This window comes from Dipodomys spectabilis, unplaced genomic scaffold, assembly GCF_019054845.1.
Source record: "Dipodomys spectabilis isolate Male_0828 unplaced genomic scaffold, ASM1905484v1 ptg000253l, whole genome shotgun sequence".
NCBI classification, from domain to species: domain Eukaryota; kingdom Metazoa; phylum Chordata; class Mammalia; order Rodentia; family Heteromyidae; genus Dipodomys; species Dipodomys spectabilis.
Genome location: NW_024870930.1, coordinates 444722 through 516810, shown reverse-complemented (window position 1 = coordinate 516810; position 72089 = coordinate 444722). Strand labels below are relative to the sequence as shown.

General features: G+C 41.9%; 1 long non-coding RNA gene and 1 pseudogene across 1 annotated transcript; one reads left to right on the top strand and one right to left on the bottom strand.

Moving 5' to 3' along the window:
• The first annotated feature begins 29342 nt into the window (after nt 1–29342).
• LOC122124909 lies at nt 29343–29412 on the top strand (annotated as a pseudogene).
• Nucleotides 29413–46561: 17149 nt separating this feature from the next.
• Nucleotides 46562–60941, bottom strand: LOC122124902. The gene is made up of 3 exons (XR_006150684.1): nt 60929–60941; nt 54526–54528; nt 46562–46674 (listed from the first exon to the last, which is right to left on the bottom strand). It is a non-coding gene; the product is annotated as an uncharacterized LOC122124902 (long non-coding RNA).
• Between the last annotated feature and the right edge of the window lie 11148 nt (nt 60942–72089).

Sequence of the window (72089 nt, the reverse complement as noted above, 5' to 3'; positions counted from 1 at the left end):
ACCTAGCTTTCTCTGGATGCTTACAGAACCTGCTTAGGTCCATACTGGGTCATTCTTCTGGGGATGCTTTTTGGGAGGAGATGCATTCTTGTTTAGCATAGAGGCCTAAGGAAGTGGATAGGAGGTGGTAGCTCATGACCTTTCCATATTTTGGAGATTGTTCATTTGCTTCCCCTGCTGCCTCGCAAAAGTGAGAAGTAGACACCATATATTGCTCCTTGTCCAAAATATTGAATCCAGCGCATAAAATATTTTGTAATATAATGAAACTTTGTCACTGTTAGTAGCCCATTAATGTGGAGTTAAAGCATTTCTTAGCTGTCCTGAGATCAGCTAGGCCAGTCACAGATATGCATGATTAATAATGCTAAGAGGTACCTGTGCCTCTGAATGGCTGTCAATCTGTGCCCATGGTGATGATGGTGATGAGCAACTGTTCTCTGTGGTGTCTAAGCACACACTGCCCATGTTTGAAGCTCAGCTTCAATTTAGACTCTGAGCAACCTTCAGCTTTTCCTGATTTTGTCACCTGGAGCAGTCTGGTAAAATCTAAGAACATGGCTCACCACTCCATGATAAGAACACAGGAAAACAACCTAACTGCAATGTGAGCAAAAGATTTGTATGGTCAGCTTTGACCACCACCAAATATAGATGACAAGCACATGGCAGGGTTTTTGGATGCCATTATCTATTTGAAGTGCACTGGAGGTGTAACCTCAGACCTAACAATAATTTGCACTAAGAATGTATATTATAGTGATATTAGTAAGGATGAGAGAGATTCAGACAGTTCTTTCAATGGCAGCAGAGTGCAAATGGTACAGCCACTCTAGAAAAAAATAGCCTATAAGTGCAGCTACTCTTTAGCCCAGTGGTTGTATTTGGAGACATTTTTTTTCGAAGAAAGGAAGTTGATTTTTATACAGACTGTCCAGCCCAAGAGAACTCAGCTGTCTCTGGAAGTGAGTGGTAAGTTGTGAGCAGTACTACCCTTGCTGGGTTAGTACTAGGAAACATGAAGATACAAGATACAGTGAAATCAGCAGTCCCTGTGGTGCTGTCCCTCACAGCCATGTGATTACATGTGGATGGCAGTACTGAGTGAGTTACATTATGGAAAGCAAGTGCACATTGGCAAGAGTTAAAGCAGTATTAGGGGAGATTTCCTCTCAGCAGCATGGCTTCTCTGTGTCATGACTGTCCGGTTCAGAATGAGATGACAATTGTGCTAACACTTTGTCTGATGTCAACAAGCTGGTAAAGGCTTCATGTGGTCTCTAGTGTTTTCCACAGGGGCATGCAGGGCTGTAATTTCACACTGAATTGTTAAGATTCATACCACCAGCAACCACAGAAAGGAAACCAACATAGTAATGGGATTGCTAATCTTAGAGCAAGGATCACCTGGCCACAAAGATAAGAAAAATAAGACTCCATAAAAAATCATTTTCATAGATCTCAACTATCCCAATCACCTGATTTGAATGAATTTCTTATCCAATGGTCACAGATCTGTCTTATCTCAGTAGAATTATTACTATCATTTTTTCAGTTCCAGTTGTAGAGCTTAAACTCAGGGCCAGGAAACTGTCACGGAGGTTTTGTCCTGAAGGGTGACACTGACTACCTCTTGAGCCATGTCATTACTACTGGGGTTTTTTATGTTTAATTGGAGATAATACCCTGAAGGAATTTCCTTTCTGGGATGCCTTCATTGCATGTGACAGAGTTAGGTGTTGTGATAAGCGTCAGTATGGGAGTATATATAGGTGTGGAACAGACATTTATAGCTCCTTACTAAACTCACTCTGAATATCTCCCTGCTCTTACTCCTGTGAAATTCCTTCTTTTTTCTCAAAAAAGACCTTGTCTTTGCTTCAGTGCTCTGAAGGAAAGCCACCTGTCTTTCACTGAAAAGAAAGCTGATGATGCAGCAGGTAGACATGGTATGTGATGAACCTTCCTGTAGAAAATCAAGCCCATGGGGAGCACAGTGCAGGTTGCGATCCCTAGGTGAGGAAAACAGAATTTGTACCATAGCAGAGCTGGACAGGTCAGTCAGGTTGGCTCAGGGAGGCCAGGATATGTCTACATCTGGTGGTGCAAGAGGTTCCTTGCTCTGTTTCTGCTCACAGGTGAATATCTAAGCCAGGTGCAGTGCTTTCCACAATGAGATCTCCATACCTGCTTTGTTGAGGAAAAGTTAAGGTTATGCTAGGGTTCTTGCAGTATCTCTGGCAGAGATTGGGACTGTCCAATCGCTTCCCCCTCCCCTCCCTTCCTAAATCTACTTTCCCCCTCATCTCCACATTATTCCCTGCTAACCATGGACTGAGAGTATCCATTGTTGCTGTCTATGGGGATGTTCTAGAGCCTTCTAACCCCTTGCTCTTCCCAGGGCTGTTAGGAGTAAGTAGTCTTGCCAAGGTATCTTGAGTTGTACAAAATTGCCCGTGGCATAAATTCCCAGCATTGGCACTGTTATTAATTCAAGTGATCTATTTCTTCAGAGCTTGGATGGGATTTCCAAGCTAGCCCAGATTTGTCTAGGGAGAGTTCTCCCAGTGGTCTGCCTACCCCATTCTACACTGTCTTCAGTGCTGGCCCGCAGCTCCTTCCAACCCACCTGCCAAGGTGCTGGCCAGAAATCCTATCTGAAGACCGTGTGCATTGGTTTGCACAGAGGCTGGTTGTTTTGTTGGGGTGTATGGGCATTAGTTCCAACTGTTCATGTGGGGTCATCAGGAGAAGATAGGACATGGGCTGTCCATGTCTTTGGACAGACAGGCTCTTCCTTCCTCTTTCCCCCTCATGGATCTCTACACGAGATAGATGCTGGTAGGACCTTTGTTAGTGCTTTGCACCCCAGAAATGTCTCCTTAACATGTACCCTCCGGGGTAGTTTTCCCTGCATTAGACTGGGCAGCAGCTGGAGTAGGCCCTTCCCTCTGTGTATGCCTTTGCAATTCTGTCTTCCAAAAGTACATACCACCCTGGGAAGATGAAAACAAGGTTTTCTGGGCTTTCTTTTTGCCCTGTGAGTTCTGTTCTGACTTCCATTCCTTTTGGGACACAGAGGCCTGTGACCTGATTCAAAGGTACTACTCCTACTACTATGTGGGCAGATAACAGGCTACCAGAAAGGAAGGTAAAGAATATGGAATAAGGAAGGTTGGATAGCTTCTTGGCTGCAAAAACAAGGAGTCAAAGAGTGGGAAGGTCCTCCAAAGGGCAACTATTCAAGGATTGTGTTCCCTAATAGACAGTGCCAGGGGCTGCAACACTCGAAAATGATTTGGGGCCATTGATCAGAACTTTTTTATTCCATCAAAGAGAAGTCATTGTGTTCCAGGTTACTTTTTCTTGAAATTAACAATAAGAACAGTAGAAACAAAGGAAACAATAGGTCATATGGGAAAGAAGGCAGAGGATTAGTGAGTAACAGGACAGGCAGGTGTGTGGCAGGGACTGGTGCAATGTGGGGCTTAGCTCTGGAGCTGTCAGAAAAGCAATTAGGCAAGGTTCCATGCATGCAGAAGCTTGTGGTCAGTGCATTTGTGGTGATGGCTGTTGCTCTAGTGTCAGTGTAGCTGGAAGATGGTGCAAGTGCCAGTGCCAGGGCAGCAGTGCCGGCGAAGCTAAGAGATCAGTCCCCAAAGGCATCCACACAGTGATTGCTCTCGGTCCTTCCACGATGCTGCATCCCCACCACATTCTTCTCCTGGTGTCTCCCCCATACACATCACACAGTATTCTGCCCTTGTACAGCCCTCTCCTGTGTGTGTGTATGTGTACCTAAGCCTGGCTATCCCTTCTTTGGAAGGAACAGCACCAAGCCAGTTGCCTTCACTACAGCCCCTGTGGGCTCAAGATGATTCCGCTGAAATGGGAGGGTAGGGGTTGGGAGCTCCATGGGAGAGCCTCATACACGTAGATGCAGCTAGCCCTTCCCAGCATATGTTATGTGACTGCTGTAGGTCTGAAAAGAGAAGGAATGGCATGAGGCCAGAAAGAAGCTTTGGTTGGGAGGGGATGGAGCATGCTGTGTGGTAATGGTTGAGACTGTTTGTGATTCCATGGTAGCTTATGGACCTGGCAACTTCCCAGGCAGCATAAGGTCCCACAAATTTGTAGTGTTGATGGCTGGCTATTGAGTGAGTAGGCCCACCTGGGGGCTTATAAGAGGAGAGATGACAAAGAGGCCCATGAAGGGGTGAAGAGGAGTGAAGGCTGGTTCTGCAAGAACCTATCTGCCCCAGAGGGGGAAGGCTGAGGGGAACATATAGAGGCCTTCCAGTGCTGGCTTGGCCAGGCTGTTATTCCACGGGGCTGAGCAGTGGGAGCAGGAGCTCAATAGGAGAGCTCTCACTATGGCCACATGTAGCCAGTTATTTATCCATCTTGACTGGGACTCTGGCACCAATCCAGGGGCATCAATTTAATGTAGTTTTGAGAAGAAAATGTGGGCAAGGTGGCTGCAGCAGTGTAAAAATTCTAGCTATTTTTCCTACATGTCCACTTGGGTGAGACCTGGGTGTGCTCCAGCTGGCCACATCATTGAGAGCCTTGCAGGACCAGGCTCACCTGGTCACTTGCAGGGCTTGTTTGCTGGAGCACAGGGCCTCCATAGATCCAAAAGGGCTGTGGATACCCCCTGGGCATCTGCTACAGCTGCCTTTTTTTACTGTATATATGGTGTACATGTCCCCCACAATCATGAGAACCATCATCCCGTTTTCCCTCTAGGTGTGGGCAGAATCTCTTGGCAAAGTACAACCCATCCCTCTGGAGGGTTGCTGGAAGGAGACCAGAATAAATTCTGCCACTTTTACATAGGGGAACTGAGGAGGATCATGGGACACACACACACACACACACACACGTGTGAAAGCCTATAGAAGGGAGCAAGGTGTTAGGCCCCTGACAACCTAGCTGAGAGGCAGTGATGGGCCCAGGACTGGCTAGGAGGGGACATGTCAGAATTCAGCCAAAGCATGCCAAGTGAAATGCAGTTGGGTATAGGTGGCTCTTAGGATACCTCATTTCACATGTGGGCAGTGAGCTGCTTTCAGCTGTGATGAATGTCAAACCTGGAAGAGTTTTGGATACTGACCATGGAGACAGGGCCAGGATTACATTGGCACAGGGCCCTTTTCAGTGGTTTTGCTTTCGAGGATGTCTGGGAAGGGAAGGAGCCCAGGGCATTGTCACAATTGCAGAGAAAGCCCTGTGTGAGTGTCTCCAAGCCAGACACAGTGTTAGTGTGTTGTGTGGGAACCAGTGTGCATACACACTCACCCAAGTGAGTGACCAATGCAGGTGCCTATTGGTCACACTGAGGCAGGTGGAGGGTCAGCTGATGTTTGCCAGCTGGGGCCATCTCCTGTGCACAGGTCTGAAAAGACGGGTGATGGCATGTGGGCAGCAAGGAGAGTGAGGGACGGAGGGAGTGGCATGGGGTGGCTTCTGTTAGGGCTGTTTGTGGTCCTGTGGAAGCAGATGGGACTGACACCTCGTCAGATAGCAACAGGGCACTGTATTGTTGATGGTAGGTGAGTGTGGCATGCCTGGGCATTTGGGATGAGAGATGACAGTGAGGCCAGTATTGCCTCCCAGTGTCAAGTGACAAGCCAATCCCCGTGAGGGATCTGTCCTTTGCCTTCTGTCCTTGTGGAGGCCTTCTACCTGCCCCAGAGGAGGAAGGATGATGGGCCTATATGGGACTCACAGTGCTGGACTGGCCAGGGCACAGGTCCATGGAGCTGAGCGATGGGAGCAATGACTCACCAGCTAATGCCACCAAGACTCCTGTGCCACGCCACATACACTTGGTTGAAACTTTTGGAATGAAAGGTTCTGGACAGGAGTGGAGCCTGGCATAGACTCAAGCCCCAGGCATCCCCCAGGAGTTGGTGGAGAACTGGATTCCCTAAAAAAGACAATCTGGTCACACTTAACCCGTTGTTCTCTGAGAAAGAGAAGTTCCAGTGTGACTGCTGCTCACCACAGTGATCCAGGGCCCAGTGGCAGGATGCCTGCCCTGTGCCCTGACAAGTCCCACCTGGGAGAGCGTTTGTCCTGCCTCCAGGCCAGTTCAGGCCTGCCATTGTATACAACTCTTGTTTCCTCCTCTAACAAGCAGCTCAGTATCCAACCACCATTGGAACCCAGTCCGAGAGGCACAATGGAGAAGAAGCTGCCGAAGCAAGCATTTGGAAAGGAGCAGAGATCACAGCAGGCAAAGCAGCCATGAAGATGTGTCTGCAAGGAGTCCTTAGCTGGGTTCAGCAAAGAGAGGCCGGCGCAGGTGGGCGGAGCACTTCCGTAAAGCTGCCTGTGGTGGATAGATGGCTTCTGACTTGACATTGACAACAGATTAAGGGACTGCAAGTTCAATGAATAGTCTATGGCCAGAGAAACAAGGTCAAACGCTTAAGTTTCTGCACTTTCAGTGGTTCCTGGTATTTCCAGCTGAGTGGACATCTTTCTGTGACCAGTGGGTTCCATGCCACCTTCTGCGGAGTCTGCGTGAGGGATCGTGTTGGACAAAGAGCTTCAAGGAAGCATGCCCCCAGGAAGGGGGTGTTGGTTCAAGGCTTCCCATACACTTGGCTGCACCTTTATAGCCTCTACCTTTATTCTTACTATATTCTTCTTGGCTGTACATTCGTTGCCTTTATTCTCATTTAGGCTATTTTTCTATTGATCCGCGAACAGAGCATGTTGTATTTTTCCAGTCCAATAGAGATGGCTTCTCTAAGTAATAAAGACTAAGGCCAAAGATTAAATGTGGGCAATCCCCCAATCAATCTATCATCTGGTGTGACGTTGCCTCCAGAAACTCCTACAACTTCACAAGCGGTTTTACAGCTCATGCATAGTAAATATAGAGACTTAAAATTTCCAGATATGTCCAACAGACAAAATCAATAAATTAAACTAAGTTAGAAAGAGTTATCCTAGTAGTTTAGAGAGTTCTAAAAAAGAAGAGACCTCTGATTAAATAAGAAAAAGAAAGATCCTCCCATCAGTTATGACTAAGTTTAGTCCAACTTAAGTTATAGGGACTAGATGGTGTTTTCACACAAAATATAAAGTTAGTAACGTATTTCCTGAACCAACCAAGAACCATTTCCTTATACAGGAGCTTATAAAGATGAAATTAGTTGGATAAAAATAAAATTAAAAAGAGTATAATGTAAGTACAGCCTTGTCTTAGGTTTGTTAATTATTAAACATAAAAAGGCTGAATAGATGACGTATTCTATTAAACAATATGTTAGACTTGTTTCGCACCACTTAGCTTAAACAGTTGGTGGGATAGTCATTAATTTTCATGTAATTCATCAATGCTTTGCCTTTAAAAAAATTGATTACGTGCTTAAATCAACAAAGAATCTATGTCACAATCACACACTGTATAAAAATATTAATTCTCCTCAATAAAGATACACTCAGATGCAACTCTTTTGAGTCTGTGTCTGTTTGTCACTTCACCGACTCCTTTGTCCACCTATCCTGAGATCCCTGTCCTGTTGGTCCCAGTGCTCTGGCCGAGCTGGTCCGTCGCACTCCTGTATTGTGTCTAAAATGAAAACTTTGTGTGTGACCCACAAGCAGTACTGCCCAGCTTACCTCGAGTTCACACCCTCAAACGCTACCAGTGAGGGATCATACTCCATGTACCTTGAAAACAGTGCCTGGTCCTGCTGTGTCTGATTCCTCAGGCTTTGATAAGGACAGTACCCATCTTCCATGGGCCGAGCTTCCTTCTAGTCTGCTGGTCCTCAGAGCTGTCCATATTCCTGTCCAGTGATCTGGGCCAATATAACCTTGACCACATACAATGGGACCACAGATCTATACACAGATCAAATGCCTGAATGTATGTAGGTGCACCCGGGAAAAGGCTCATCTTCTGTGTATATGCTTCCCAAGGTTGGAGGCATCATTCAGAGACTACAAGCACATCTGGTTCTGTGGCCCAATACAAGGGCCTGGCCCCAGTCTCTGGCCAGCACTCAGATGCCCTTTCCCTCTACCTTCCCTCTTCACTCATGCTGCCTGCACAGGCCAGAATGCCACCAATCCCTCATGTCCCAACCCTCACCCTCCTGCATCCACCACCCCACACAGCCAAGCCAAATCCTACCTCTCCTACCTCAACCTCACCTGCAGGAAACATCCCCCTCGCTGCAGGTCATGTCCTGGGATATCCATTCACTCCCTGGCAAGCTCATCCCTGAAACAGGAGCTGCTCTTCCACACCTGAGAAGGGAAAGGAAAAGGACTTGAGGTTGAGGGATAGTGCAGAGAGGACAGAGGAAAACATTCCAGAGACAAGAAGGGAAAACAGAGGGAAAGAAGACTAGAAATAACAAATATTGAAATACAGGAGGTGGGGGAGAGAGCACTGGGGGGAGCAATCTACAATCCTACAAATACCCCAAGTCTCACTGGCAAGCGCGGTTCATCCTTCCACCATTGCCCCAGAATCCTCCTGCGAGACCAAATTGAAGGACACTCAGTCAGTCAGGTAAGGCCCACAAAAATCAATTGTCATGAGATATGTCGGACAACATCCTTTTCACTGGCTGCCCACACCCATCTTTATAGCCACAGAAAAATGGCATAAAAATCCAGATGGCCCTTGCCTGAAAAATAAAGGTTCTTGGCCCTTGTGTAGAGGATAATAAAAGTAGAGAGGAGTATATGCTATTGATGATAGAGTCTGCTTCACCATCACAACCTGCGTGGTGGACCGTCTCTCCAACTCTACTCACCTCACCACAATGGACACCTCTGCTGCACAGCAGTAGCTGCTGGGACCTGGATGGCACCTGCATCATGGTAACAAGAAATGTTTCCTGGGGCTGGGAAGCACGAAAGAACCTTGAAGAATGATGTATGTTACTGTCTTAATAAAAGATAAACTGGTAAGCATCAAAAAGTAGCTTTTTAAGTTCTCCAAGTATGCATAGTTAAGGGAACATATGATAGGTGAAATATTACTGTTAAATAAGCAAGGGAAAACTCATTATGAAACCCTGTGGAGGCACACCCTTCTGCACCCCATTCTCCACCATGGCTGGATGCTGGCCTGTGTGGCAGGCACAAGGTCAGAGCACTTGAATGATTTGTCCCTGGAGGAGACCTCGACACCTAGCATCAATACCACAGCCAGAGCAGGGGTTCCTCACAAACTGCAGCAGACACATTGCCAGTTTGCTTTTCAGTCAGAGGTACACCCCACTAGGATAAAGGGGGGATACAGCTGTCTAGAAAGAAGAAAGAAAGGCTCTGCTCTGGTTTAAACCACATGACCAGCTGTGTACTCTACTGTTAGGTTCTGGCCCTTGAGCCAAATAAATTCATCTGTTTTGGAAAAACCCAAGGTGGTTTATTTCCAGTAGTGGGGATGAAATCTAGTCCCCCCCCCCTTCCAGGAAAGTACACATCCCCAGTCCAAGGGCACAACCCTGTCCACTCACTCCTACACAGTCGATGGTGGTAACTGCACTGGGATAACCATGCTCCTGTTTTGCACCCAGCTGGCCTGGTTTTAGGGTAGACAGTCTCCTCAACTCCACTCTGCACTACTGTGACAAAAACTTGAAAGCCCACACTGTCTTGAAATGTTACTTCCTGGCCAGCCACAACCCTGAATGCATCCCATAACAGCATCAGTATTCCAGTGCTTGCTTACATAAATGCAAAAAGAAACTAAACTGACTAAATGGATGAAACAAACAAGATAAAGTACATTTCAAGTATCAGGATTCAAAATACCAAGCTTCCATTACATGCAGATGACTTAGTAGCGAATCCTACTAGAATATCTACAGAAATGCAGCTAGACTGCAGAAAATACAAAGGTCCAAACTACAGAAAAACAGCACAATGAGTGACTCTCTTAACTTCAATTTTCTTATAATTCAAAAAAATAAATAAAATCCGATTTAAAGGAAAATACTACTAAAATCAACATTACAAAACTTGTCCAGTCTAACAGATGACTGGGGCATGATACTCCAGAGACCAAAGTGGAATAGTTAGCAAGATGGAAAAAATAAAAGCCAGAGGGAGCAAATGAGAATACAGAGAACTTTACATCTGAATGTCTTCCACAAAAACTCTTAAACAATTCCTGTCAGTTACAAAGCAGACAAACAGCTATGCACTGACAACCAACGGGATAGCCTGACCCTCCCTCACTGTGGGAGGGCTATTTGGTACCCAGAACTGAAAAGGAGTTTGCACATGTCAAAAATTAATTGCTAATCTTCTTCCTCAGCCACCTCCACAGTGAGAGAGTATTGTGTTCCTGCTTCGAAAGTTAAATGCTTCTCCAAGCAACGACTGGCTCTTGCTCTATCTTGATGCCTCCTGTGCCAAAGATCAAACACAGATGCAGGCCAGCTGACAGAGTTGGGCACAGCTCAAATGACTGAGAAGTCCAGGCTCCCCAAGGCCTTTGACAAGTTCAGGGTATGGACTCCTCCCCCAAAGTACTCTGGCTTAACCCTATTTCTCCCTAATCCAATCCAAGTCACTGCAGAGGTGTTCCTGTTCTTTCTGGGTAACGTCTCTTTTGGAGGTATACTTACCCTTGATGAAACATATTTTAATGAAGTTCATTTTAAAGCTGTACCTCATGCTTCCACCTACAGCAGTCTCAACAATCCAGAAGATTCCTGGCGTGGACTCAAGGAACTTTGACTTCCTGTCACTCTAGGTTGGTGTGACCTTTTATAAAACTTCAGGTTTATGGAATCACAAACCTTATAATTCAAGCTTGACTGCTCAACGCAAGTTGCTCCTCATTGCTCTGTATGTTATCCCATGGTCTAGATGTACCATGTCCTCATTTCCTGTCACCTGCAGGCACACACCTTAGTATTCCACTCTTTGGCTGATACTACAACTAAAGCTCCTACAAACATCTCTGAACAAGTCCTAATGAGGCCATATTGTAGTGTGGACAAATATTTAGGAGCAGAATTGCTATATTACATTCTAAGAGCACAAAAAGCTGTCTATTTCCAGAGTGACTTTCTGTACCATTTCCTATGCTCAAGAGAAATACTCATGTTCTGTATTATTCTCTGCCAATAGATAGATGATCACTCATTCATGGTGTCAGTCTGTGTCAGTTGGCACCTCTGCTTTGGCGCCTGTGACTACACAGTAAAACCTGGCAGAAGTGAGCCTGCTCAATTCCCAGCAGCTGGATGGCAAAGACAGAGAGGAGAGCCCCAGTATCCCCTTCATGGGCATACCTCAATACTTCAAGCCCTACACTTCAAGGATCCCACCCCTTCTACTACCACCATGAGTCTTTGAGGGGCACTCATCCCAGTTGAGCACCCTGTGATCTTAAGGTGTAACTTTGCTAATGTCTACTGCTGCTACAGCTTTTGTGCCCTCATCTAACATTCATATACCAGATCTTATACAAAAACTGTTAAAAAATAAAAAGTTGTCTTTTTATTAGTAGTGCTGGGGCTCAAAGTCCAGACCATGTACACACTAAGCAGGTTCTCCAGTGCTGAGTTCCATTTTCTGCCTTTTCAAGTCTGGCCTCAGCCATTGCTGAGGACTTGAGTTCAATTTTCAATACTAGGAAAAAGAAATTCTTATCTGATCGTTTCTGCTGGTCTCAGACATATACTTGTTATTGCAAATAAGGGAAACCATGGGACCTATGTTTCTTTGGGCCTGGCTTACGTCACTTAATATAATTTTTCCAATTCTTTCCATTTCCTAACAAATGGGGCAATATCATTTTTTCTCATGAAGGCACAGTATTCCATTGTGTATATATACCACATTTTTTTGATCCATTCATCTACTGAGGGGCATCTGGATTGGTTCCATATCTCAGCTATGGTAAATAATACTACAATAACATAGTTGTGCTGGTAGCTTTATTATGGTCTTGTTTGTGAACATTTGGGTAAATACCCAAAGGTGGAATTGTTGGTAGGGGCGGGAGGTAGGGGAGATGAGAAGGGATGGGAAGGGGAAACAAAGGAAGAGGCAAAAATGCTTCATAAGAAATGTACTCATTACCTTGCCCATGTAATTGTAATAACTCTGGGGATATTATCACAATAAAAAAAGAAATTCTTATATGGTTTTGGTATACTTCTTCAGCCAGATAGATATGTAGATATAGACATATTGCCAAGAGGTTCTCTATAGTCTGTCTTTTTGCTAGCTCTCTGAAAGCAAACTAAAGCCCAATGCATTTTATTTTTCCCAAGAATAATTAATTCACGTTCTGTATATCCTTCTTAACAAACATTAGTTTTCGGAGTTCTGGCTTCCCTCCACAGTCCCATGTGCCACTTGGAGTTCTATTTGGTGCATAGGCCACAGTTCGGGCTCATCCACTTCCACACACATTGTACCACCACTTGGAATAACCATCTATTTCTCACTGAATTATCAAGTCTCTTTTGATTTTTTTTAAATCAATGAACATTATATTCCTCAATTGATTCTGAACTTTCCATTCTGTTCTACTCACTTACTTGTCTGTCATTGTCTCAAACTTTCATTGTCTCAAGCACTTAGTAGTATTTCTTTTTTTTAATTGTGAAAATACTGTACAGCGGGCTTACAATTACATGGGCAAGGTTATGAGTACATTTATTATCAAGTATTGTTGCCTCCTCCTTTGTTTCCCCTTACCATCACTTTGTAACATTTCTTGAACTTGATCCTTTTCAAAATTATCCTGTCCATTCCAGATCCTATGCACATCTATAGAAACTTTAGAAATTGGTTCATGAATTTCTATTCAAAAAAGCCTGCTAGGACATGGTTAAATAAACTGCCACACTGGCAGCTCTGAACATTCACTACATGAACATAGACTCTTATGATATCATAAGGCAGAGCCAGTCTGTGAGCAGCTGCTACAACATTTGAGATCTCAGTGATGACACTTGCTATGTGTTGCCTAGCTGGCTGATGGTTGGTAGTTCATGGAAGCCTCAGATTGGGGCTGGTCCCCAGACAACCAAAGACTGGATCAAAAGGCTTGGGCTTTTTGCCCAGAGAAACAGAGGCCAAGGCAGTGTTGATGATCAGTGGCTCACATCACTGCTCATACCTATGTGATGAAGCCACTGTGAAAACCGAAAGCACAGAGTTCAGCCCAATTCTGAAGTTAGCTGGAAGTCCCTTGTGGGAAAGCGGTGAGGCTGAGGAAGGCTTGCAAGAGACAACCACAGTCTTCCTAAGAAAGTTTCATCAGCCCGGAGCTGGTGGCTGAAACCTGTAATCCTAACTAGCTACTCAGGAGGCAAATCTGAGAATCGTTGTTCAACACCAGAATGGGCCAGAAAAGTCTGTGAGATTCATGTCCCCAATTAACCACCAAAAACCAGAAGTGGTGTTTTATTTCAAGTGGTAGCTCTTGTGCAAAAGAAGTCAGGGAGAGAGTTCAGGGCCAACAAACAGTAATAAAGCCAGATCACAAAGGCAGCAGGGCCACCTAGTGGTAGAAATAAATACCTCAGAACTCACAATGCTGGGCAGACTACCTCAAATGAGGGCAAGTCCTAAAAAGACCTAATAAGAGGCCCTGTACTCAAAATGAATGGTGATCCTTGACAACTAAAGATCATAAAAAACATAAGCAGAAGAGAGCCAGGTGCCAGGCCCATGCCTGTAATCCTAACTACTTAGGAGGCTGAGATATAAGAATCATGGCTCAAAGCCATCCCAGGAAGCAAAGTCTGAGACTCCTATATACAATTTACCACCAAAAAAAATCTAAAAGGGGAGCTGTGGCTCAAGTGAGAGAGTGTTAACCTTGAGCAACAAATCTAAGGGAAATTGCCCAGGCCCTGAGTTCAAGCCCTAGTACTGGCACACATACATACACACGTACACACACACACACACACACACACACACACACACACACACACACACACACACAAACACACACAGAGCACAAGGCCACATTTCCATGCCAATCATGCAGCTGCTCTGAGGCAGCTTTAGGAATGGGTCCCTGAGCTAGCAGTCACTCATACCTGTGTGTGACTTGCCAACCTGCTACTGTGTAATTTCTCTTATAGCCACAGCAGAGGGACCAACTTTTCCCTGTTTCTACCCCTTCCACCCAGTCCCAGCACCATGCTCAATCTCATAAGCACAGTCTTCTCCTTGCACATAAGGTTCTAATAGGTGCCCCCAAACTGCCAACCTCCCAACCCCAAGGAAAGGAAGAAGAAGAAAAATCTGCTTTTTCTCCAAACTCCATAGGATTTCTTTGTTTGAGGAGTACCTAGGACTCAACACTATATCTCCCCGGCTGACAGTGAAGTGCTGGGCTCAAGCAGGCCTCCTGCCTCAGCCTCCCAAGCTGCTGGGAAATTCAGGTACACCACCTGAAAATGGAAACCTTTTTCATTTCCCTTTTGGTGCTGTGAAAAGAAGCACATGCGATCTGAACTCAGGGACTCACACATGCTATTCACATGCCCTGGCTGCCCTCAAGCTCAAAGTGATTCTGGTGAGACTAAATATAGTAGATTTGCCTCCCCCATGAGAAAAGTAAAACATGGGAGTGGAGCACAAATCTACTAAGTTCAAGGCTGACTGATAACAAATATGATATGGTGGGGCTACACAAGGAGACAGGCATACAGCACTGAGGTTTCCAAGAAACTAGCTCCTCACTGTGAGCCACAAAGCTGCAGTACAACAGGTGAAGCACAGGAGAATCTTCCCTGAACAGAAGTGTCTTCCCAAGGAGCTTCCAGAGACCAGAGCCACCACAAGGTTTACTCCCTCTGCCTCCTTGAGAGCCCAATCAAACCAGGATGCACTTCGTTAGTGCAGGATATGATCCTGCCAGCTCATCACAGCAGAAGCAGTACTGTGCTCCTGTGTTCATCCTGCCACTGAAGCAGGACAGCCACCCGGGGAGGAGTGTCTCATCATCTGAGTTAACCTCTTCATCTGGGGGAGGTCTCATTGCCCTGGGAGGGTCTTGACACCTGGGAGTCTCCATTTGAAGAATCATACCTTTGTGATATTTTTGGTGCCAGCACCAAAAGATTTGCTAGTTCATTGGAGACAGAGCTTCCCAGACATTTCTGTCGTGATTGGCTTTAAAACACAATCATAAAAACATAATCATCAGATTCTCTGATCTCAGTATCCTGAGTAGCTTGGATTATGGGAGATGTTACCAGAACCAAACAGAAACCCAATCCTCAATGAAGGCAACAATTCAGTATAAAATCCAGCTCAGTATAAAATCTGAGCTCCTGCTTAGTCCTGGAGGACATACAGGCAACCCCACTCAGAGCCTAGAACAAGACCAAGGGGCGAACATAAGATGATGCTGCACATGGCCACCTAAGGACCAGCCATGCTCACAACAGGGACCTTGGGTGTAGAAATAGTTGCAAAGGGCTCAAAAAGGAAGTGGAAATTTCAGCTAGCTGAGGAAGCTTATGCTACTTGGCCAGAGTGCCAGCTCCCTCTGCCTGTTGCACAGTGTCATGTGGCAGACACTGGGCACACTGGCATGCCATCTACTCAACCAGGCTGGTCCAGATGGGCACAAAGGGCCTATGTGCTTCCTAACAGGAAATAAGACCCAGAGGTTTCTCATCACGTGTGAGAATTGACTCTCACCGAAAAGAGGAGGAAGCCCCCAGCAACAGCCTGATGGGACAGCCTCTGTGAGCCTGTTTTGCAAGTGGAGTTCAAAGGGGAATGCTGTCCCAGACTGCACCCTCTGAGCTCTCAAGGCAAAAAGAAAATCAAGGTGTATTGCCAAGAGATAGAGAACTGAAAGCAGCTCTGACATGGGGAAGAGGCAGATATCTGAGCCAGTGGTGAACACCATAAATAAGGACTGTTCTGCTCTAAAAGAGTCTCAATTTCCCAGAACAGCAGGAAAGAGAACCAGAAAGCTGGGGGTTTATAACCCTGAGCACACACAAACTCAGTGGGCCTGGGCCCTGCTCAAGGGCTCATCTGGAAGGGTGAATCCTCCACCTCGCTGAGACCCAGGCACAGCAGTTAAGAGGGGAGGTGACCTGTCTGCAGAGTACAGCAGAAGGGCAAGCAGAATTTAAGCTGGAGAAGATAAGCTGTGGCCCCCAAAAGGATGAGACAGTAGACATAATGGATGGGCAATGAGAACAGCCCTGTGTTGTATCACAACACCAGCACTTAGGGGCAAGCCACCCAACAGTTCCAGCCTGCAGCCCACTCTATGTCCCTCTAACTACCTGCTATGAATCAGCAACAGTCTGCTACAGAGGCCAGCATGGGTCAAGAATCTCCACCGTGATGAAATTCTTTTATCCTAAATCATCGTTTGATCCCCAGTGATTATCATTGCTAAAACGAATGACTGTCTCCCAGCACACACAGTCATGAACAGCACAGGGCAGACACTCCTCACTGCTGTGGGAGTTTTCAACAAAGGTGCTAAGACTTGAACAAATTGCATAACTCAGCACTATTTCCCTCCCACTGTCAGGATAAACCTAGACAGTGTGGAACAAAAGCCCCTCCCACATTCAGAGAGAGAAAAAAAACCTCCAGATGAGGTGCTCAGGCTGCCGGCCAAGGCAGAAACATGGTGGATGCTAGTTGCCAAAGAGCAGTCATGAGGGCAATGGCCCACCCACATGAGGGGAGGGGAGACGAGATTGGCAGCCCACCCACCAGAGGGGAGAGTAGGAGAGGGAAGGGTGGCAGCCCACCCACCTGAGGTTCAAGCTCAGGGTCTGGTCCAGTATCTTCCCTCTCCACAGCTTCACCAGCAGCTTCTGAAAAGACAACAACTACAGACCCCTCATCACAGACCAAATAAATACCATGTAAACTGATGGTGACAATGACCAAGCCATGTCTCCTGACCTTTGAAGCCATTCTGCACAGCCACACCAGGCTCCTCGACATAGGCAAACATTCTCCTCCTGCAGTGGGTTCAGCTTCTAATATACCATGAGCAGCCACAGTATCTCAGACTTCATGTTTCTCATGACAACTGCATCCTGCTCCTTCCTACAGGTACAGCTTCTGCTTCAGGTCCTGTGCAAGACATGGAAAAAAAGACAGGTACAGTGAGTTCTAGGAGACAAGAAAAACACCTCTACAAATGGCGAAGCCAGGAGACTGAAATCTGAGCATTGCAACATGCATAAAGTCAAAAGTGAAGGTATGGCTCAAGTAATAGAGCACTAGCCTTGAGCAACAAAGCTAAGCAAGAGCAAGAGGCCCTGAATTGAAGCACCAATATCAGTCCATGCACATGCACACACATGTAGGCATATGCATCCATGCACATGTGCACGCATGCACACACACACACACACACACAAACATACACACACACACAAACACTGACTTGCAGACATAATCACTTTACACTGGTCCTGCAATGGCCACATCATACAGACCTAAGAGCCACAATACAACATTGAGCTTAGAGAAGCTGTGGAGGAGGGGACAGAACTGGAAACTTCTCCATGATCCACGGGACCAGACAGAGTCTCTTTCAGCCACGGAGAAGTGAGGGAGCAAAGGGCAGGTCCTGGATTCTCAGAGGACAGGAGTAGTTGCTGGTCGGCCAAGCCCAACAATGCTGCTCTCTCCCTGAAAGCCTTCATGAAAGCTGTCCATACACGCTATCCTAGAGTCGGTAGTGTTACAAATGTCTCTGGATATTGGGATGTCCTGTAGGAATAAGAACATCTACTCCAAAGGAACTTAGCAAGACAAAATTTACTCCTGCAGAAGGGTGTGCCATCAAACAAAAATTTGGCAAACAAGTACACACAGCACACACTGCTCCCTTTAATTCCCAAAGCCAATAGGATTTGCCCATGTCTGAGCTCAGATACAGAATGTGCAAAAGGATGTGAATGAACAGGGTGTCACAAACATTCAAGGGTCTTTGAACAGGATTCTTAAAGTGCAGCAGACAAAAGATATAACCAAAATGTAATCAACAAAGGCCAATTGACCAGGCCAACAAAGAAAGTTTCAAAAAAAATTCTCACAAGATTGGCAGAAAGGAACCAATCTACTTTTGATAGAAAAGAAGCTTTTCTCACACTAGGAAACATGTTCAAGTCTGACTCAGAGTAAGGCCTCATGTCATATCCAAGATGCTCCAGACACAAACCTAGGAAGGTTTAATAAGAGCATGCATGGGACTGCAGCCCCATGGAGGGAAGGGTGAACCAGACCTTGAAGAAACTCAAGGGAACATAACTGCAAAAGAAGTTACACCCAGCCATTCTCCCTCTCCTTCCTACCAAGATAACTTTTCTTGTTTTTATAAAAAAAAAAAAAAGCTCTGGACTGGGAAGGTAGCTCAGTAGTTGAATGCATGCATGAAGCCCTGGGTTTGATTCCCCAGGAGCACATAAGCAGAAAAAAAAGCCAGAAATGGTACTGTGGCTCAAGTGGTAGAGTATTAGCCTTGAGCTGAAGAGCTGAGAGACCGTGCACAGACCCTGAGTTTAGGCCTGACAAAAAAAAAAAAAGAAAAGAAAAAAAATCAAAAAAGAAAAGATCTTATTACAAAGCCCACTCTGTATCTTACAACCCTCCTGCTCATCCCAAGTTTTAAGATTAGAGGTATGCATCACCATACTTAGCTGGACCACAGTTTTTTGGTAATACTGGGATTAAAAAAAAACAACCCATTAAGCTTGCTAGGATTGTGCTGCATCAATTAAACCATACACCTAACCCAGGGCCGCAGCTTTTGAAAGCACCCTGGGGATTCATTCAGTGCCACTCTGGTACATACACTCCTGGGGAAGGCAAAATCACAGAATTTTGGGCTCTATCACACTTGCTCACTTAACTCAGGACCTCCTAGAGACATTACCAGAAGATTTAGTATAGCCACTGGACTACAGTAGCAATTCCCCATTAGAGAGAACACTGGGCACTCTTTAGAGGCACTTCTGTTTGCCACAGAGGAGCAGTAGCTTGTGCCTTTCACTGACACATGGTAGGTAGAAGCCAGGGGTATTGCTGAAGACCACAGATTTCACAAGCAAATTCACAGAATCCCCAGACCAATGTAACAGTGGGAGCTCAGGCCACTGTGGGCCAGTAGCCAGCATCTCCTCCATCCCTCCACTTATGCATGATCTTTTGTTTCTTTAGTCCTCCTAAATCCAACACATCTCAGCCTCCCTCACTGTTATCCAGGGAATCCTAATTATACACTTCACCTTCACCAGCCTTCAGCTGCCACTTCCATGCCAATTCTAAGCCTCTGGCAGAGTAAGGTAGACCCTACTCCACAGGAATGACAGGTGTGTCAGGGGCCCAGGCACACCCGCTCCATCTTTCTAGGGCACCAACTATATCCCAAAGAAATTGCACTTTCTTTCTCTTTACAAATGCCAAAGAATGATAGAGTATTTGCTTCCACTTCTACCTCAAAGGGTCTAAAAGGAGGAAGAAGGACAAGGAAGAAGGGAGGACAAGGGAAAGGGAAGAAGGCAAGACACCCATTCACACTTGGATCTCAGCTTCTCCAGACCAGTCTTGTGCTCTGTTTCTCGCTGCCACTCAGGGAACTCCATGGGAAAAGAAAGAATGGCATGGGGGAAGGACAGAGCCAAAGCCAGGCATCTGACAGGATATAGCCAAAGCCAGGCATCCGACAGGTCATAGCCAAAGCCAGGCACCCGGCCAACAGCCCTGTGGTCATGAGTGCCCCTCTACGATACAGCACTAGGTATGTGGTGCCAACTGGCAGAATGCTTGACAATGAACAGCAAGGAACAGCAGAGTGCAATTCAGGTTACAAAATCCCCTGGATCTACCAGCTAGACCACAAATCCTCAGATATTTGCATTAACTAAAGACTTTTTTAGATAAAGGTTATCAATTTCATTTTTTGGGGGGTCCAGTTGTGGGGCTTGAACTCTGGGCCTGGGTGCTGTCCCTCAGCACTTCAGCTCAAGGCAAGCGCTCTACCACTGAGCGACCTCCCCAGCCCCAAGGATACTAATTACTTAGGTGACCAGTAATCACACAATTGTCAACTATCACTCATAGAAACATTTTAACACCAAAAAGAATATAGAGGACCTCTCCTCAGAAGACAGGGCTTGTTGAGAAGGGTAGTGTACAATACAGAGTTCTAAGGAACACTAACTCCATCACTAAACACGACAGTTCACAGAAACCTCTTCTGTTCCCTTGCTCATCTGCATTAGGACATTACTGCAGAATGGCTCCAGACCATGGAGGGGAAGGAGATAAGAAGAGGAGTTGAAGGCAAAGCCAGGGAGAGGTCTGGTAGAGCAGTCAGTGCAGAGGTACTCAGAACAGCACAGGATCCCTCCCCTCCTTCAGGCCCAGAGACCTAGTCTCAACTGGGACTGAGCCCACCCACCCCACCCCAGCCCTAGAATCTGGACTCCTCCAGGAGGCCTTCCCACTTTGTAGGCATTCCCAAGAACTTGAAGTTAAACAGAACTTAAATCAGGGCATACGCGTAGATGGAATCACTGCACAAGACACAAATGGCTCCAAAGGCTGATGTGGTGAAATGCCCAGTCCTGCTTCATCACCTGGTTTTCTCACAGTGCTGATGGAGACCTATGACTACAACATATCCTCCTCATGAAAGAGGAAGACACACTGATGCTCCTCCTCCCAGTCTTTCCAAGAACGTCATCAGCATCCACTAGTCCATGAGTGGGAGCACAATGTTGAGCACTCAACCAAGAGGAAAGCAGTCATTAGGAGAGGATACGCACCAGGAGGAGAGCACTCACTCACGAGGAAAAGAGCACGCATGAGGAAAAGAGCACTCACCAGGGTAAGGAAGCCGTTGTAACAATGGTTTACAGCATTCCCTGGCCTCCTACAATCACCCCAAATATGTCAGTATACCAGGATGAGATCTGGAAGACAGATAGCTGCCTCAATGATATAGGATGGGAACAAGCCCTACTTAGGCCAAAGTGTCTCCCTAGACATCACCCTTACCAACCTATCCTTCTGGGCTGCTTATCTGAGCTATTCAGGGCTTGACAAGGCCTCTCTGCGCCCAGGTATCTACCAGAAACCTCACAGGGCACATACAGTTCACTTGCCTGTTCTGCTGCTACTGCATCTCTAGAGAACTTCTGGAACAGAAGTAGAAAGTCCTTCCACTGTCTAAGAAATGGAGTTCAAGTCCTCATGTTGGAAAAGATGGTAGTTTTTATCACCAAGTCTTCCATGGCCAACATCTTTCTCAAAGGCAAAGAAGGTCAGAGCCAACCTCCCACACCCCATCAACTGTTGCAGACAACAGAGTTTTGCCTAAACTCTTCCCCTAAAACCCTTGTGAGCCCACAGGCACAATCTGCAGTTATTTGAGCCAGAACTGTCTGTTTCCAAAGAGAAATGAGGCATACGAGCATGCCACCAAGTCCATGTGAGAGCTGGCCTGCACCCAAGCACAGAATGAGCCATAAGAAGAGGTGGTCAGCAGCCTGGTGGCACAACCCCCAAAGGAACACCCACAAAAAGTATGGCCTCTTCGAATCAGAAACAAGGCATGCAAAGGCAGGACAAGGGCAGTGGTTAAACATGAACAATAGCCAGTCCACCACTCTTTCTGACTTACAGCTACATATCCACGATCAACAAGCCTCACAAAAAGATGAAGATTAAGGAAATTGTAGAACACAGGGAAGACTTCAAGATTCAGGGATTGGAACACTGAAATGTTCCAAATCCAACAATGATCAAAGCAAAGGAATCCCTGCTTCTGACTCACTGAATGGTATTAACACTTAAGTGGTATGACATCCTAAAAATGACCACAACAAAGAAAAAATTAACACAAATATCAATCTTTGCGAGAAAATTGATCTTTGTTATCGCTGTTGAAGTCAAAGGCAAACTTGCATGCCTAATTTATGGTTCTGTGTTAGCAGAAATGGAAAAAGCCAATCTGGAGCATAATTCAAGCTCAAAGCAGGCTAAACAGAGGTAGAAGTAGAGATGAAAGAAGAGAGCTAAGGTCAGATGTATAAGATCTTGCAGCCATTGTAGGATCTCATTATTCCTTCTGGCTATGTCTGATAAATTAATGAAAACAATCAGAAAGCAAAAGAAGGTAAGCTAATCAGCAAGCTTAGAGTAAAATACAAAGAATCTCGTCCTAAAATCTTCTTTCACAAAGATATTTCAAAAGATTTTAAAAATTGGACTCCTTTGAGTATGACAGCTCATTCCTGTAATCTGATGTCCTTGGAAGACCTAGGTAGAAGGAAGGTGGAAGTGAGAACCTATCAGAAAAATAAAGCAAAAAGAGCCAAGGTGGGAGGTGAGGCTCAGAGGTTCAAGTGCCTGTATACCAAGAGCAATGCCCTGGGTTCAACCCCAGTACTGCCAAAAAATTTAAAATAAATGAGCCAGGCACCCCATAATCCAAGCACTTGGGAAGAAGAGGCAGGAGGACACTAGTCTAAAGTCCAGCCTAAAGCACACAGCAAGACCTGTTCTCAAGGTACTTAAGAGAAGAATGTTTGTTTACCTCTGAATTCCCCATTTAGCAAGGGCTATAGCATCAGTTCCCTATACAAAACAGAAAGAAAAAAAATGTGGTGGGAAGAGAGGATGGACACATGAATGCATGTATGTGGTCAGAGGCAACTGAACTCTGCCACCCTACCCCCACTTCTAAGCCTAAATCCATTCAGTTGTCAAGACCGGATGAAAAGCAAATTTTCAGTCCTCCCCTCCTACATAATGTTGACACCTGCCCGGGGTAACCCACCAAAACATAACACTGTGCATGTTCAAATTCTGGGAACCCAATGCCTTCAGTCTAGCAACAAGGTGCCAGGGCAGGCTGCACACCAACTTCATCAACTTACAGGCCTTGTGGCTGCTCCTGCCCACTGCCAACTACCCAAGGCATTTCCTCAACAACACTCTGGTAGTTAGACACAATGCCCCTCTAACATGGCAAAGAAATGAACCCAGTGTGGCAGTGACCTCAGGAGGAAAGTGAGTTGAAGGATGGCCTGGGCTTGATTGAGACACTGTCTCATTTCTCACAAAATAAAACAAAATGTCTTTTAGAGAAGACATCTACACATTGCCAGGAAGCCTGCCACCCTCAGCCTGGCCACACCAGTACCCTCATGAATCTACCTACTAGAGAGAAGTTCCTAGTGGGCCACCCTGAGCCCCAAGGGAACCCCTTCAAGGTGGAGTGCACAGCTCAGAACATGCTGAGCCTCTAAGTGGGGGAATTGCAAATGGCAGGGTGTCTGGGCAGACCAGGTCTAGGGGCAGAAGGCAGGACATGTTCTGGGTGAGGGGCCAAGAGCCAGCTGGCTGAGGCTGGGAAAACCCCCGGCAAGGGGCCAAAGGTCGGCCAGCCCGAGTGATAAGGAGATCAGGTGCCAAGGGCCACACAGGGTCTCAAGGCAACCTGGACAGAGGGGCTGGGGTCCACATAGGGTCTTGGGCCACCCAGGGCGAGTGGACCAGGGCTGGCGGGCAGGATCTGCAGGCATATCTAGATGAGTGGCCAGGGCCAACAGGGGTCACTGGCAGCTGTAATGAGGGGCTGAGGGCTGGGCCGGGGTCTCAGGCAGCCGGGACAAGGGGACAGGGTTCCCAGGGAATCCATGAGGAGGGGCGCAGGGCCAGCAGGTCTCAGGAACAGCCATGCTACGTCCAACAGTCAGCCTTTTACTTTCCAGGACCAGTACTCTACTGCATGCACATTTTCTCTGTGTACAGCCCACTATGTGTCAATACTCCACTGTGTGCACATGTCATATTCTCCATGTACAGCCCATGGTGTGGAAATACTCCACTGCACATTCATGTGGTATTCTCTGTGTACAATCACCCGCCAAGAAGTCCTTAGGTTGCTTCTGGCTTCTTTGACTATGGTGAACAATGTTTTATGAACATAGGTGTGTCTGTCCCTACCTTCTTCTGTTGGCATACACTTGGGAACTAGAGGTGTATACCACCTCCCCGCACCACCATTTGGGGACCAAGCCTCTGCTCTGTAAACCTCCGGGACACTCTAAGCACATCACCTCTTAGAATCTAGCACAATTAGTCCTTATCATTTTTGTCACTTTAATAAATTTGAAATCGATTTTGATCCACTTTTCCCTAATCACCAGTGTTGGGCATCTTCTCCTTGTACCTTTTATGATATCCACAGGGCCTTTTGTGACGCTGGATGCATTTTGACCAATTTTTACCATGTGTGTTATTGTTACCTTCAAATAGTTTTTACAGAAGAGTTTTGATTTAACGAGTCCATTTATGTGCACAGCGTATCTTGAACAAGCATTCTCCCTCCATCAGTTTCATTTCCTCCAACTATCCAAAACCCACCTATATCATTTAGTTTCCAAGTTCCATGTTCACATACATATATTGAGACTGATATGTACATCCTCCCACCATTCTTCTCTCTATTCACTTCCCCTACCATTAGCATCCACATGCTCTAGTCAAGACACATTTCAGTTTCCTGATACTCATTTTTGTTAAACTATTAGCTTTTTGATGGGGTTATGCCATGGAATCTCACTCCAGCCTATACCATACATTAGTCAGTTTGGTATGGCATACACACACCCACACCCACACCCACACACATATATTTATATATATGTTTATGCTCTAGATATATGTCATGCTAGCTTATACCATACTTTAGTCAGTTTTGTATGACCAGTATGTTTGTTTTAGATATAAGATCCACATGTGTTCTATGCACTAGTGGCTCATGCCCATAATTCTAGTCACTTGGGAGACTGAGGACTGATTGTAGTTCAAAGCCAGTCAGGCAAGAAAATCTGTGATATTTTATCTCCAATAAACCACCAAAAAGCTAGGAATGGAGCTGTATCTCAAGTGGTAGAGGGCTATCCTTCAGTGAAAAAAATAAGGGACAGCACCCTGAATTCTAGACCCTGTACTGGCAACAAAAAAAAAAGTTTAAAAAGATTTACATATGAGAGGCGACATGAGCTCCTTATCTTTCTGAGCCTGGTTGCTTCACTTCAGATCCATCCATTGCCCAAAAACAACAAAAAATTCTTCTCTCCGTCCATCTGTCTGTCTGTCTGTCTGTCTGTCTGTCTGTCTGTCTGTCTCTCTCTCTCTCTCTCTCTCTCTCTCTCTCTCTGTGTGTGCGTGTGTGTGTGTGTGTAATGGTCCCGGGGCTTAACTCAAGGACTGGATACTATCCCTGAGCTTTTATGCTCAAGATTAGCATTCTACCACTTGAGTCATCTCTGCTTCTGGCTTTTTAGTGGTTAATTGAAGAAAAGAGTCTCACTGAGTTTCCTGCCCAGGCTCCCTTTGAATCACAAGCAGCATCAGATCTCAGCCTTCTGACTAGCTAGTATTACAGATGTGAGCACCAGAACCCAGAAGAAGTATATATGATGTTACTTTTTCTTTTCTTTTTTTTTTTTTACAGGAGTCTAAAGTTCCCTGAGTCTCATAAAAAAAGGCTTTACATTTAGACTCTTGACCATTGTTGGAACTTTTAAGACTTTGGAGAGTCTTAAGATTTTGCCTTTTGAAAGGAACATGATCCTGAAGGTCCAGGGGCAGAATGTTATACCCTTAAAATGAAATATCCCCCAGCAGCTCATATTTTCAAGACATACTGCCCAACTAATGCTGCTATTTTGTGAGAGTATGGAAACTTTGGGAGGGTGGACTGTCTGAAGGAAGTAGGTTAAGGGGGGCGGGGTTGAAGGTTATACAGGGTCTCCAGTTCCCTCTCCTTTCTCTGCTTCCTGGCCTTCGTGATGTGGGCTGCTCTACTCTATCCCATCCTAACCATGATGAACTAACAGCTCTAGTACCATGAGCCAAAACAGACAATTCCTTCCTTTGTTCCTGCGAAGTATTTGGATATAACTACACAAAAATGACCAATGCAAATACCTCAGCAATACATGATGATTGGGCTTCCAAAAGATGGTACTGACAGATCCAAATGCTGACTTTGTTTTTTCACTCTAGCTCAAAGCTTCTCAAGTTTTACAGAGCACAGGAATTTTTAGGGATGTTATAAAGTATAAATTCATATTTAACAGCTCTAAGGTAGGCCTGAAGTTCTGCTGGTCAACAAATCATCCTTGGAGGAGAAAGGCATTAGCTTACTTCTGAACTCAAATTTGAAAAAGAAGTAGAATGGCAGCCATATTTCAGCATCTTAGACAACCCAGCTTTATCATGGAGCTGTATAGTTTTCAGATATCAAAACAATATTTTGGAGGATCTAAGTATCTTGTCTGTCCCCACTAGCTCCTTTATATAATTTGGATTACTGATAGAATTATGTATCTATACAGAAGTCTGCTTCGAAGGTGTTTCTGAAAACCAGTACCTCCAGCTAACAACATTGTTTGTTCCTTGCTTACATAGTCCTTCTTCCTCCTTCTCCTTCTTCTCCTCTTCCTCCTCCTGATGTAGCCCCTTCTCCTCTTCCTCCTCCTCCTCCTCTTCCTCCTTCATTTTTATTTTTATTTTTTGGTTGGTTGTGGGGCTTTAACTTTTTTTTTCAAGGTGGTATTCTAACACTTGAATCATACTTATTTTTCTGTTTTTTTTTTATGGTTAATTGGAGATAAGAGATTCATGGACTTGTCTGCACAAGCTGCCTTCAAACTGCAATCCTCAGATCTCAGTCTCCTAAGTAGCTAGGATTACAGGTTGACCACTGGTTCCCACTATTACTGTAAATAGGTCTTTAAGAAGAGATTGCCCTACTAAAACCCCAACTTTTAGCTCAGTGCTTATCACTAAAGCACCAGGTTAGGAGAGCAGACTCAGGACACTCTCCCTGGACTGACAGCCCTAGCTCTTCCTCTTAGAACACTCATGCCACAGAACATGGGGAAATGAAGGCATGCATGTCATTAAGGAGATATATGGATTACACAAGCAGGTCACAAAGACAACTGGCACTTAGTAGGCACTGTATAAGATTCAGCTGCAATAACCAGTAAAAATAAACAGTATCACATCCACTTGATCTTGTGATATATCTTCTTTGTCATATATTAATTTGTTGATTTTTTTATGTTCTTTTTGCCTGTCTTGTGCTTCAACTCAGGATCTGGGTGCTGTCTCTGAGCTTTTGTACTCAAGACTAGTGCTCTACCACTTGAGCCATAACACCATTTTTGGCTTTTTGTGGTTAATTGGAGATAAGAATCTCATGGCCATTCCTGCATGGGCTAGCTTTGAACCTTAAACCTCAGATCTCAGCCTCCTTTGTAACTAGGATTAAAGGAATGTGTCACAGGCACCTAACCCTTTATATAATTTTGACACATTAAAAAATATTTGCCTTGAGCAAAGACACACAAACAAGAAATTATTCATCCAGACAATAAATAATTACAGAAAGAAAGGTGACTTTCAAGGCACTGAAGATGCTCTTTCTTGGCTTCATCAAGATGTAATCGAAAGGAGTAACTACTGAGAGTTGAACTTTCAATTGAATTAAATTCTAAGTCTATCTGAAGATTATGGCACCCAGGGTTGAATGTAGGGCCTGGGCACTGTCCCTAAGCTTTTCAGCATAAGACTTGAGCCATGGTTCCCCTTGGGGCATTTTTGGTGGTTGATTGGAAATGAGAGTCTCAGAGACTTTCTGCCATGGGCTGGCTTTGAACTACAATCCTTAGATCTCACCCTCTTGAATAGCTATGACTATAGGCATGAGCCACTGGTACTTGGCAATTTTACATTATATTTAATGAAACTCTTGAAACTCAAAGCATTTTACATTTTGTGTACAGTTTAGCTTCACTGTAACATCCATTGGTGGTAATAACCACTGGGATATGTATATAATATTACAAAAATATTTTCTATATTATGGGGATGTGTGTATTTACTTATTATCATTACTACAGATCATTTTCACATCTTGAGTTATTTGATGTTTGCAAAATTAATCACATCAAGCAGTATTTTCAATAACTCATGCTAATGCAGTCTGATTGTATTTCATGAATGTATTTAAGATTGCAACCTCTTTGCAGAAAAATGATCAGTAAAATATGTGAGACCTCTTATTATAAGGTCTACAGTAAATTCAGAAGCATGTGACCAGATAATATCAGCAAGAGACAACTTATCTCCATTTCAGCAATCCTAAAGCTGTTCTTAATCCTAAAACAAATAGCATTGGTTTACTTACATTTATTATGGTCCTTTGTGATTTGGAAATTAAGATGCAATGCTCATAGGACAAGCCCTAAGAACTTGTATGCTAACCTTGCTGGAAGGAGAATAGGAATAAATGGGGAAGTGGTCTGAATCCAGAAATCCAATGGGAAGACAATAGCCTCTTCTCTTAAGTGGATGGTTTTATGGTGGTATAGTGGCAGCTTAAAGGTACCAGAGACAACATTGGCTTACCACTGTGCTTCACAATGTATGGTCTCTTGCATAGGTATTAATGTTGTTGAAGAAAGAATTTTCAGGTTGGTATGTAGCTCAGTGGCAAAGTGATTGTCTAGCAAGCACAATATCCTTGGTGCAATTCCAACTACCAAAAAAGAACAGACCAAAAAAAGAATCTTCTGTTGGCACTGGTAGTTCACACCTGTGGTTCTACCTACTTAGGAGGCTGAGATCTGAGGAACAAGGTTTGAATCGTGAGGCTATTATCTCCAATCAACCAGCAAAAAGCTAGTAGTAGAGGTATAGATCGAGTGGTAGAATGTAAAACTTGACAAATAATGCCAAGCAAGAATGAGAGGACCTGAGTTCAAGCCTCAGTTCCAGCACAATTAAAAAAAAAAATCTTCAGAATCTGGGCACTGGTGGCACACACCTGTAATACTAACTACTCAGGAGGCTGACATCTGAGGATCGAGATTTGAAGTAGGCTGGTCAGAAAAGTCCCTGTGAGATTCTTATCTCCAATTAGACCCTAAAAACTGGAAGTGAAGTTGTGGCTCAAGTGGTAGAACACTAACCTTGAGCACAAAGAGGCCCAGGGACAGTGCTCAGGCTCTATGATCAAGCCCCAAAACAGAAACAAAAACAAATCTTCAGAAAATTTATGACTCTATCTCTATTAAGCCTGACTGAAAAGTATGTGATTGATGATGAATGACACTAATAACATATAATAATAATACTTCTGATGAGGATTTATTCTGTGATGGCACTGTGCTGATCACTGTATATAAATGATCTCATTCCAAATTCAAAGTAGCCCTTGGAGGTAGGGACTGTGATGTCTCCATTTTACAGATGAGAAAAAAAGGCCCAGAAATATGTGTCCAAAATCAAAGAGTGTGCTCGCTTCGGCAGCACATATACTAAAATTGGAACGATACAGAGAAGATTAGCATGGCCCCTGCACAAACTCACAGAGTTAATGGATGGCAGGATCAGGGCTTAAATCTTGATCTGGGTACAAAGTACATTTTCTCCTTAAGTTATGGTAAAAATATTTATTATTTTTCACAATGTGAAAATGTGTAAGTCAGTGACATTTAGCATTTCACAATTTTGTGTTACTATTGCATGATTTCTGGAGTATTTTTATTTCCCCTAAAGAAGACCTATTAAGGAGTAATTCTCCAACATTATATTGCCCCTAACTCCTGGTAGCACTAATTTACTCTGTCCCTACAGATTTGCCTATTCTACAGATATTTTATATCAGTGGAATCATACAATAAATGGCCTTTTATCTCTGCCTTCTTTTAGTTAGTACAGTGTTTGCAAAGTTAGCTTATATCACTGCATGCATCAAAACCTTTTATCCAACCAGGACGCAGCGGCTCACTCCTGTAATCTTACTCAGAAGGCTGAGATCTGAAGAACACAGTTCAAAGCCAGCTGGGGCAGGAAAGTCTATGAGATTCTTATCTCCAATTAACCACCAGAAACCAGGAGTGCCAGTATGGCTCATTCTGGTAGAGAACTAATCTTGAGGGTAAAAAGCTCAGGGCAGCACTCAGGCCCTGCATTCAAGCCGCACAACAACAAAAAGCAAGCAAGAAAGCAAACAAACAAATAAACCGAAAAATACCTTCTGGCCATATAATCTTTTTTCCACTATATTTTATTGTTAAGTTTATTTAGTGACAAGAAGGGAGGTAGGGAGTTTCCCAAGTGAGTTAAGTTGGAAGTTCGATACAATTCAGGATGTAGGTTTTCTCCCTATTTATAGTTGCAATAAAGGGTTAGTTAGAGAGAAGAGTTTTTCCCAGACTTGTCTGCCCAGGCTGGTTTTGAACCATGATCCTGACATCTCAGTCTTCTCAGTAGTTAGGATGCTAGGCATACCAGCTTACTCAGCTTCAATTTCTTTTTAGGTGTAAGAAAAGATTACCCTGAATTTTCCCCTCCAATCTGCTCTGCCAGATGTTCAAGGCAACCTATTCTTCAGCAGTTGCTGGCAAAGGAATGGAAATACAATGAATGATGTAAGATTAATGAAGGTTGAGGCTGGAAGGAGCCCTTTTCCCCTGTGTCCTACAGTCACCTGATGCCTGAACAAAATCCAAAATGTGAGGGAAAGTGATGGCTGTAAGGGCAGCCACCAGTTGAGTGGGCAAGATTTCCTGTAGGAAACCCCTCTATCTCTGAGGTCCAGGCCTTAACTGGATTTCTGAAATGACAAACAAAACCATCCAAATCACCAACCTCAACATGCCCAAGATGGAACTCATGGTCCCTTCCCACTGTTGCATTTAGTTGTGATGAGCATTCCCATTTCAGATGCCCATGCCGGCAAAAGAATTTTCACATCAGCTTTATCATCCATACTGTCCAAGTCCTTACTTATATCTACTGCTACCATCCTAAATCCAAGTGACCTCATCAGTTCTTCCCTGGATACTCCAGTCTAGTTTTTCACAGCACAACTAGAGTGGGCCTTTCAAATATAAATTGGTTGTGTTTAAGGCACTGTTCCTGGAATAAGGACTAAAATTTGGTCTTTGTTCAATCATTTTCATCCCAATCACACTGCTTTCCTTTGAGCTTAATAAGGTTTGCACTCCATCCCTCCTCAAGACATCTGCATCTGCCCCTTGTCACCTTTCCCTTTCACCTTAACCTTCATTTCCAAAGGAAAGCTTTCCCACACATCCTCATGGTCAGACCCTTGCACTAGGAGTCACATCCTCATGGCCATACCCTTGCCCTGGTAGTCACATCCTCATGGCCATACCCTTGCCCTGGTAGTCACATCCTCATGGTCAGACCCTTGCACTGGGAGTCACATCCTTATGGTCAGACCCTTGCACTAAGAGTCACATCATTAGGGTCAGATCCTTGCACTAGAAGTCACGTCCTCATGGCCAGATCCTTGCTCTGGGAGTCACATCCTCATGGTCACATTTTTGCAATAGGAGTCACGTCCTCATGGTCGGACCCTTACACTGGGAGTCACATCCTCATGGTCAGATCCTTGCTCTTGGAGTCACGTCCTCATGGCCATTTCCTTGAACTAGGAGTCATGTCTTCAGGTTAGACACTTGCACTGGGAATTAGAAGAGGACTCTGTCTTTCTTTTTTCTCAGTATGCAGAATAAGATCTAAGGTTCATAACAAGAAGCAGCTGGTGTCTCCTCAACCACACACTAAATGCCAAGTACAGGGCTGTTGAATGGCTAAGTGAATGGGTAACCTTCACAGAAGTGTAGCGGACAAGAACGTACCCAAAGCTCCAAGGGGTTACAGGATGGCTGCGTCCAATGGGTCTGCAGCCCAGGTCACGTGCGCCCATCTGCGGTGGCTCTGCCCCTGGCCCGCCTCTCACAAACAGGCCGGGGGTGGGTCACAGAGGTCCCATGATGTAACAGCCTCCCAGCAAGTGATTGGGCTCTCTAGCACACAGGCTGGGAAATGGGCATGTCTCTGTGTGTTGATTGGCTATCTCACTGCGGTTGGGCGGGCAGTGGTAGTGGCAGCCCAGGGAGGGACTAGAACGGGCCTGGCAGGGAGGGCAGAGGCAGGCAGCCTGGGTCCTCATCACAGGCTCTCCTGAGCCTTGCTTGCTTGGACTGACCATGGCGGGCCCGCAGTAACCTCGGCAGGATAAGGGCGCCCTGGGGTGCCCTATGGTTGCCATCTGCACCGCAATGCAGGAGAACTTTGGCTGGGTCGTGGTCAACTGCTTCCACCAGCTGCTGGAGGAAGAGTGGGACTCATTCAATCTCTTGCGCTAGGCCAAGCTCTGGTGCCACAACAGCAGCTGCAGCACCGCATGCATGACCAGGTGGTAGTGACGGCTCCTGGCTGCTGGGGTGGCCGAGTGTGGCCAGGCCGGAGCCTCAGTCCCCAGGCTTGGCATGGGCGGCAGCTGCAGGGAGTCCCAGAAGGAGCTCAGGAGCAACCCAACGCCTGGTGTGCCATGGCCAGACAGCCCCGGCTGGGTACGCAGGTAGGACAGGAGGTGCGTGGGGCTCAAGGCCTCCTGGCCAGCAGCCTGTACCCTCCACGTGAGTCCGTGCCACTGTGCACAGCAAGGGTGGGCGCCCTGGAGGCATTGCAAGGGTCAAGAGCATTCATGCGCCTCAGGTGGCCCTGGAGTAGGGCAAAGTTGGGGAGTCACGGGGCCTGTGCACAAGTCCAGAGCAGGCTAGTGCTGCCACCACCACCATCCCAGCCAGTGCACAGTGTGGAAGGGGACCGGCAAAAAGGGAAGGGGGTGACCTGGAAAGGGGGGAAAAGTGGAGGGTGGGGCCCGGGGACACGAAGGGTGCAGGGAGCGGGAGGCAGAGGACATGGGCAGGGCTGCAGTTTTCCAGTTTTCCAGCTGGCGCTGGCCTGGCAGCACTTGCAGTCCTGAATCACCCCTGATTGCTCTAAAACGGCATTCCTAACCCTGTCACCTCCAAGCTTCTAGATGCCTCCTGCCTCATCAGACCACAGCCTGGTGCAGGAAGGGGAAGGGCGCCTCAGAAAGCACTTCCACCTTACCCGCCCTGGCCCAAGGTGTCTGCACCTGCCTCCCCCTTCTTCCCTGATTGCTGAGTGAGGTGTGCTGTTGTCATGAGGTTACATGTGTAGTTGTCACTTTTGTGAGTGTTGAGGTTAGTTGTCACTGTTTTGAGTAGTGAGGTGAGGTGTGCAGTACTCATTTTTCAGACTGTTCTGAGTGTTGAGATTAGGTCTGTGGTTATCACTGTTGTGATTACTGAGGTTAGATGTGTAGTTGTCACTGCTCTGAGTGTTGAAGTTAGGTGTGTGGTTGCCAATGTTAGGAATATTAAGGTTAGATATGTGTTTGTCAGGGTTCTGAGTGTTGAGGTGAGGTGTCCAGTTGTCGCTGTTGTGAGTACTGAGGTTTGATGTGTAGTTGTTGCTGTTGTTAGTGTTGAGGTTAAGTGTATAGTTGTCACTATCCTGAGTACGGAGGTTAGGTGTGCAGTTGTCACTGTTCAGACTGTTCTCAGTGTTGACATTAGGTGTGTAGTTGTCACTGTTCTGAGTACTGAGGCTAGATGTGTAGTTGTCACTGTTCTGAGTGTTGAGGTTAGTTGTGTCTTTGTCACTGTTCTGAATATTGAGGTTAGATGTGAAGTTGTCACTGTTCTGAGTGTTGAAGTTAGGTGTTTGGTGTCAGTGTTAGGAGTATTGTGGTTAGGTGTGCAGTTGTCACTGTTCTGAGTACTGAGGTTATGTGGAAGTTGTCACTATTCTGAGTACTGATGTTAGGTATGTGGTTGTCACTGTTTTGAGTATTGATTTTAGGTGTGCATTTATCACTGTTCTGAATGTTGTGGTTCAGTGTATAGTTGGCATTGTTCTTAGTACTGAGGTTAGGTGTGTAGCTGTCACTGTTCTGAGTATTGAGGTTATGTGAGTGGTTGTCGCAGTTCTTAGTAATGAGGTTAAGTGTGCATTTGCCACTATTCTGACTCTTCTGAATATTCATGTTAGGTGTGTAGTTGTACTTGTTCTGAGTATTAAGGTTAGGTGTGTGGTTGTTACTTTTATGAGTGTTGAGGTTAGGTGTGTAGTTGTCACTGTTCTGAGTATTGAAGTTAGGTTTGTATTTGTCACTGTTCTTAGTACTGAGGTTAGGTATGTAGTTGTCACTCTTCTGAATGTTGAGGTATGGTGTGCTGTTGCGTGTTCTGAGTATTGAAGTTAGCAGTGTGGTTGTCAATGTTCTGAGTATTGAGGTTAGGTGTGCAGTTTTCACTTTTCTGAGTACTGATCTTAGGTGTGTAGTTGTCACTGTTCTGAGTACTGAGGTTAGGTGTGTACTTGTCACTGTTCTGAGTATTGAGCTTAGGTATGTAGTCACTGTTCTGAGTACTGAGGTTAGATGTGCAATTGTCACTTTTCTGAGTATTTAGATTAGGTGTGTGTTGGCAGTGTCCTGAATATTGAAGTTAGGTGTGCAGTTGTCACTTTTCTGAGTACTGTGGCTAGATGTGTAGTTGTCACTATTCTGAGTACTAAGGTTAGGTGTGTGGTTGTCACTATTCTGAGTATTGAGGTAAGGTGTGTGGTTATCACTGTTCTGAATGTTGAGGTTAGATGTGCAGTTGTCATTGTTCTGAGTACTGAGGTTAGGTGTGTGGTTGTCACTGTTCTGAGTACTGAAGTTAGTTGTGCTGTTGTCACTATTCTGAGTATTGAGGTTAGGTGTGTAATTATCACCGTTCTGAGTACTGAGGTTAGATATGTAGTTGTCACCGTTCTGAGTTCTGAGGTTAGGTGTGTGGCTGTCACTGTTGTGAGTGTTGAGGTTAGGTGTGTAGTTATCACCGTTCTGAGTACTGAGGTTAGATATGTAGTTGTCACCATTCTGAGTACTGATATTAGGTGTGTGGTTCTCACTGTTGTGAGTGTTGAGGTTAAGTGTGTATTTGTCACTGTTCTGAGTATTGATGTGAGATGTGCAGTTGTCACTGTTCTCACTGCTCTGAGTATTGAGATTAGGTGTGTTGTCACTGCTCTGACTGTTCTGAGTGTTGAGGTTAGATATGTGGTTGTGAATGTTCGGAGTACTGAGGTTAGGTATGTAGTTGTCATTGTTCATAGTAGTGAGGTTAGGTGTACAGTTCTCTCTGTTCTGACTGTTCTGAATATTGAGGTTAGGTGTGTAGTTGTCACTGTTATGAGTAGTGATGCTAGATGTGTAGTTGTCATCATTAGCAGAGCTTATTTGGCCTGTTCCTGGCTTGGTCAATACTTGTGCAATGCTTCTGGGAAGCAGAGACTCATGCCTCTTCTCCTAGGTCGTCTGGAGGCTGAGATGGAATCTAGGTTCGAATCCAGCCTGGCAGTAAAGTCTAGGAGACTCCTACAGCCAGTTAACCACAGTGGGGCTGTGGTTCAATGGTGGAGTGCCAACCCTGAGCCTGAAGTCTTGAGAGACAGAGCTCAGGCCTGAGCGCACACACAAACATGTGTGTGTGTGCAGACACACACACAAAGTGTGAGTTCCATCCCTATCAGAAAATTTTAAGAACTGGCACCTTTACTTGTGCAAATCACGACTCTGCCTTTATCTGTGTAAAGTCGATTTGCTACTTGAGAATCAGAAGTCAGTAAAATAAAGATGCTGAAATGTTATTCCATATATCAGTAAGTGTATGACCTTATTAAAACAAATGAGATAATAAACTTTTGAGCTTACTTTTTCTCAAATTAGACAAATACAAAGTTAAACGAGGCAAGGCTTCTCCATTTATTTACTCATCTATGTATTTTTGGCTGTAATAGTTGGAACTGATGGCATTATTATTTTTCATACATAGATGTCTCCCTCTGCTTCCTACATAGCTGAGATTAGAAGTGTGTGCCATCATGTCTTCATGTCTAGCTTCATTTTTTTAAACAAATGAAAATGTTGTGTCTTTTAGAAGAGTGTGACACTGCAGCTAGTACTGCTAATAAGCTGATTTTTCACTGTTTTATAATTTAAAATTATATTTTTGTCATGTATTTTCTTATCATATAGTGGATCAAACATGGGCCTCAAGCAAGCCAATCCAGAGGACTTTACCAATGAACTTCAGTCCTACCCTGAGTTGGAATTTTTAAACATGTATGACATTGGATGAAGACCCTTTATTTTTCCTGCTGTCAGCAATGTGAATTTATATGCACAAATTTAATTACATAAATGCATAGTGCTGTTTCTTTTTTCAAAACTTAAGTGATATAAAACTGGGATCCAGTCTACTTACTGCTTGACATTGTAATCCAGTGCACTTACCAATTTATCTGTCCATTTAGAGTCTAGGCAATCTGGCTTTTGAGATCTATATTTAAAAATCTTGAGTTAATTTTATAGTTAGAATATCATTGTAGTTCTTTTTCAAGTGCATAATAACAGCAAGCACCTCATTAATTTCCATTTATGTAGTTACTGTAGTAAAATTATCTATAATGAGCGTTAGAGATCTACACAAATTCCTGTTTGCCCTGTTATGAAGGTCTGTGCTTTTCTATACTCAAACATTTTAAATTTAGTCTGGAGTTTGAATGAATGCTTAGAATAGAGAAATGTCGAGCACTTCGGAATATGCTTTTTGACATACACTGGAAACATTAATCCTCCAGAATGTGGAAATCAGAAGCTTGCCCAATGGAAATGGAAGTTTTAATGTAACCACTGTCCAAATCTGTACAGAAACCTTCGAGAGGCCCTTTGCTCAGTATATTCTTGAACCATCAGAGGCTGTTTCAGCTTGCTTTCCTCAGCTTTCAGAGCCTAGGAAACACTTTGAGCCAAAATGCAACTATTTTATGAGAACTCTTGCTGGAAACTTTACTGTATTCTTTTCCTTCTCTAGGCTTGTGTTTAGATCATTGATCAAAATCCTTATGCCAGCCTTTAATTGGAAAGGGCTGGTGAAATGCAAGGCTTGCATCACCTACTTCAAGCTGCTGTTCCAGCATGGAAAAGCAAGGTGGATTCAATTGCAGTCTTGACCTCTTACAACTAATTTCTGGGGGAAAATGTCTGTCACTATTAGTTTTGGTCTTTGGAAATTTAGAGGGAGAATTCAATGTTTTAAGGATATTTGTAATTATCCTAATAAGTAGCCAATTCTATTTAACACTTTTCAATTTACATACAGAAATGATGGAAGTGACTTTACTATAAAGCAAGTTTAATTGATATAGTTAAAAATGGGGTAGCAGAAAGAAGGTAGAATAAGCACTGAAGTAATTCTGTAGTTGAATGGAGATACTATAATAGTAAAACTCAGACGCTAATGTGTTACAAATAGAAAATCTAAAGCAAATCTTTTAATTTTTCAGTTTGTTAACTATATTTATTTAGGTGCTAGTTCTAGAGCTTGAACCCAAGGCCTGGCTCTCTCTTAGCTTTTTCTTTTTGCTCACAGTTACTGCTCTACCACTTGAAGCCACAGCTCCACTTCTGGTTTTCTTGGAGATAATGTAACTTTTATGCCCAGGTTGGCTTCGAACTGTGATCCTCAGATCCCAGCCTTACAAGTAGCTAGGACTACAGGAATGAGCCACCAGTGCCCAGCTTCAACTTCTTAATTTTTCTTTGGTTGTGATGCTTGAACTCAGGGCCTGGATTTTGTCCCTGAGATCTTTTGCTCAAGCCTAGCACTCTACCACTTTGAACCTCAGTGTTAATTTCAGTTTTTCTGATGGTCAATTGGAGATAAGAGCCTCATGGATTTCTCATTTATTTAGGGTATCTTTGAACCATGATCCTCAGATCTTAACCTTCTGAGTAGCTCGGGTTACAGGTGCGAGCCACCAGTGCCTGGCTCAACTTGTTAACATACTTAGTGACATACTCCCCCTGATTTCGAACATCCCTTCTAATTTTGTTGACCTGATTTGTTTCTGCAGTAGAAGTATAATCCTTTATGAAAATATCATTAAGTGATATAAATTAGATTTAAATATTTATAGATATTATAGGATATTAAAGCCATATCAAAATGAACTTAAATCTCTTACACAATAGTTGACACTCAAACACATTTTATATTAAAGGTAATTATGTAATTGTATGTTTGTGATGTACAAACAGGACTTTTATTTTCAGACCTGATAGTACTTATTTTTGTTAGGCTACAAAGTTTAGTTAGGAAATATTAATGAGAATAAAGAAAAAGCATGTATTTTTATTTATTATATATTTTTTGCCCATCCTGGGGCTTGAACTCAGCGTCTGGGCACTGTCTCTGATCTGGTTTTGCTCAAGGCAAGCATTCTACCACTTGAGCCACAGGACCACTTCTGGCTTTTTCTGTTACTGTAGTACAGGGTATCATGCATGCTAGGCAACCAGGAAACCATATTCCCAGCTCTATGCCTGTATTTTTAATGTGAATACATGAGAGGAATTCAATGAGATGTACATCTGTTATTTGAATAAATTTTAAGTTTTTCTATCTGCACTGTCAATGTGGAGTAATTACTCCTAAGGAAAATCAAAGAACTATAGTAAAAGGAGACCTTTCAAATGTAAGGGGGAAAAAGACAATTTTGGAAGACGGTTAAGAAATGACAAAGTTCATAACTTACTTACTAACTACTAGATGGCTTCAAATATAACATTTGATTGAACATTCTAATGCATCAGAAGAGAAAAGACTAGAGAGGGCTAGCACTTTGTCCTTGTTTCACTTGGATGATGGATTCTTAAATGGACAAAAAAGATGCCTTCTTGAGTGAGTTGGAAACTGAGTTGAGGCCCACACTAGAGACATATGGCAAATATATAAATCCCATCAAAGAGCAGGAAAATCTTTTAAAATACAATTTTAAGTACAATCTAATATGTATTTTAAAGTACAATCTAATGTACTGGTATGTATCTACTTTTCTGGATGAGGTGTAGAACTATGGTTTCATAAAGCTGCTTTTGAAATGTGAAATGTAGTTAATTTATTAAAATGTGTTAAAAGAGGTCACCTATAATTAACCAGGTATGGTACATGCCTGTGATCTTAACTCTCAGGAGTCTTGATATAGAAGGATTGTGAGTTCCAGGCTATTGTCAAACATGTAATGACCTTATTTCAAAACACAGCAACAACAGAAAGAAAGAAAACGATATCTATAATTAGATTGTTTATCTTTTTTTGGGGGGGAGGTCCGATCGTGGAGTCTGAACTCTGGGCCTGGGCACTGTCCCTCAGCTCTTCAGCTCAAGGCTAGCGCTCTATCACTTGAGCCACAGTGCTACTTCTGCCTTTTTTTCTGCTTATGTGGTGCTGAGGAATCGAACCCAGGACCTCAAGCATGCAAGGCAAGCACTCTACCACTGAGCCACCTTCCCAGGCCATATGGTTTATCTTATAATCTCTAAAACATAAGTGAAATCATAATACTAATAATGTTTTATTAAAATAAATAAATTCCAGGAAATAGCATCAGCAACTTTTTCCCCTGAGATTCCCAAGTTTTTCCAATGGTTTGCCAACTGGTTTGTAGAAAAATGAAATCTTAAGGAACCTACAGAATTTTACCAGTGCTGTCATGGATATTGTGTTTTATCCCTCTGCTTTGGTTTTCCGCTGGCAGGCCAGAAGCAGACTCTTAGAAGAGAGGAGCAACAAGGATGGAATGACAGTCTGGAAACAGAGGTAATACCTGATACAGACAACGGAGATCCTACAGGGAATATCGACTGAGATGAGAAGCAGGCAGACTTTACAGCCAAGAAGTTTTCAGATGAAAAGTATGTATCATGGTCCTCAACTTGGAGGGTTGGGGAATCAGATGACTTTTCAGAATAGCCATAAGCCTTTGTGATCTTTCCATATTATAGGTCTTCGGAATATTTTGCTAGTGTATGCAACAAGTCATAATTATCTTATCAGACATCTGAAAGATCTTCGTGTATTTCAGAGATTACCTTATATTAAGATTCAGGACCAGTTGTATAATTAAAACTAAATTGTGGAGCTGGGTGCTGTTGGCTCATACCTATAAACTTAGCTACTCAGGTGGCTGAAATCTGAGAATTGCTGTTCAAAGACATCCTGGGCAGGAAAGTCTTTGAGACTCTTATCTCCAATTAACCACCAGAAAACATTAAGTGATGCTATGGTTCAAATGGTAGAGTGCTAGCCTTACGCTGAAGAGCTGAGGGACAGCACTCAGGCCCAGAGTTCAAGCCCCATGACCAACAAAAATAAGTCAATAATAAATTAACTGTAGGCTTGGAAGCTATTTTATTGGTACAGCACTTTAGCATGTACAAGGCCCTAGTATCAATATCTAGTACAACTGTAAAGGAAAAAAATAATTTTCTTGTAACTATGAGAAGCACTCAGTGTTTCACACCAGTTAACATAGCTGTTTTGCAAGACACCACTTGGAAATAATTGTATTAAGTGAAATAAGCCAGGCCCAAAGAAACATAGGTCCCATGGTTTCCCTTATTTGCAATAACTAGTATATGTCTGAGACAAGCAGTAAAGGTCAGATAAGTTGATGTTAGGTGAAATGAATATCAAGATAAGGATTCAATCGTTTTTTTTCTTTCTTGTAATTGTTTCTAACATATTTATAAGATGATTTCTTTGTTGCTTTCTATGTCACTCCCCCACAGTATAACCCCTGCTTTCATTGTATTTGATGTTGGTATAATTTATGGAGGGAAAGGGAAAAAACACAAAAATAACACACACACACACACGCACACACACACACACACACACACACACACAAACAAAACCGTTTAAATAGGAATACAGGTGGACTCATTGTAACAATGAGATGTACAAGTCCTTATGTCGAAATACGAACTTTACAACTTTGGCCAGAGGGGTGGGAGGTTTGGGAGATGGGAAGGGAGAGGAAGGGGAAACAAAGGAGGAGGCAACAATACTTGATAAGAAATGTACTCATTACCTTGCCCATGTATTTCTAACCCCTCAGTATGGTAGTTACACAATAAAAATAAAAAAGCTGGGGGTGGTGGTACATGCCTTTCAGCTATGTGGGAAGTATAAATATGGGGTCCAGGCTGGCCTAAGCAAAATCAAGAATACAAAAGTAACAAAATAGCTGGACGTTATTTGCTCACATCTGTAACACTAGCTACCCAGAAGGCTAATATCTGAGGATCACAGTTTGAAGTCAGCCCAAGCAGTAAAATCCATAATATTTTTTCTCTAATTAGCCAGACTAGAGGTGTAGCCTAATAGAGAAGCAACTGTAAACAAAAAATTGTAAGTAAAACCTCAAGGTCCTGAGTGTTAGCACCCATACTGACACCAGAAAAAAATAAACAAGTAAATAATCAAAAGGGACTGGAGGCGTGGTTCAAGTAGAGTGCCTTTGTAGCAAGGATACAGCCCTTAAATTAAGCCCCAGTACAGCAAAACAAAACAAAACCAAAACAGATGAGTGTATTGTATTCTTGAAGTTTTAGACTAAGGAGCTAATTTTAGAATAGGGATATAATTAGGGTTTTGAGTTAGCATTATGAATCAGACTCTTAAGCAGATAAAACAGATTCTTAATTCTATGATCAGCTAAGTAGGCTATCATGAGACATGTGAAGAAAAGTCTCATATGATGTATGATACCAATCTCTGGAAAGTTGTCTGGTGTGAAGTATGGCATAGGGCTGGTGCATTCTGTGTCCTGAATTAGAGCAGAGCCTTCTACAAAGGTAGCTATTATTTATCTTATGCCTCCTGTTAGCAAGATAGTTCTTTGTCTAGAGAGTCAAGGTTCTCAAAGTGTTTTGACTTCCTGACTACCAAATTCATTTAGGACCTTGCCTAAACAATGTCTTAGCCAAAGAACATGGCTTTATAAGGCTCGAGTGAGGAACCTGTTTCTGCCAAAGGCTCTTTGAATATTTATAACCTGTCATGTACCAAATGATTTTTCTGGTCTTAAAGGAACCATGAGTCAAATGTGCCTCACCCCTGCTAGAGTTGATTACAATGAAGTAAATAAAGCACATGGAGTAGAGAGCAGCTCATCGGAAGGGGTGTGCATGTGGTGACTAACTAGAAGGGACACATAAAACAGCAATCTACAACCTGGTGGATCTGCCACAAGGTTGGAGAAAGTTCTGGAAAAGCTCACTTTATTTTTTGGTGATTATTTCAAATTTTCTCCGTAATGGCTACTTATATATGAAAATCCTCTTAGATCAGAACTATATTTTTGAAAGGTTTATGTATTTTTTTCTCTATTCAGACGTTTATTCTATGGAAAAAATGAAAATTTTGTTCAAAGGCAGAAACCCATGTTACCATCATTTTTTAAAAGTACGGAACTTTAAAAAGTATAATTGAACATGTCAGCTTTTGAATACAATACATCTTGATTACTGTCACCCTTTCATCATTTCCCTATCTCCCAACCCCACCCAACTAATTTTTTTTTAAAATAATTAGTATGGTGGCCTTGAAAAAGATAGATTTTTGTGACATGAAAATCTGTGAAATAACATATGTAATGGTAGGAGCACAGGGATATGAGACAATGTAACCTTTTCTTTTTTTCTTTTAAAATAATTTGATTTATAAAAACATTGCAGGGCTGGGACGGTGGCTCAGTGGAAGAGTGCTTGCCTTGCATGACTGAGGCCCTGGGTTCGATTCCTCAGCACCACATAAGCAAAAAAAAAAGCCGGAAATGGCACTGTGACTCAAGTGGTAGAGCGCTAGCCTTGAGCTGAAGGGTTGAGGGACTTCACCCAGGCCCAGAGTTCAGGCCCCATTACCTGACACCCAAAAAATGCAAGAATTATATAAAATATTCTTTTATACTCTTCATCTGGATTCCCTAATTATCAACTTGTTAACATATTTGCTTTATCATTCTCTCCTTTTGTACATAGATACTTTTCTCTTTGTCATTTGAAAGTACGATGTGTGAGTGTCAAAAACAATTACTAATATTAATATAGCACTGTTACCTGATTCTTTAAATTATCTGATTTGCATTCAGATTTGATGAGGTGCTCTACCTTCTTTAATCAGGAATAGAGTGTACATCAGTTCTTTTTGTAACACACATCATGGTTTGTGTTTCTCTGATTTTTTTTTTCCTGGAGGAACATTGCCATTTACATTTGGTAGGAGCACCAGTAGTGGTCTCCTGTTAATGAGTCATGTGAGAAATATGTAGGGAAGTGTCACTTTTTTTTTCTTATCTTGGGCCTTGAAATTGGTCTGAGCTCAGCTGTCCCTGAGCTTTTCTGCCCAAGGATAGTGCTATACTACATTTAGCAACAGCACTACTTCTGGTTTTCTGGTAGTTAACTGGAAATAAGGATCTCATGGACGTTCCTGAGCAAGCTGGTTTTGAACCACAATTCTCAGATTTCAGCCTCCTGAGTAGCTAGGATTACAAGTGTGAGCCACTGGCACCCAGCTCTGGATTCTTGAACCATTTGTTATTTTCTGTCTTTTGTGTTTGAGTTTGTCAAATATTAAACTTCGTGAGTACAAGATTATTTAATTTCATCAGGTTTTAAAATACAGAAGACCTGGTATGGTGGTTTACACCTGATGTCCTAGTAATTATGAGGCTGAAGCAGGTTAATTTCAAGTTCATATCCTGGGTTAGATTAGGAAAACCACGTTTCAAAAAAAACCCAAAACAACAACAAACAAAAGAAATGGGAAAAGTATATGGAATAGATTCTGTTTGCAAGCATTACAGTGTACCAGAACACAGGGATGTTTTTAGGCTTGGTTTCTATCATTAATGTATTTGAAAAGACTTTGGTGTTTTGTTGTTATCTGATCTAGATTTCTATAAATGTAAGACTGATTTTTCCTGATGTTATTTTCCATAAATGTGTTTGCTGTCCAAGTTTTGGGTAGAATTTTTTTTAAAGATTTCTGTTTTACAAAAGACCTAGGATAGCCAAAGCAATTATAGGTAAAAGAAACAACACAGGATGGATCATGACACCAGAGTTCATGCTCTACTACAGAACCATAACAAAGATAGCTTAGTATTGGCACAAAAACAGACCAGAAGACCATTGGAACAGATTAGAAGATCCAGAAGTAAAATGACATACCTATAGTCAGCTGATATTTGATAAAGCAGCCAAAGACATACAGTGGAACAACTATTGGTGCTGGGAAAACTGGGTGAACACATGCAGAAAACTAAAAGTGTACCCCAACCAGTCTCCATGCCCTAGCATCAACTCAAAATGGACTTCAGGAACGAGTAGGTCCTTACAGGCATGCAGGAACTTCCTGAACAGATTCCCAGGGTCACAACAAATTGGAGAGATACTTGCCAAATGGGACTACCTTAAAATAAAAAGTTTCTGCATAGATAAACAAATAGCAACACAACTAGAAAGACAGCTACCTAATTGGGAAAAATATTTACCAGCAATGTATCAGAGAATGTCCTAATATCCACTATATACAGGGAACTTAAGAAACTATCGCCTCTCAAATCTATCCAATCATTACATGGAAAAGCAGCTAAAGAGAGACTTCTCAGCAGAAGATATAAAAATGACAAAGAAACAGATGAAATGTTCACCACCTTACCCCAATCAGAATGGTCCACATCCTAAATTCAGCCAAAGACAAATGCTGGAGGGGATATAGAGAAAGAGGAACCCTACTGCATTGCTGTTGGGAATGTATACTAATACAACCACTTTGGAAAGCAGTCTGGAGGGTCCTCAGAAAGCTAAATATAGACCTCCCGTATGACCCAGCCATACCACTCCTAGGCATCTACACTGAGCAACAAGAACCAGGATAGAAAGACATTTGCTCCTCCATGTATATTGCAGCACTGTTCACAATATCCAAGATTTCTAAACAACTCAGATGCCCCACTACAGGTGAATGGATCAAAAAATTGTAGTACCTATATACAATGAAATATGCAGCCATTAGAAAGGACAAAATAATGTCATTCACAGGGAAATGAGTAGAACTAGAACAAATCATTTCGAACAAGGTAAGCCAAGATCAGACAGACAAATGGCACATGGCTCCCTGATATGTGGATGTTAAAACCAAAATGCAAGGATATGACAAAATAAACAGGACTCAAGAAACAAGGGACCACTAGTTAATTTGTCATATCATTTCTAAATTCCTCCATGTTCTTGACCATATGTATGATGTATATATATGCATATATATTCCATATATGTGTGCACATCTGAGGGAAGCTAGGAGGAGGACACAGAATCAGAGGGTAATGGAAAAACACACAACAGAGGGGCCCATCAGCTACACCTGACATTGATGAAAATAAACTAAGCAACTGAAGGGCAGCAATGGGAGTGAGGGAGTGAGAGGGAAAGAGGGAGCAGCATACACTAAACAAAAGGAATGAAAGGTACATATCACCCGATTTGGAAGAAATAGTTGTATTGTCAAGGCTTATACAATTCACAAACTATAGACCATGATAATGACAACTTTGCATTGTGAAGGTTAAAATGAATATATGACTTTAACTAAGTATTACTATTCCACAATAAGTGTAATCACTTAATCTCAATAAAAACTATTTAAAACATTATTACCCTTTGGACTTTATTCTAACAATTCATAATGTGGCATGATTTTTTTTCTGTATTTCTATGTCTAGTCTAATTTCCATAAGGGATTTTGATAGGTTAAAAATAATTTCTTTTTTTCTCAAAATTTTATTAAATGCTAACAAAGAAAATTGGAGAAGAATAGAATTTTAAATCAGAAAAAACATTTCTGTTTTAAAATTGTTTTGGATTTCGTTAGAGGGTAGAAAAGCCAATGTAGAGAATTTATTTAGAATAGTCTTTTATATGAAAAACAAAATTAATAATCAGTACTTTGGCATTTCTTTTCAAGAAAAGAAATTTGTAAATGGGATCTTTTTTTTTTCTATTGTGGAAAGAATGGCTTCTCTTAGACATGAGAAAATGATAGTATAATGTTACTGGTGCAAGTATTGAAGCTATTAATGCTCTGGATTTCTTGATTTCAAGATCCCTTTTTGTTTTGGTCAGTCATGGGGCTTGAACTCAGGGTTTGGGCCCTCTCTGCGAGCTTCTTTGTTCAAGGCTAGTGCTTTACCATTTTGAGCCACAGCTCTACTTCCAGCTTTCTGGTGGTTCATTGGAGATAGTGTCTCATAGACTTTCCTCTCCGGGCTGGCTTTGAACTGTGCTCCTCAGATCTCAGCCTCCTGAGTAGCTAGGATTACAGGTGTGAGCCCCTGGCACCTGGCCAGGTTCTCTTTTAAATAAGTAATTTTTTATGGCAAATGTTTTGAAAAGCCTTTACAAATAAAAAATGTTAATAAACAATGGTTAAAACAATTAAAAAGATGTAGACCTTTAGAACTACATCTTAGGAGATTATAGACTAGTAGAAAAAAAGTAGGTATTCAGAAAGCATTAGGATGGGCAGAAGGGAAAGTGGGCAGGTGATTACACACCAGAGCCTAATGGTCTACCACACCATCCAGGAGACTGGATGTGGCAGAACACAGGCAGAGGCTTGGGTTCCCTTATCATATTGCATTGTCACCTTTTCCTAGACCAGTGGACAGGTTTGATCGAGACAGGCAACTGAGATGACGTGGAGGCCCAAGAGGGGGCATGTTAAGCAGAGGCAGAGGTTGTCCCGGGAACAGAGCTTTTGATGAATTTGACCAGAGAGGGAAATGAGATTTTGAAAGATACAGTGGGAATTATAAAATCTAAGTCACTTTATAAATACTATTTTCCACATAAGTTTCAGTAATACATGAATCTGTTAATTATGTCTGAATATTTAACCAACTTCATATCAGTATGGTATTACTCTGTGAAAGGCTGATCCTGGGACAACTTTTATGATCCACCTTTTCTGATGTAGAAATTGACTGAAGCGTCAATTGAAGGTTAAAGGAAACCTCTTCATTTCTCTAGAGCTATTAGACCTGAAGACAGCATGTGTGGATATGGATCTCGTACCTGGGGATTAGGTAAAGACACCAGGTAAGGAGTGAATTTGTGTCCTCTGAAAGCCTATGATGAAGTGGAAATCTATGTACTTTTATTTGCTTATATTGAGAATTGTGATCATTGAATTATGCTTTATAATTAGATATCCCTAGGCAGATACTGATTTGGAGCTTTGATTTACTGAGATAATTTTTTTTTTTGTGTAAGTACCTAGGTGAAAACTTTTTGCTGTTGTTAGTGATGGTGGTCGTGGGACTTGAACTCTGGGCCTGGGTGCTATCCCTCAGCTCTTCAGCTGAAGGCTAACTCTCTACTACTTAAGCCACAGCACCTCTTCCAGTTTTCAGTGGTTTATTGGAGATAAGAGTCTCATGGACTGTCCTGCCAGGGCTCGCTTTGAACCGCAATCCTCAGATCTCAGCCTCCTGAGAAGCTAGGATCACAGGCCTGAGCCACCAGTGCCCAGCTTCTAGATAATAACTTTTTAAAACAAGTTTGCTCTGTTGCAGTTAGATTTGAAACTATTTTTAAAGAGCTTTATAATTTTATATTAGCTAAATGATTTGTGACAGATGTCTACATACTTGCTGGTGCCCTAACAAGTATATGGCGTAGCATATTTATGTATGTCTCAAGAAGCTTTCTAAATACCCATACATTATATACTTCTCTGAGACCTTTCAGAGTTCTTTTAGCTTCTTGGTATTGCATCTTACTTTATAGTCATTTGTAGATGTGGGTTGCAGCTCCAAGAGAAGTTTCTCCTGTATTTTGCTCCTGTTAGACATTTCTCTATGGCTTCATGATACTTTAGATCTTTGCCAATTCTGCTAGTTAGATTAGGTATGTGTTTGCTTTTACAGTAGTATTGGCCTTCATGGTGTCTGCTGAGAAAGTGATAGGATATACTGTAGGGTAAGGCATGGTGTAGAGCAAGAAACTGTGTAAGACCATCTTTCTGTAAATTAGAAAACTTGATGCATCTGTATTTCTATTTTCCTTCTTTTAAAGAATCTAAGCTTTTATGCAATCTTGTTTTTATTTATTGTTAGTATTATTCTGGAGAAAGTTCCAGGGTGACCTGGAGTTCTCTGTGTCCCAGGCTGACCTCTAACTTGTGAGCCTGCTACAGCCACCTCCTGAATGCTAGTGTTCCGCTCTGTTCCACTATGCCAGACAGAACTTCTTTTCCTTGAGTATCTGTTCTAAAAGACAAATGTATAAAATAATAATGCCAAAAGTAAAATTAGGTTTTCCACCATTCTCTTCTATGGAACCGGAACAGAAACTTTTTGAGTGGTTGCTCAATCTCGAATTCCATAGTTTCAATGATCTTTGTTTTACTTCAATTACATGTACGTATGTATGTATATATACATATATACACATACACACATAATATCTATATGTGTGTATGTAGAGGTGGCTGTGCCATTTATGGGGCTTCCAAGAGTGGTGTAAGGAAGACATGTCTTGTGGCATTCATTTTGGGTTTGTTTGTGACTAATTTAGGCGATGATAGTTTATACATAAGTCTTAGAGTAAGATATTTTTGTGTGTGCAGGATCTGGGGCTTGAACTTAGGGCCTGGGTACTGACCCTGAGCTTTTGTGCTTAAGGCTAGCACTCTACTTGAACCATGTATGTCTTCACTTCTGGCTTTTTAGAGATAAGAGTCTCACTGATTTTCCTGCCCAGCCTGGCTTTGAACCACAATCCTCAGATCTTAGCCTCCTAAGTAGCTAGAATTACAGGTATAAGCCACCAACATCAGGTAAGAGTCACTTTTTGTGGTTGTGGTTGTAGTTGTGGTTGTTGTTTAATTGTTTCTGTAGTTTTCAGAGCTGAGGTCTGAAGTTAAATTTTTGCACTTGCCAGGCAAGTTTCCTTTCAATGAGCGAAGTCCCCAGCCCCTGTTTTTTTGTAATCAGCTGATGTGCAGTCAGTGCTGTCATGTGAACTTTGGATCTGTGAGGAAGTGAATGAGAAGTGATGTGCAGTCCATCCCTTGCTCATGCCGAAAACACTGGCAGTAGTTACTAGAATAAAGGACAGACTCACGTGACTAAGTAGTTCTGACAGTTTTGAGTTTCCTTCACAGGTCTGGCATGGAGTGTCATCAATATCATTTAAAAACATAGTATTTTGATAAAAGCATAATAGACAACCACACATGAGTTTTCAATAATACTGCCTTAGAGTTTATACTGTTGAGAGCAGGTAATTGTATGTTATCAGGTAACATTTGATGAAACTCCATCCACTGTTAGAGATTTGGGTTCAGTGTGAAGGCTGACTACATTTGAGCTAGGTCTAAAAGCCTTGAAATGTTCAACAGCAATTTTGGAGCATAGTCACACAAATAGGCATGCTTTTCTCTAGGATAACAATTCAAAGTATAGACAGAGTCTCTCAGGCTGTTTCTTGTAATGAACTTAGCATTCTCAGTTTGCTTTCAGCAGAACACTATTTGTCAAAACAAATTGTTGCTCATCTTTGTAGATTTGATCACACGGTTCAATAAGCTGCGAGTACACCATGAGTTTTGAATTTATGCATAAAATAATATAGGTCAACACAAAGGGTAGATCTGTGATTTTTCCTCTCTGTAAAATCAGTTCACTGCTCAAGTTTAATAAATGCTGATTTTTATAGTCTCAGGTGTTTGTGTTTCCCTTTTTCTCTTTCCCCACATCTTTTTAGTCATTAATTGCCAAACAGTACAAACTGTAAGCCTGTAGGGTTTTAATTGTGTGTGTGTTCCGGTCCTGGAGCTTGGGCTCTGGGCATGGGCTCTGTGCCCTGAGCTTTTGTGCTTAAGGTTAGTGCTATTCTGTTTGAAGCAAGCGACAGCTCCACTTTCAGCTTTTCTGGTAGTTTGAGATAAGAGTCTCATGGACTTTCCTTTTTGGGCTGGCTTCAAACCACAGCACTCAATCTCAGACTCCTTGGTAGTTAGGGTTGTAGTCACGAGCCATTGATGACTCATTTTGTGTTTTAATCTTTGTTTCATGGCAAGAGAACAAAGAAAACATTGAAATAACTTAGCATTGCTATTCTGCTAGACTTTGGAACTACTGGTGCTTACAAATGAAGTGACCCACTGGGGTCTGGCTGATGGGTAGATGTGAGCATTTATGAAGGGGCTTCAACTAGGTGTGTGTCATTTTATACATCAAATACATTTGAGTTAAGATCTTGTTTAAAGCCAGGCACCAATGGTGCATGCCTGTAACCCTAGCTACTCAAGAGGCTGAGAGCTGAGGATCACGGTTGGATGTCAGCCATGTTAAGAAAGTTTGTGAGAAATAATCTTATAAATGCGTTAGAAACAAATGCATGAAAGAAAAAAAAAACATTTAAATACATGTCTTAGGTTTCATTTTCTTAACATCACCTTATCTGACCTTTTCTGCTTGACTCATACATATACTAGATAATGCAAATAAGGGAATCCATGGGACCTATGTTTCTTTGGGCTTGGCTTACTTCATTTAATGTAATTTTTTCCCAAGTCTTTCCATTTCCTAACAAATGTGGCAATGTTATAGGATTACTTCTTTGTTGCTTTGTATGTCCCTCCCCCACAGTATAACCCCTGCTTTCACTGTATTTTATATGGTATAATTTGTGGAGGGGAAGGGGAAAAACAAGTCGTTTAAATAAGGATACAGGTGGACCCGTTGCAACAATGAGAAGTACAAGTTGTCGTGTTGAAAACGAACTTTACAACTTTGGGGGGTGGAGAATTGGGTGGGGGGGAGGGGGGAGGCTGGGAAGGGATGGGAAGGGTAAATAATGGAGGAAGCTACAATGCTTGATAAGAAATGTACTCACTTTCTTGCCCATGTAATTATAGCCCTTCTGTACAGTATTTTTACAATAAAAAAGAAGAAGGAAAAAGAAGAAAAAGAAAAAAAAGAAAGTTTATGAGATCCTTATCTCTACCCACCAAAAAGCTGGAAGTGGAGTTGTGTCTAAAGTGGTAGAATCCTAGCCTTGCGAAAAATACCTCAGGGGCAGTAGCTAAGTCCTGAGTTCAGGCCCAGGACCTGCAAATAAAAATGAACAGACAAACATCTTGTTCATAAAGTAAAAGTTTTTAATAAGAGCACAGATCTGTAGCCAACTGATACTTGACAAAGGAGCCAAAAGACACACACTGGAGAAAAAAATACTCTCCAATAAATGGTGTTAAGAAAGCGGGTCATCCACTTAAGATACTGAAAGTGGGCCTTTTGTCACCTTCTAAAAACAAAAACAAAAACAAAAATCTCCAAGAGGTACAGAGAGCTCAAAATGAGAACTGAAGTTTTAAATCTACTACAGAAAAATATAAGAAAACTTATATAAGAAAACTTATGAAACACAGGCAATTATTTTCTGAACAGGACTCCAGAGAATGGAAACAAACATGGGTAAATGGGACAGTATCAAATTAAGAGTTTTTTCAAAGCAAAAGAAGTGACCAGAATCAAGAGACAACTCAAAGAATAAGAGAATAATCTTTGCCAGCTATCCAACAAATAAAGAATTGATATCCATACTACACAGAGGACTGAAATTAGACATAAAAAACCCACAAATAATGTAATTACATAGTTTAAAGAAGAATAAAGGGATGGCTAATAAAGTCATCAGGAAATGTCCAACAGCCTTAGTTATAATAAAGAACATGCAAATTAAAACTGCAATAAGATTACATCTACTTCAGTTAGAATGACAGCCACCAAGAAAATGCTGGCAAGATGCATTAGAAAAGGAATCTTTATAGTCTTTTGGTGGGAATGTAAACTAGTGGAATCATTATGGATATCAGTCTAAAAATAAACCCTTGCAAAGACTTCACTATATCAGTATGAGGCATATGTCAATAGAATAAATCAATATACCAGAAAGATGTCAGAATAACTCATGTTTATTACAGCACTGTGTAAAACAGCCAAATAATGGAATCAGGCAACTGGAATCTTCTTCTTCTTTTTTTTTTTTTTTGGTCAGTCGTGGGCCTTGAACTCTGCGCTTGGGTGCTGTCCCTCAGCTCTTCAGCTTAAGGAGAGCGCTCTACCGCTTGAGCCCACAGCATCACTTCTGGGGATTACAGGCATGAGCCACTGGCGCCCAGCATTGGAATCTTCTTAAATGATAAAGAGGAAGTGGTATTGATGCACAATGGAATGTTACACAGCCATGAAGGAAAATGAAATCATGTCGCTTTCAGAAAAATGGATATAATTAGAAGACATCATAATGAGCTAAGCTAAAAAAAAAACCCCACAAGATATATGTTTTTTTCTCCTATATAAAAGCTAGACCTAAAAAGCATATGTATTTGTAGACATGATTCTACTTTTATTATTATGGGCAGACATACAATTTCAGTCTACAAGTCTATTTAAGAGGAGAAGGGGAAAACAGGGTGAATAATTTTGAGATACATTGTAACTATATATGAAAATTACTTGAAAGCTGTTGATCAATAGCAAGTTGGGGGAGAGAGAGAGGCTACGGTGGAGCACTAGTAAGAGGGTTGACTAACTAAGGGGAAAGAGAATGAATATGGTTTTAGTAGATTTTTGTCAAAATAAAACTGAAACCTGTTGAAATTGTTTTGAGAAGAGGGAGGATAACATTACGTGGAAATGTCACAACTATAACTATTTTATGATAATTTGTTAAATGCCAGGGACTTGTTGCTTACATCTATAGTCCTAGCTACTTAGGAGGTTGAGATCTGAGAACTACAGTTTGAAACCAGCTCAGGCAGATGAACCTGAGATAGATATTCTGATCTCTAGTTAAACAGTAAAAAAAAAAAAAAGCTGGAAGTGAAAGTATACCTCAGTGGTAGAGTGCCAGCCTTGAGAGAAAAAGCTGACAGAGGGGAGAGAGAGAGAGAGACACCCTGAGCTCAAGACTCAGAAACCTTTACAACAAAAGAAAAAGCAAAACCAAAGTGGAAGTTAATCAAAATTTATGGCAAAAAGAAACTGTGAGATTAAAAAAAAATGGTTAGTAATTTTTCTTTGTTGATCATGGGGCCTGAACACTTAGCCTAGGCTCTGTCCCTCAGCTATTCAGCTCAATGCTAGTGTTCTTCCACTTGAGCCGAAACACCACTTCCAACTTTTTCTGCTTATGTGGTGCTGAGGAATCGAACCCAGGGCCTCATGCATGCTAGGCAAGCACTCTACCACTTGGTCACTTTCCCAGTCCCTGTTACTAATTATTAAAGAGATGTACAGAGGGGTCACCATTTCATAAGCAGATAATGAATGTATTTCTTTGGTGGCAATTTCACCCCTTCCTTTGCTCTCTCCATTTCCCTCTCCCATCTCTACCTACAAATTGTATAGTTCATTTTCCTGATAGTGTCTACTGAGTATCAATGCTGCATTTGTTTAACCTTGGTTCTTCCATTTTTTGCCTACTCTTACCCCCCAAAGACAGTTAAAGGAACAAACAGACAAAAAACAATAAACAAAGACCAAAAAGCAAAAAACAACACCATCTTCATCAACAATGGGAAAAAAATATTAAAAACTTGTTGCCATTTCCTGGCATTCATGTTGATAAATATTATTTTACAAGTTCACTGGCACAGAGGCATTCATTGCACCTTTGGGTCCTTTCCTTAAGAGTACCTCCTTTAATTGTAAGGGTCTTTTAAAACTGATTGCAGTTTCTACACGCTTAGAACACACAATATTTAAGTTGAGATGTATTTTATTAATGCAGCTTAATTTATATGTACTTTAAAACCTTAAAAAGCCATCATTGAAAACTTTTTTTCTGCACTAGGATGAAAAAAATGCTGGATTCTGTATATAACTGTAATATTTTCCCAGCAATATTGGGAATTGAGCTTGGCTTGTTAGACCAAGCCTGTGTCACTTGAGCCACACATCCAATTCTACATTTTAACAGTTTACTAAAAGTAATATTTCTTTTTCTGGGCCTTCATAAAATGTAATGTTCAATTAGTATTAATGTCAATACAGAAAGGAAAAGAATGAGGTCATGTGAATTAAAATTCTAATTTTCTTTGTGCTTTCATTTCATCTGTAGATGGTATATTAAAATGAAATATATAAATTAATTCAATGTCTTGTTTTGCTGGATTAGTTATTACCAGCTTATTTATAATCATATGTGATCCTTTTTGTAAAATTTATTTCTACCTTATTGCCATTTTCTGAGTTTGTTCAGATGGTCTTTTTCTTCCTTTTGGGAGTACTAGGTTTGAACTCAGGGCCCTTGCACTAGCCACGCAGAGGCTCCATCACTTGAGTTATGCCCCCAATCCTTTTTCATTATTATTTTTTTTTGTCGGTCGTGGGGCTTGAACTCTGGGCCTGGGCGCTGTCCCTCAGCTCTTCAGCTCAAGGCGAGCGTTCTACCGCTTGAGCTACATTGCCACTTCCGGTTTTCTGGTGGTTTCTTGGAGATAGGAGTCTCACGGTCTTTCTTGCCCGGGCTGGCTTTGAACCGCGATCCTCAGATCTCAGCCTCCTGAATAGCTAGGATTACAGGCGTGAGCCACCAGCGCTCGGCTTCATTATTTTTTGAATAAAGTACCTTTTTACCCAGGCTAGCCTGACCACAGCCTGCCAAGTAAGAGCTCCCATGTCTGTATAGCTCTTGTGGCAGGTGTAAACACTACACCAGCATTTTGTTGGTCTCTTACTCCAACCAAACACTGTGGTGCCAGGCCCAATAGTCTTATTTTTTATTGGGAGTATTTTTAATACTTGTAGTTTAAGAATATTTATGTTTGAGGCTGGGAATGTGCCTTAGTGGGAGAGTGCTCGCCTAGCAAGCATGAAGCCCTGTGTTGGATTCCTTAGTACCACATAAACAGAAAAGGCCAGAAGTGGCACTGTATCTCAAGTAATAGAGTGCTAGCCTTGAGAAAAGAAGCTCAGGAGCAGTGCCAGGCCTGAGTTCAAGCCCCAGGACTGACAAAAAGAAAAAAGAAAAAACGAATATTTATGGTATGCTCACTCTTTCCCTCTTTCTGTCTCTCATGCTGATCATGGTGCTTGAACTCAGGACCTGGGCACATAAGCCCAGTGCTCTACCATTTGAACTAATTCACTAAAGCTAGTGCTTTACCACTTTGAGCCACAGCTCCATTTCTGGTTTTCTGGTGATTAACTGGAGATAAGACTCTCACATACTTTCTTGCCTAGGCTTGCTTTGGACTGTGATTCTTGATTTCAGCCTCCTGAGTAGCTAGGATTATAGGCATGAGCCACTGGTGCCTTGCCTATATCCCATTCTTAATTTTAGATTATTTATGGAAATTTCTATTTATAAAATAACTTTTCACATTCTGGAAATTTATATGGATAAGAAATTCATTTTGGTGTGGCAGTTGTATGTGTACAGAACTCCTTGAAAAGCAAACCCTTAAGAAATAAGACACTAAACTTGAGCTCAGTGACTCCCACTTGTAATCACTAGAGACCTGGGAGGATCATGGTTTGAGGCTATCTGGGGAAAAGGACTGAATATCAACAAGCCAGGCTTGGGGGTATGCATCTGTAATCTCAGCTATGCAGAAAGCGTAAGTAGGAAAATCTTGCTTCAGTGCAATGCTCTTAAGTTCAAACCCTAATACTGCTTTTATTGGAAAAAGTAGAAATGGGTCATTATTATTTTTTTTTTGCGAGCTTATGTTTGTAAAAGTATTGGTGTAATTCATTCATATGACTGCAGAGGCTTTTGCTGTTTTTCAGTGGCATGAAGTTAAAGGCCCCAAAGAAAGAAACCTTGGAGGAGGAGACCCTGGGTGACCTGGATGAGGAGTCCCCAGCCAAGTAGGGTGTTTTGCATATTTTCTCATTGGATTGTAATCTTTTCATACATCTTCTTAATGTATTAATAAGGAGCAATGTAGTTCAAGCTATCTAATGAGTAATTGTTTTTAACTTAGTCAACTTACTTGGGGTCTGAAACTTACATTCCCATTTTTTCTTGCTAACAGTAGATGGCATTGGGTCTTGCCTTATGACCATAGTCACTCCCTGCTTCGTTTTTTAAAATATTTTTGTTATCTTTAGGTATTTGTACAGAGCAGTTTATGAATATTGTGTGTCTTGATCAATGTTACCCTTTCAGCATTCTCCCCCAACCCTCCAAGCCACCCTTCCCTTTACTTATCTTAATTCTAGGTTATGTATTGAATGTTTTGCAATTTAATAAAGAAATTTATGTGTACTCTGCATCTTGATTTGTGTCACCACATCAACATCTTTGCACACTCCCTTTTGACACACCCTTTCCCTTAATGTGTCTCAATTCTGTGGTATGGATTCTTGCCTGCATTCTCCACACTTCCCCCTTCATCTACCCTTCTCCCCTTGCTCCCCTAGCCTTCTCCTCTTGCTAGCACCAATATCCTGGTTCTTGTTTTGCTGGGCTTTGATTTAAAGTCTACACAATTGCTAATGAGTGATTTAAAATTTTTTAGGTACTGTGTTTTGAACTGGAGCCTTGAGCTCTTGCTCAGCTTTCTGACAGCTAGTGCTGCACCACTTAGTTGCTGCTGGTTATTTTGGAGATGGAGTCTACGACTTTTTGCCTGGGCTGGCTTCAAACTGCAATCCTCTGGATCTCAGTCTTCAGAAGAGCTAACATGCAGCATGACCCACTTGTGTCCCCTTCTAACGGGTTTTAATAAAATTAATGAGTTAAATTCAAATATTCTGTTCTTTGCCCACCTCTTTCCATCAGTAGCTTGTTCAACTCATTTCTTCTGTTACTCTCGCCAAGTCCCTCTTTTCTCGCTTTTTTTCTTGTAGCTAAGGTGTCTGGTCCGTATCCAGCAGGTTTCTACCTTAAGTCTACTTGTCCTTTCGAGTTCCTGTGGGATCTTGCTTAGCCAAACCCAAGCTCAATGACTCCTCACAGTTGTCCGCCCTGCCTGAACCCACAGACAGGCACTGTAATCATTTGAAACCTCTGCATGTCTTGACTCCCAGTATTCTGAAATGAGCCCTCAGTTCCACCTAGCAATCTGTTTCAGGGTTTCACTTTTACCGCCTTTACAGCTTAGACCTTCTTGTCTGCTCAGAACTCTGACTCTACCCTTTCCTTCTCACCCCACACCTCCTCTTTCATTCTCCCTGTGCAGCTCTGTGTCTTAAACAAAGTGGGAGCCATCAGATGGGAACTTCACAGTTTTCTCACTGTCAAAGGTACAAACCTGTCTATAGCCACTCACCTCCTAGCTTTCTGCCTTCCTGGTAAAAGACTATCTTCTTACAGCTCTTCAAGTTTTTTGTCTTTTCTCTCTCAAATTCATAGAAACTTCATAGTTACGGCTTTTCTCCTCTGAATTCATCTTCTTTCTCCCAGATCTGGTCTTGGAATCAACATTTTAAACATGGTCATTCTCATGCTGGCGCTGGGACTTGAACGCAGGGACTCTCGTTTGACTTTTTTGCTCACGACTGGCAACATTAGCTAAAGCCATGCCTCCAGTTATGTTTTTTCTGGATAATTGGAGATAAGAGTCTGAAGGATTTGTGTACCCAGGCTGGCTTCAAACTGTGATTCTTAGATCTCAGCCTCCTGAATAGGTAGGATTACAGGTGTGAGCCACTGGTGCTTAGCACTCAGAAATCTGCTGAACCTTCTCTTGACCCTCCATTCTCTCATGCTTCCATCTTTCTGAGTTGTGTTCCCTCTTTCTTCATTTCCATACCCCATCCTCATTCCTCACTTCACTCTTGCCCTCTTGTCCTTCTGGAAGCTGTCACCATGTCTCCTGATGTAATGGTTGTTTCAACATGAGTCTTCTTGGTTCTCAGAAGCATTGGACTTTATTGTTTTCTTAAACATGTCCTCTCACTGGCTTCTGACATCACTGTACTGGATTACCTTCTGCCTCTCAGTATCTCCGTTGTAGGCTCATCCTTATCTTGTTGGTCTTTTAAAATGCCATTTCCTTCAGCTTATCTTCTAGAGCCCGTTTGTGGGATCTTATGTATCCTGTGGCTTAAACTGTCAGATATATCTCCAGAATTTATCTCTGAGTCCTTCCTTCAGTATACTTCTGGACACCTCCCCTGATCCCATATATTCCTTGTATTCCACATCTCCAGGATTTAGCAAATTACTTTCATTACAAGCCTCTGAGCCTCCTTAGTTGTTTCCACAAACTAAAAGCCTAGGAATCACCCATGCAACTCCTTTTGAGACTGCCTCTCCCAAATTGAATCCTTCCCTCTGCCCTGTGTGATTTGTACCCTACCTCCAACAGCACAGTCACCTGGTTGTCACGTGTCTCCCTGCATTTTCAGCTTGTATGCCAAAGTGGCATTCAGACTGCTGTGCCCTCTTGCTCACTGAATCCTGTTCTTCTTTAAGTTTCTGACCTGACCTGCCCAGTCCTACATGGTCTGGCCTCCACAGTACCCCTGGCTCTAACTGTGCCTTCCTGGGTTCACTTCATGTCTCCTATTTTTAATCTCAGACATACCTGTCCTCTACTACTATCCTCACATCTGACATACTTTCACAAGTATTGATTTCCTGTTCTCTATTCTTCCATTCATCTTCACCTTCAAACCATTGGAACTTTTACTCATTCTTCATCTGCCCAAGGCAGCGTGTCTAAAGAGCATAGACTTGAACCTAGAGTGCTGAGTACAAATTCTAGCTCCACCACTCACCAGACTGGACAAGTTATTTAATCTTTCTTCATTGGTTCTGTTTTCTTCATCTGTAAAATGGTAACAATATAGTACTTGTGCTAAAGGATTGTTGTAAGGAGTGTGTGTATGTGTAAGGGAGAGAATGTACACATAGTGCCTAGCATCTGGTTAGCACTATAGAAATATCACTGTGAATATCTATATAGATATAGAAATATCAATATTATCAGTGTGACTTATCCTAAGAGTAAAAAGGCCATAATTATTGGTGATTATCAAAAGAATTAATTTGCTATTCAAAGCTGATGGGAACATGCTTTGTTCTCATAACTCCACGTTGCTCTTATGTCCTCTCACCTCCCACCCCTCCTACCCCCGAGTCCTTCCTGGTTCTCAGGAATAGTTCATCCCTGACTTCATCTGAAGTGCAGGACCAAAGCCAGGCACTGATGCCTCACTCCTGTCATCCCAGTTACTCAGGAGGCTGAGATCTGAGGATCACAGTTCAAAGCCATCTCAGGTAGGAAAGACTGTGAGACTCTTATCTCCAATTAACCACCAGAAAACCAGAAGCGGCACTGTGGCTCAAGTGGTAGAGCAGTAGCCTTGAGCTGAAGAGCTGAGGGACAGCACCTAGGCCCAGAGTTAAAGCCCCATGGCCTACAAAAAAACAAAGGAAAGTTCAGGACTAGGGAGATACCTCTGCTAGAAAATCTCAAATGGAATCTAAATTCCAAACAGGACAGTTTGGATAATAAATCCCAAATAGGACCAGACAAAGAATCTCCAAAGAAGAGTCTAACAACTCCTGGTTTCTTCTTCGAGCCCAATCCTTTTATCTATCCAAAGACTCTATATGAAAGACTTACCTCTCCCCTCTTGTCCCAATCTTCTTATGTATCTAAAGATCGAATATGAAGGAATGACCGCCGCCTTACTGTCTCAGGCACATATGGACCAGGCAAAGCCCAGGTATGTGTGGACTTGATGTGCAGGCAGGGCAGTCTGACCCAAGCCTGGCCTTCAACATTCCACTGTGAGCTGATTGAAAGTCCCTGCCTTTCTCTGCCCTAATAGCCTTTTGATAACCTCTGGCCCCTGGCTCAGACCCCACAAAACCCACCTCCAAACCCAGCTTCTTGTAGCCTCCATTCCTGCAGGAAGGTTGGTTGCCGCTTGCTGATTCTCAGTAAGTAGACCTGTCGAGATGGAGAGTCCAACCTGTTCCTATTCCTTTTTCTATTTTTCTTAACAAAAACTGCAAAATATGTTGGAAAAATAAGATTAATAGTTAATATGATGACTTAAGCAGTGACTTGCCTAAATAAATACATGTAAATTTATATGAATGTTGGGAAAGTACATTAACTGGATACCTCTGGGAACACATAATATTCTTTCTGAACCAATGAACATTTATATATAGTTGGGTGATATAAGGTTGAGTAACAGAATAAAATATAGCATCATTCTAATCTTCATACTTATGGAGATACTGTAGCATTCATAAAAGACAAAGTGATTCTATGATCTCTCTAAGAGATGGCAATCTCCATGAGGGCTAGTCCACAAATCTCCACTGGCCATAGCTGTTACTAAGCATCTGGTTGAACTGCTGGTGCTGCCATGTAGAGCAGCCAGGTTGGCCAACCATGCTGAGAAATCCTGGTTTCTGTTTTCTCTTGTCAAGCTTTTGAAAGTTGGAAAAACTATATCAAATGACAGTGACACTGGCTGGTCTCAGCCTTGTCTAAATAGTGATTTAACATTGCTGCTTTCAATAATATATAATGTGTACTTCTCAGTTATAGAAACTCTAGATGAATGAATTCAATACTATATACCCAGTAATGTTTTCTTTTACTGACAATCACAACTGCTCTTCTTTTTGATGTTGCTTCCTTAGAGGAATGTGAAATGTTCTTTGTCCCATGTGTTCTAATATGTGAGGATAACTGTCACAACTTGTATTTTGTTATAAAAGTAGCATTTCTGAAGTATTACTGTGCGCCAACATCTGCTCTTTATAGAACTGTGTATTAATTCACTGAACTCTGAACTGCTCTGAGCAGTTAACTCTTACCTTTCTCACATGGAAGCACAGGGTTAAACAACTTATTAGTAAGTACATGGCCAGAATTAGAGTCTAACTGTGCACCAGACAGAAAATGATAAGAATGGTTACTTGGAATTCAACTGACCATCCTGTTAGGGACTTCCATTAGCTGGGAATAGGTTGCTCAGTCCTATAATCATAGCTCCTCAGGATGCAGAGATCTGAGGATTGAGGTTCAAAAGCCAGCCCAAGCAGGAAAAGTCCATGAGACGCTTATCTTCATGTAACCACCAGAACTGAAAGTGGCAATGTGGTTCAAATAGGTAGAGCGCTAGCTTTGGCAAAAATGCTCAGGAACAGCCCATAGACTCTGAATTCAAGCCCCACAATGGACACACACACACACACACACACACACACACACACACACAGAGAGAGAGAGAGAGAGAGAGAGAGAGAGAGAGAGAGAGAGAGAGAGAGAGAGAGACCTTCTCCTAAAAAGAGAAGATACTGGTTCTGTCAGCTTGAGGATTGCCAGAAAGATCACTGATGATTTCCCTAGATAGAATTGATGGAACAACCACCCTATTCTTTCCCTTCATGAAAAGAAAATGTTGAGGATATGTTTGCTTGCTTGCTATCTTGTACAAGGGTTTGAACTGAAGGACTCAGCTTGCTTGCTTGTCACTCTCCCACTTAAGTTATGCCTCCAAACTAGCTTTTTTTGTTGGTCATGGGGCTTGACCTCTGGGCCTAGGCTCTGTCCCTGAGCTCTTCAGGTCAAGGTGAGCACTTGAGCCACAGCACCACTTCCAGTTTTCTAGTGGTTAATTGGAGATGAGTCTAACAGACTTTCCTGCCTGGGCTGGCTTTGAACCAGGATCCTCAGATCTCAGCCTCCTGAGTAACTTGGATTACAGGTATGGACCACCAGCACCCAATCCAGCCTAGCTTTTGCTGGTTATTTGGGAAAAGTCATCTTGCAGACTTGTTATTCACAAGAGCTCAATTCTCCTCTATAAGACTGTAGTTATGAGCCACCGTGGTCTAGCTGAGTAACTATTAATACAAGATATCTATCTTCTATTGCACTTTGTTTCCAAGTGTATTTGTATAAACAGTGAAGATTTTGCATATTTGCGTGTTAGGTTAAATTTGCTTGCCTCACTCATGTCTGATTAGTAAGTTTTACTTAGTTCTAGGGCCCACTTTCTTTGGTTCACAGTATTTTTTCCCTAGGTTCAGGTAGAAAGTGGAAATGTGTACGTGTGGACTGGTGTTTTAGATATTCTCTTGAAATATGACTCTTTTTATAAGCTCCATTGCCCCCTTACTCCCTAAATCTCAATGTAGTACAAAGGTGAAGCCTTTATAGATACAATGCAGCAGCACTGTGGTACCTTGGAGCCCCGCAGGTTCATCACATGGACCTCTGATGGGTCTACGTGGGCTGGGTATGAGTGTCTTCCCAGGATGCACATTTAGAAGTGCCACTCCCTTTCTTGGTACTGGAAGCAACTGGTGCCACATATAATTTCTACTCTAATATTTTCCTTCAGTGATATAAACAGGACCAGAACATAGAAATACTATGTTTTATTACAACAATATACATAACCTACATTATTTCAACCTTTAAAACCATTGTAGTATTTTGTGAACAGTAAGTATTCTTTCTGTAATTCTTTTTTTTACTTTTGAATGTAACTGAAGTAATGTAGTTTGCCGTATTTTATCATTCTAGTATAACTTCATTTGCAGTACTTACATGCAACTATTTTTCAAATTCTGAGATTTAATATTATGTTTTTGGATAATTTTATTGTACTTTTATTTCAGTTTGCCATTATGGCCTTATAAATACAAACAATAAAATCCATTCTTGCTAGTATGGAGTTCAATGTCCTTTGGAAACTACAGACTCAGGATATAACATTGTGCATACACTAATGTGTATCACCTTATTTACAACTGCTCCATAAAATTAGTAGTTCAGATGGCAGCCTCTTCATCTTGCACACTAGGCCCACTGGGCATGCTGGGGCCTCTGGTGAAGTAAAAGCCTAGCTGCAGCCTTCCCACCTTCTGCAATGCCAGTGGACTCTGGGAGAAGAAGACTTGCTGGCAGGCTAGGGCAGTCCTCAGTGGGTGTCACAGCACAGAGCCAGCTGCAGTCGTTGGAAGCTCTACCTGGGCATGGCTTACATGGCACGGTGCCACTGAAGCACTCTAGCACCTTCCTGCAGGCCCAGGGCCTGAATGTCCCTTCCCTGGGATCTCACATTGCATTTCATGATGGGGCTGACTGAATCGAAGCCATTCTCCAGATCTGCTTGTACATAGTTAGCCTTCTTGGAGCAGGGGATGACTCTGCTGGGCTGTGAGGAGAAAGACAGGCCCAGAGGTGGTTACTCCAACTTTTGTACCCAGGTCAGTGTGGAAGCTTCCTTCCCTGCATCCTCCCACTGGATCAAGCAGCCCCGCTCCTTGTCCATGGAATAGCAACCATTGACACTCATGTCAGGTACTAATGGCTGCTCTTTTGGGTTCGTTAATTTATGTAAAGAGAGCCCCTCCCTCAGACAACAAGTTATATTCTGGTTTCTGTAAACATTCTGTATCTGAGCATTCCCAATGTTTGGCTTTTTTATTCTTTCTTGTAAATTCTAGTGAAATTTGTATTTTAGGTGTTGAGGTATGGGGAAGAGCAGCCAGATTATGAATATAGTTTCCTACAAGCTTTTTAGCTAAAAAGGAAAACATATTCTCCTCTAAAACTGCTTATCAGTCAATAAATTAGAGGGGAACAAGGCTGTTTTCTCCTAAGATCAAAATATGCTAGTTTTATATGCATGCTTTATGTGTTCAAAATACAATTAAGTCGGCCTGGGAAGGTGGCTCAGTGGTAGAGCGCTTGCTTTGCATGCCTGAGGCCCTGGGATCGATTCCTCAACACCACATAAGCAAAAAGAAAAAAAGCCAGAAGTGGCGCTGTGGCTCAAGTGGTAGAGTGCTAGCCTTGAACTCAAGATCTGAGGGACAGAGCCCAGGCCCAGAGTTCAGGCACCAGGGCCGGACCCCCCCAAAAATACAATTAATTCATTCTCTATCGTGGATACGATTGGGCAAAACTAAGAGTTAAGTGTCCTGGGAGCTAGAGGCAGGATTTTTGTGAGCTTTATCCAAAGGGGGGGGAGTGGGGAGAGAGGGGGAAAGTGTTAAAATCCGTACATTATTTTGTAGAATCAAAGTAATACAAAATGAGGATGACAAAAAATCTGTCTGGTCTAGATCTCATGTGCTGCCCTTGACATGGCACTTTTGCCTTTTCTGGCTGTGGTTAGGTCCACCTGCCTGGTGGGTAAGTTGTCTTCAAGGTATCTTGGTCCTGAAGTGGGACCTGGATTACCTAGTGGCAGTGGTAACCAGTCCAAGGACAGAACAAAGACCATTTCCAATGCATGGCTCCTTAATTCCTCATGCAACTAGGATTACCAGTGAAATTTCTCTGAATTTGACTCCAGAAAACAATCACTGAACCAAAAGGAAAGGCCACCAAACACCTTTCCTATTCCTCCAATCCCTCCTTCCTTGGTAAAGCGCAAAATAGTTTTGCAGGTTTTGGTGCACAAACAAATCACCCACCCTCCCCAGGTAAACTAAGTTGCAAGTGACTAAGTCATGTAAATGCATAATGCCACACTCTTTATTCTGGACAACATCTTCAGGTTGTTTGATGCTTTAATCTTTTTTTTAAATTTCTTTTTGTCAGTTGTGGGGCTTGAACTCTGGGCCTGAGTGTTAATATGTTCCTGAACTCCTCAGATCAAGGGGAGCCCTCTACCACTTGAGCCACAACAACACTTCCTCTTATCTGGTGGTTAAGTGGAGATAACAGTCTCACAGACATTCCTGCCAGGGTCTGCTTTGGACCATGAATTTTTAAATTATATTTCTATATATTTTTGCTAATTTCAGGAGACTTGGTTCTCCTTCCTCTTTAATTTTCTCCTGTATTTTCTTGTTTTGGAACAAATGTCATGGACTGTCCATCCATTCAAAATTAAGCTTATTTCATTAATTTAATAGAAAAGGAATCAAGCCAGCCTGCATCTCAGGGCAGCTTTGCAAATAATGTTAATCTGATAATTCACATCATGACTTTTCAAAGTCATGTTGATAATTTTTTGTAAACCATTCACTAAAGAGTTCCCAATAAGCAAGAATAAATAATAATGTTCTGATTTCTAGCAAGGTTAAAAAAACTAGTAATTCATCAAAACACATTGTATGCTTCCTAGATTCCATGGTGAAGAAGCCCTTAACACTAACTCCCTCCTTTCAAACTTATAGTTTTATTCAGTTTTACTGTGATGGCTTTCATCGGTACTAGCATCAGTAATCTCCTGGTAGTATTTGACAGTGAAATTCCATTTGTTAATAGCTCAATTCTTATTGACAATGGTAGACTCATGAGTTAACTATCACAGAGCATAAAATATTGAATAGCATTAATTATAGGCAACTATTCCATAAACTAATATAAGTACCATGTATATGCATGTTCATATACTTTTTAAAATGCAAAATTACATATCTGTGTCTAGTCACCTCTGTATAACCTCTTTCCTTTCCACATCCAGTTAGTCACTCATGTTAAATACCTGAAGAATAACTTGTCCCAATGTGCCTTCAAGAGGACAGGGGTACCCAAGTCGACTGGCTGTGTCCACTCTGCCCTTGTTTTCTTAGGCAATGCGGTATCATTGTCAGGGGTGTCAGGGATCAGGTGGCTGGAACCATAGTACTATGAATTATGTAGAACACAGTATCAGAGACTAGGATACCAGGGAAAGAAGAATTGTGACTGTAATCACTGAGTCGCAGTGGCCAGGTGTAGGAAGCATGTCTCGAGTTCACTGCTCCTGCTGCTCCGAGCCCAAGGAAGCTGGGAAGGTTCCAGCTCTGGATCAGGACCAGGCTTTGTGAACAAGCCCGGGTGAGGAATCTGGGGACCTGCACAGTGGCCGCCTCGTGCAGCCTGGAAACTTCCTTAGCATGGCCTAGTCTTCTCCAGAGAAAGGCACATTCACTCCTGTGCCTCTCCTGCCTTCAGGATTCCTGCTGTCCTCTTGTCTTCTGCCATGTCCAACTACAGGTATCAACTTCTCCACACCACTGAGAGGCCATCACAGAGATGCTCACAGGGCTTCCCATGCCTGGTTCACCAAGCATGCAGGGCTCGGGGGTGCCATCCTCCAGGCAAAGTGTACCCCATTTCAGTTTGGGCGCCCCTGCCTAGGGGACCACAAACTGCATTTTTACACAGGAAGCCAGGGGTACACAAGGCCATCCTGCAGTCTAGGGCATCCTTTCCCTCCTCTTGCTCAGGTGTGTGGCGGCTGTGGAGACAACCACAACATAACATTTGATTATCTAGAAGGAAGAGGAAAAAAGCTTTATTGTCCCAGATATAACTGCCCTTGGGATTCTCTGTGTACATGAGGTGTGTGTGTGTGTGTGTGTGTGTGTGTGTGTGTGTGTGTGTGGTGTGAGAGAGTCAGACACAGCTGGGGTTTGGGGTAAAACACTTCTTCCCTTCAGCATTGAGTTTTGGTATCTAATGGTTGTCCCCCCATCCCAATTCTGAGTCAACGTTCTAAAGTTGTCCTTTTGTATACTTTTATCCTTTGATGTTCTTGATGTTCAGATTCCTATGGTCTGCTTGTGAACTTCACCATTTTCTGTTGAAGGTAGTGCCTTTTTAAAAAACTTATGAAGCCCTTTGATCACTTTAAATGCTATTTTACTGGGTTAGTGCATTTTACTTAGCCCAACTCGGGGCCTCAGCTGTGACTGTTAATTATGATATTAGCTTAGAGCTAATATGAGATACTATCCTTTCAATCTATCTTTCTAGTGAAAGATGTTCAGCATCTTTATTGAAATAATTGCCTGGTTGTGAAAAAAAACACAGTGTTATAAATGTACATTCGGTTGATTTTATTAAATTGTGCACCACTGTAGTGATATTTATTTTTTACTAAGGTGAATAGTTGGAATGGGGGAAAAATCACAAATACTTTTTTTATTGTGAAAATACTGTACAGAGGGGTTACAATTACATGAGCAAGATAGTGAGTACATTTCTTATCATGCATTGTAGCCTCCTCCTTTGTTTATCCTTCCCATCCCTTCCCATCTTCCCTCCCCTCCTCTTGGTCCTCCCCCCCCCAAGTTGTAAAATTCGTTTTTGACATAACAACTTGTACTTCTCATTGTTGCAACAGGTCCACCTGTATCCTTATTTAAATGACTTTTTGGAAAATCACAAATTCTATAACTTAAAAATTGATAAAATAACAAAAAAAAGAAAGACACTGATTAAGAATGACATACAAATGTAAATGTTTAATAAATAAATGAAATGTTTGAAATTCTTATCCACAAAGGAAATATACATCAAAAAGTCACAGATTCCATCTTACACATCAGAACATTTATCACAACTCAAACAAATAAAAACAAATGCTGGAGAGGTTGAAATAAATAAGGAACTATATTTAGTTGTGTAGCATTATAAACTAGTGCAACCCATATGGAGATCAGAATGGACGTTTAGACAATGCCAAAAAAAGCCACATATTTTAATGAGCTTTACAGCAACTTGGATACATATTAAAGAAATATGATTCAACACGAATATCCATGTTCATGGCAGGAGTATTCATAGCAATAAAGCTCTGCAGTCAACCTAGGTGCAGAAAGAGGGAATAAAGAAAATGTCATATTCATAGCTATAAACATATACTGGGATATAAGAGAAATGAATGCGTCTACTATTTCTTTTCAAAATATTTTTGGATATACACAATCTTAATTTCACTGGGTTTTATGGCATTGAGTTTTGCTTTCATGAGGAACCTCCATAATGATTTTCAGAGCAGTTAAAAAGGTTAAAGACATCCTATAATAAGTGGATGGGGGACTGAAATTTAGATATATGAGTGAACACATACAGGACAATCATATATAGTTCTAATTTGAAGCAATTTTAAGAAGACCACAATTAGCGGAAAGACAATGTTAGAAGATTAATAACAAATTATCTGGAAAAGTTGAATAAAGAGGTATAAAATGAAATTTATCAGAAGCTGCTGAATCATAGAAGATGGATGTAGGTTAGAAAAACAGATTCATCTGCATGGTCAAGTTGACTGAAGTATATGCATATCTGTTGTACACTGATGAAACTCATTCCAAAACATAAAATATCTTTAAAATCTTTATGAGAAGATAGAACAGGATCTATCCTGAGTATATGTAATAGCAAGAATTCACTGGAGGATCAGAAATGGGTAGGAGAGAGAATATCACCAAAATAGTTTATGTGATTCTGTGAAGATGCACAATGAATCTATGTTTGGGAAAGGAGGAAAGAAGATGAAGAACACATATGAGTTGTTGTCAAGATATATTTTACACATATACAGAGATGGAAAAACAGGAAAAAAGTGCAACTAATTAGTGCTAATTTAACAAAATATTTTGCTCATTTTAAAAAATGAAACTATAAAAATAATACTTAATATCATCAAATAAATATGCCATGGAAGAAAATGTACATAGACAGATTTTCCCCAAATTTTGTTTTATTTGATAAAAAATGGATTAACTTAAAATGTAATTATGTCTGCAGATGTTAACACTTTCAAATGTCATTTCTAGAACCACCAAAGGAAAATAACAGAGAAGTAGAGAGTAAGAACAATCTCTGCTTTGGATGAAGATACTCAGTAGAAATTTGTGACGAAAGAATGTGCTCTCTTTTCCTCATCAAGATAGAGGTAGGACACCTACCTTTTGACAGAACACTTGTAGGAAGAGCAATGAAGTTACTAATTTAGGTAGTAATTCATTACATTTATTCCCTAATTTTATGATGTGATTCCCAAATGATATGAGTGGTCCTAGGGGATTTTCTGAGCTATTTCACCCAGAGCTTCTTATTGCTTCACCTGTCAATGTTTATTCTGCTACTTTCATTTCTCCTTGTTTCTCAAGTCAACTCCTGTGACCTTTTGATTCATGAGAAAGAGCTGGAGAAATGTGAGTATGGCCTGGAGTCTGAGCTAACATCCACTACAGCTAAGAGTATCTGGTGAAGGACCTCCACCTGGGCCTCAGAATCAGATATTAATTGACCTCTTTGTAAATGGGAAACTCACTCCATCAGGCAGAATCTGTCATTCTTTGACTTTCTCTGAAAAGATTTGGTGCTAGGGCACAATTCAGAATCATTTTTCTGTCCACCAGCCACAGCCTTAGCAGGAGTAACAGATTCAAATCTGAAAATGTTCTCAGTTCCCACAGGGCCAGTCAGAAGACAGGAGATCATACTTTCCTGCTCATCAGGGACCTTCTGGTAGGATTAGAGTCTGGACAAAGACTAAGATGGAGATAAACTGAGACTGGGCGTAAGGGAGACACAAAAAACTTCCCTTTCTTTGACTATGAGTGAGTTGTTGAGTCAGACATGAGGCCTCCTTCATATCAGAAAATACACTACGTGAATTATGTCACTGCCTTTTTGTGGGAGGTCAGTTTCTTCGAAGGAGATGGGGTTAAAAGTTGCGACCACCAGTTTGCTCCCTAGGTTGTTGTCTCTCCCATACCTTTCCATGCCAGGAATACATTGATTCTTTCAGGCATTCAACTACTTGTGCAGAGCCTAGGCAGGAATACTATAGGCTATTCTTTTGCATCTCTTGCATTTGAGGTAAAATAGACCCAGGCTCAGCTCATTCCAAGATGTAGATGCAATTTGAAAACAAGCTCAGATTTGTACTGAAGATCAATCATATTGAAAAAAATAACTGAAATTAATAGCATCCTTCTGCACTTAAATCTTTACTAACAGACAACTTCCTGGTTGCTCATCATGTAATTTCTTTCTTTATTTAGGTGGAGGGGTCCGGTCATGGGTCCTGAACTCTGAGCCTGGGTGCTGTCCCTCACGCTGTCCCTCAGTTCAATTCAAGGCTCGTGCTCTACCACTTGAGCCACAACACTACTTCCAGTTTTTTTCTTTTTGCTTATGTGGTGCTGAGGAATAGATCCCAGGGCCTCAGGCATGCAAGGCAAGCGCTCTACCACTGGGCCACCTTCCCAGCCCCTGTAATTTCAATTCTTTAGTAGCAAGAACCATTCTAGGAGGTCTTTCCTGGCCATACTTTTTGAGGTTTCCACTGAAAATTGAACTTACTAGAATCTCAAAAGTTTCAGTTTGGAGGTGGTAGATACTGGTGGTTCATACCTACAATCCTATCTAATCAGGAGAATGAGACCTGAGGATGGAAGTTCTAAGCTATCTTGGAAAGAAAGTCTATGAGATGTCTCTCTAGGTACCAAACATAAAAACCCAGAAGTGGTACTCTGTACCAAAGTGATAGAGAGCTAACCTTTATCCAAAAAGCTGAGGGACAGTACTCAGGCCCTGAGTTCACGCGCTGTGAGCAACAAAAAGTAAGTTTCATTTTTTGACTATGGTTTCCTTTTCTAACACACTATGTACTTTATCTGGAAGTCTTACTTAAGGTTCTTATGTCTCACTCAAGTAGATTTTTTTTGCGGGGTGTCCAGTCATGGGGCCTGAACTCTGGGCCTAGGTGCTGTCCCTCAGCTCTTCAGCTCAAGGCTAGGACTTTACCACTTGAGCCATAGCACCACTTCCAGCTTTTTTCTTTTTGCTTATGTGGTGCTGAGGAATCGAACCCAGGGCCTCATACATGTAAGTCCAGAGTTCTACCGCTGAGCCACTTTCCCAGCCCCTCAAGTAGATTTTTGTCTGTCAACAATAACCAAGTCTACAAAGTCTACTTAGAGTACAATCAGCAAGTTTACAACAAATATTTAAGTGTGGGTGTGTAGACCTTAGACTAATTCTTACTTTAAAGAAACTACGTTGGCCTTCCATCCACTTGAACAATTGTGTGGAAAATAGATGCATCTCTGGATTTCTTTGGTTCTTTCCAGAATCTATTTTCTTCAGATTATTTTTCCATTGATACAGAAAACTGCCAAATTGTGGCTACTATTATTTATTGTATTGCTAGTTTTAAGAGTGGGAAAATAGATCAAAGGTATTTCAAATTTCATTTGTATGAAAAATGTTCATTCATTATCTAAATTCCAAAAACACACATTACTAAAGGCACTCTTTCTTTGGTAAAAAGAAGAGCATGCGGGTCAGGAGTTCATAATTGTATATGATTCTATTTTTAAGAGCAAGACTAAATGCTTGCTTGTATATAGTTGACACTTGCAAATAATTTATTACTTAATTATATATGCATAAATATACATATATAATTTACATATTGACACACATATGTATATATACATGTATGCATATAGTATATATATATATATAGTATCTGTATGCTAGTACTAGGACTTAAATCAGGGCCTAAGTTCTTTTACTTTTCATTTTTGCTCAAGGTTGGCAATCTTCCATTTGAGCCACAGCTCCACGTTTAGATTTTTGTTCTTAGTTTAGTACCAAGGTCCACTTTACCTTGTGTGTATTGAATCTATGATCCTCAGCTTTCAGCCTTCTAAATAGATAGGTTGAAAGGAAAGCACCACTAAAACCAGCCCTATTCAATTTGAATTAAAAATAAATTTAAAGAACAATAACTTGTAGTGATTTCAAATAAATGTCTTTTCATTTTAACTAAAATAAACTGCATAATTTTTTTTCTTTTTCCAACTCAAGTACCAAGAAAGAAAGGGAAAAATTCAAAACTAAAGAAAATTCTGAATCTAACAATTCTCAAGCCTGCTAGCCACAGTTTCTTTGCTGGGAAATAGAACAGGTTGATATTGTCTACAAGCAAAGCAGGAGAAAATGCTCTTCACTGAAGTTGCTGCAAGTCTGATGAGGATGAGGGCAAGCATCTTTATCCAGGAAGTATTACAAAGTGTTTGCTGCGGTAGGCTGACTCTAGTGAATAACTGTAGCCTATCTTATAGGATGTTCATAATGATGTGGAGAATAATCAAAGGTGAATATATGATTAGAGAGGTGTGATTTCCTGAAGATGAATGTTTATATTGTAGTTAGTATACTGTTGAAAATGAGACAGTTAAGATAGGGATGTTTATGTAATTTTGCTGCTTGTAAAACAGTTAGACTAGCAATACCTTTGAAAATTGATAGTAAAGTAAGAGTCCTTAAAGTTTCTATTGCAACATAAAATTTTACACAATAAGTAGTTGTTTATTCTAAATTGGTTTAGAAATGAAATATAATAATATATTGAATACTCAATAATAATGACTTAAGAAAATGCCAAGGACAGTCACAGTTACTTAGGAGGTGGAGATCTGAAAATAGCCGTTTAAAGCTCGGCCAAACAGAATATAACTGTGAGACAGTCATTAGCCA